The 72089-nt window shown below is 38.3% G+C and overlaps 2 protein-coding genes across 5 annotated transcripts; one reads left to right on the top strand and one right to left on the bottom strand.

Annotated features, from left to right (window-relative positions):
* Positions 1 to 29780: 29780 nt before the first annotated feature.
* Positions 29781 to 34637, top strand: LOC104243716 (basic leucine zipper 23-like). 4 transcript variants are annotated; one of them, XM_009798955.2, is made up of 4 exons: positions 29781 to 30018; positions 30637 to 30744; positions 30842 to 31672; positions 34303 to 34637. In XM_009798955.2, exons 3-4 carry the CDS (start codon positions 30877 to 30879, stop codon positions 34326 to 34328), a joined length of 822 nt encoding a protein of 273 aa, XP_009797257.1. In that variant the 5' UTR covers positions 29781 to 30018; positions 30637 to 30744; positions 30842 to 30876; the 3' UTR covers positions 34329 to 34637. The 4 variants fall into 4 exon arrangements, with proteins under 4 accessions (XP_009797257.1, XP_009797256.1, XP_009797260.1 ...); XM_009798954.2 differs by lacking the exon at positions 30637 to 30744 and having other exon boundaries at positions 29792 to 30018; XM_009798958.2 differs by lacking the exon at positions 30637 to 30744 and having other exon boundaries at positions 29934 to 30023.
* Positions 34638 to 53597: 18960 nt separating this feature from the next.
* On the bottom strand, positions 53598 to 54156 carry LOC138887669 (uncharacterized). Its single transcript, XM_070169445.1, has 2 exons — positions 53796 to 54156; positions 53598 to 53725 (listed from the first exon to the last, which is right to left on the bottom strand). Exons 1-2 carry the CDS (start codon positions 54154 to 54156, stop codon positions 53598 to 53600), a joined length of 489 nt encoding a protein of 162 aa, XP_070025546.1.
* Between the last annotated feature and the right edge of the window lie 17933 nt (positions 54157 to 72089).

The following is a 72089-nucleotide window of genomic DNA, read 5'->3' as shown; positions in this document are numbered from 1 at the left end:
CAAGGGACAATTAAATAAAGCGTGGCAGGGCGGGGCAGGGCAAGGCTTAATTTTTTAAAATTTTTAATAGGACAGAGCAGGTGACAGGTCAACCCTTATTCCTAATAGTGAGATACTTGGTAACTCGGTAGCTTGAGACCCAATTTATTTATGCTTATGTCTCATTTCTTATTTCATACTAATAAATAAATATGAAGCCCTTAAATATGTAAGAAACTATGTAGTAATATCTTAAAAGAAATAAAATGTCCATGCTAGAAATGGTGATAGCTGTACGTGTGTGTTTTTCTCCTCTCTTTTTTTGCTTTATGAAGTATATGGTATGTGATTCACGATTTTTCCTCTCTGGAACTGGAAGTGAAAACAACCTTGTAGAAATAACTAATTTATTTTCTTATTTTAAATAAAATAACCAGGTGAAAATACTTTTAAAATCATTTATTTAGTTCCGCATGCAAAGTTAGCTAAAATTTGGATTGGCGAAAGGAAGTATTCTCTAGTTTTGTTATTACTTTTGTGTATTATATCTTTAATTTTAATAGCATATAATCTAATCAAGATCGAAATTATTTTAGTTACCTCGCAATAGCCCCTACCAAAATCTTTATTAGAATTCAAATATTACCTTAATCTTAGTCTCAGTAGAAAAGAACTCTATTAATGAGCTTCACAGTAACGTTTTACTGTGAAGTAATCTGTTTGAGCTAAAATTAAATAAAAATGAGTTTTACTATAAAGTCATGTCAGAAGAATTGCAAAATCAAAATGGCTTAACGTTATAAAAGTGAAATTAAAAAAAGTTCAGAATCTAATAAATTAGAAGACTACAAAAATTAAAAAAAGAAGTTGAAGATGACGTTTAAAGGGATTAAGTTAGATAAAAAAAACATTCAAATTCGGATAACAAAAAAAAACATGTAATGACGAGGCTAAAATCTATTGTTTGACCAAAAAGTGTTGAGTTCTTGGTTAAATTAATTAAAGATGAAACGAAGGGTGAATCTTAGTTAAATATAATAAATTTTAGATCAAATGTTGTAGGATATTGGTAAGATGAACGGCGTTTGAGAGCATTAAATAGCAGCTTTGTACTCAATAATTATCAATAGATATTATAACATGAATATGCAATAAATGTAGATAATGGTAATAAATGTAATAAGAAATAATCTACCACCCAATTATTATATGATTTGGATGGTTCTTTCTCCTGTCAGCGACGTGGAACGATGAGAAGTGAAGATGGATAAGGAATCTTTGGGTCTTGTAAACAAAGATTAAACAACGTGTGCTTGAACAAGATAATCGGTGAACAAGACAACTCTGGTATATTCCTTCTAGTCAACCTTTTACAATGTACTCTTATCAAAAAGCCAAGATCCCCTTTTTGTTCTCTATCTCTTCCTATTTGAAACCCTAAAAAGTACAAAATAAGTGTCCACTTTTGAAATATTGTACCGTTATTTCTTTACCCGAGCTACTCGTCCTCGACAACAGTCTTCTCGAAGATGTCTTCCTGCTATTACGCCGTGGTTGACCCCGTCCTCGATCCTGTTTATCTACCGTTACCAAGTCGCCAAATTTAGACCTATACAGTTAGTCCCTCCACTTGTTGAGGTCGTGGCCTTGCATGCCCTCGATAAGCGAACCTGGTTCGCATCCAATTAGAAGAAATTTGGTTGTGTTAAATAAGTCGAATCGGGCAAGGTCAAGAAAACGCGTAGCCAGCGAGGCTGCGGTTAGTGTGGCTAACGTGAGGTGACGTCATGGCCACGCGTGTCATCATTATGCGTCTTCCCTATGCAGCATCTACATGTCTGCCGCTTTGATTTTGGTGCCATTGACGGTCCTTTGTCCCGATTTTCGCTCCACCCAACCCTATAAATAGGTGGGGGTTTCATTTTTCGGAAGTTTTTCCATCCCTCACTTTGCATGAGTATTGCTCTTCTCTGATCTTCTTCTCCAATTTCTGTTTTTGATTTCTCGCAGCTTCTTCAGTTCTAGTCATTTCTTTCTTGCCCAATTGTTGTCCCCTTCGTCAGACTTTGTTGCATACGTTTCATTGCTGAAATATGTCACAATCTCCTCGCGTCTACGACGAGGTTTCCGATGCTACTCCATTATCGGTGGCCCTTGCTCCAGGTGGTGAGGAATTTATGACTGAAGAGGATGAAAGCTTCCCTACCGCAGAAGAGATAGTTCCCAAAAACCCTTTGGTCAGGAATAATTTTCCAAAGGAGCCTGCTCCTGCTCAGAGACTTTCTGAGACAGGACCGCCTCACATAGCCGACCTTCGATCTAAATATCGCATTCCTCCCCACGTCAAAATTGTTTCGGCCAGAAGTGACATTATGGAGGTTCATCGACCCGGATACTGTGCCTTCTATATCTATCCTTTCTTTATTGGATATACTCTTCCTCTCCTTCCGCTAGCGGAGGCGTTTTGCCGATTTTACAATGTTTCCCCGGCGCAACGTTCCCCCTATTTGTATAAAGTTTTCTTAATGCTGACGAAGTATGCAGAGTTGGCAGGCTGTGAGGTCAACGTCCGCCACCTGCTACACCTGTTCTCTCTTATTTTTTATAGAGGTATTTGGATACACCTACGACATCGTGTGACCAGAGGGTTGGTGGTCGGGATGGATGACAAAACGAATCGGAAGTTCTGGCATAAGTACTTATTCATTAAGACCGAGCACCTGGTAGCGGACCCGACTGGGTTTCCCGAGCAGTGGAACTATAATCGTAAGTGTCTCACCATATGCTCGTTATCTTCTTTCGTCCTTTCATTTCCAGCTCATTGGCGGCTTCCTTGTTTTTCAGCTGAGAGGCGTGCACATTCTTCTGTCTTTGATATGGAAGATTGGGTGGCTCGCATGTTACCTCACATCGTGGGAATTCATGATTGGGCATCCTTTCACAAGCGTTTTGGACCCAAGATCCCATCCAGTAAGTGTCATTTATACTTCAGCTTATTGTTGTTTACCATTGCTCTTTGATGCGACCTTCCTTTGGTGCTAGGTTGGCAAATTTCCAAGAAGAAGGCTCCGGTGCCAGCATTCCGCCAAGCCATCACGTTGGAGGGGATGCAATTTGCTTTAGCCGAGTCCACTCGTGGGGGTCGTACTCAAGATCTGCCAATGAGGGACTCCGCCCCTCAAACATTGCAGTGAGGGATGAGATCTCTTCTCGGCCCATCTATCATCTTGTAGATGAACCATTTGACGACGAGGAGTCACCGTCGAGAAAAAGGCGAAGGGTGGAAACCGGGAAGGCCGTTGCCGCAGATGTCGATTCGGAACAAGTCATTGCTTTGGAAGCAGCGTCTGCGCTTGCACCAGATGTAGAGACCTTTTTCACGGCGGGTGCCGTTATAGAGAGGAGGACCTCTAGGGTTGAGGGGGTTCGTGAAGGGGGAGATCTTATACGGGCCACAAAAGGTGGCACATCATCGGCGACTGGGGAAATAGAGCGGTCTCTGCGAGGGACGACGGTTCTAGTTCGGACGTCGACCCTGAGGAGGTACGGGCCTTCCTGTATAGGAATACTCATATGGAGATAAGGACAGAGGGTCCTAACCGGCACGTAATCATTCCCATAGGTTTCAACCTTTTGGCCAACTCAGAACAGGTGGCGCCATCCTTTGCTCCCATGTGCGCAGCTTTTAAAAACACGGCACTACAGGCGATAAGCGATGTGGAGTTGTCGTTGAGTATATCCGGCATGGCTCTGCGATTAAGTGTTTTTTAATGTTAGGATTTGTTTCGCATGTGTAATTTGCTCATACTGACTCCTTTCTTTTTCATGTCAGACTCTTATCATAGGTATCGAGCGTGACCGGCGGGAGGAGCGGTGGACGACCATCTTTAAGAAGGTGACCTCGAAGTACAAGGAGTGTCGTACTAAGCACCGAATGCTGGTCGACAACTTTACCCAGGATGGAAAATTTTAATCGCTTCGTGACGGGCTTAAACAAAAAGATGATGAGTTGACGAAGAAAGATGAGAAGCTAAGGGAGAGGGATGATGAGCTAATGAGAGACATCGGTAGGAGCAGTGAGCTTGATTCAACTCTAAAGGCCAAAGAGGATGAGCTCAAGGTGAGCAAGGGGGTGATGGCTGAGAACACTGACCTTCAACGCAGGTGGCGTCCTTAACGACCGAACTCGAGCAGAAGGAGGCGAGGGTTGTCGATCTAAAGGGCGAGCTGAGCGCCAAGGTCAACGAATTGAGTCATGCCGAGAAAGGCAGAATGGCCTCTATGGTTGAGGCGGAGGCCTTAGAAGATTCCCTCCGCGTTTGTAGGTCTAAACGTGATAATGAGGTGGAGACATCGGCGCTTAAGGTGGCGAGGTTAGAGGAACGGATCCAGGGTTTGGAGGCAGAGTTGTCTGTGTTGAACGAGTAGGTCATTGTCTTGAAGTCCTAGGAGGTACAATGGCAATCATAACCATCTATGTCTCATACTTATGCTGATCTCGGTGTGCTGCGGGAGTTGTACGAGATGTGGGTTCACGTCGAGGCTCAACTTGACGTGTATAAGTCTTTAAAGGCCGTCAGGAAAGTTTTCAAAGCAGAACTTGAGGGAGTCCATGTCAAGGCACGTGAGGCCTGATCGAGGCCAACCCTGCACTACTATTGAGTAGCGAGAGAGGGTCGAAGCAGCTTTTACCCGATTAGGGTCGGGATCGATTTCCACAGGGAGCTAGAAGTTGGAGTCGGGTGTCTATCTAAAGTGGACTTGTGTATTTGCTCTTAATTGTACTTCTAAATATTTTTGGGTTTTGATTTACTTCTAATTATATAAACTACAATGCTTAATTAAACTAAAGTAAGCTAAGGTTAAACTATTGCGAGTTGTTCAAATGGGTAAAAGGCACTAGGGTAATGACTTTCGCCTAGGTGGTCAATTGATGGATACTTGAGTCTAAGGCATGATTGACACATTTGGGGAGTATTATATAACCATTGAACACTTCTACCCACTCTACACCTCTCGGTGGTTCGAGTGATTTCGCCCGAACTGACTTTCTCAAGACCAATTGGGTATGCAAATTTGCACAAGCAATCAAGGTTCAAGTCAGGTATTACTATCTCTAGATTTAACCCTTTAATTAAGGCTATCAATCTCTTGAGTACGCCCCAATTCCTTGTTTGACCAATTTCAAAGACTTAGACTCTCTTTCTCAAGAAGAGCCAAAGTCAACTAAACACAAACTAGTATTTGCAACCACTAATTTAGCAATTAAACATGAAATTAGTCCAAATATCAAACACTCATAGACAATCAAGCATCAAAACACAAGACTCATCAATTACCCTCACTAGGGTTGAGCCACAACCCTAGCTTATGGGTCTAGCTACTCATAATTAGAGAAGAAAACAAAGAAATAGATAAAGAAAAACTCATATTAATTAATTGCTAAGATAAACTAGAAGATTCAATGTTGAAATGAAGCTAAAATTGCTCAAAATAGCTAAAGCTATCGAAGTCACGAGCGCAGCTCAGTACATAAACTATCTGATGACCTAAAAATGGGAAAAGAAGCTATTTATACTAAGCTGAAAATTTTGGACAAAAATACCCCTGCGGGGCTAGTGCGGACCGCACAAAATCACGTGCGGCCGCACTAACGCTCTTGACTTAAAATCCATCTCTCTGAACTCGGGCAATGCGGACCGCACAGAATCGAGTGCGGCCGCGATGGCTTCTAGTGCGGTCCGCATGAAATGGAGCGCGGACCGCATTGGACTTTAAACTTGGAACTGGCACTTCTCTGAAGTGTGGCTTTGCGGACTGCACTAAATTGAGTGCGGAAGCAATGAACTCAATGCGGACCGCACAAAACCCCATGCGGCCGCAATGCCGATTTCCCTGGAAATGCACACTCTCTGAATATTACTTGTGCGGACCGCACAGAATGGTGTGCGGTCGCACTGGCCTTGTTTTGCCCGAGTTTTGTCTTGTCTTGGTACTTGTGCAAGTTTTACTCCTTTTTGAACTGATCTTTGACATCTTGTCACCTTGTTGATCAAATCTGCAATCAAGCACAACTTGAGAGCCTTTGGGACTATTTTGTACACATTTCTAATCAAAACTTAAGCAAGAAGGAGTATATGTATTAAAATCCCTAGTTGTCACGGCCCGTGAAGCTTGTGGTTATGCCCCTGGTATGCCTAGTGGGGATGAAGATGACGACGACGCGGATAGGCTTGCTACTGATCCTTGGTATGATGATAAGTACGCCGATGGGGATGATGCAGCGTGAAAGTGTTTTTACTTAGTTTTTGCTTTGTTTTGCTATTTTTGTGAGGGCGTTCTCGAACCCCTCTATAAAAAGTTGTAATTTGACAATTGAAATGGAATGATTGCCTTTTTTCTATGTGTTTCCGGATTCTCGTTCTCTCACTTTTTTTGTTTGCTATGCGGTGAAGTCCCCGACTTTCGGTTGTTTGCATGTAGTGTTCGAGAAAAGTCGACTGTAAGATATTTCGAGCGAGGTCGAATATGAAGTAATTCGAGCGAGGTCGACTGTAAAGTAATTCAAGCAAGGTCGAATGTCGAAAAATTCGAGCGAGGTCGAATGTAAAGTAATTCGAGCGAGGTCGAATGTAAATAATTCGAGCAAGTCGAATGTCAAAAAATTCGAGCGAGGTTGAATGTAAAGTAATTCAATTGAGGTCGAATGTAAAGTAATTTGAGCGAGTTGGAATGTAAAGTAATTTGAGCGAGTTTGAATGTAAAGTAATTCGAGCAAGTCGAATGTCGAAAAATTCGAGCGAGGTCGAATGTAAAGTAATTCGAGCAAGTCGAATGTCAAAAAAAAATTGAGCGAGGTCGAATGTAAAGTAATTCAAGCAAGTCGAATGTCGAAAAATTCGAGCGAGGTAAAATGTAAAGTAATTTGAGCGAGGTCGAATGTAAAGTAATTCGAGCAAGTTGAGTGTCAAAAAATTCGAGCGAGGTCGAATGTAAGGTGTAAAAAGACTTGGTGGTGAGTAAAGATGCTGCTTTATTTCATTCATTGGAGAATATTACATGTTTCTGTTTGTTTCGTGCATATACTGGAGAAGTTCCTGTGTACCTAGTCCCTTCATCGTTTGGCCTGGAGAAGTAGTCGGCAGGTAGGGAGATGAACTACACTTTAACTTCGAGAGGTCCCCTTCGTCGCCTCATTCAAAACCTCCCCGAGAAAACCCAATTGGGACAAAACCTGGGTGAGGGTAAAAGAGTATGACTTGAGGGGCGTCTGTTTTTAGAAGTTGAAGTATTTGAGGAGGTCGACGTTCCAATTGTTTTATAGTAGCTTTCCCTCCATTGTGGCCCATCCCAATTGGTTCCTAGTTTGACTTCTCTTGAATCTTTGCTTGCCTGTGTTTTGACCTTGAGTACATAGTCTCTGACTTTGAGTGGTCGTACTTTGTCTTTTTTGTTGTAGTACCGTTCTGCTTGTTGTTATTGGGCTACCATTCCTATGTAAGCCATGTCTCTTTGCTCCTCTACTTCGTCGAGGTCTTGTTTCCTGTTCTCGTCATTGCTTGGTCTGCTTTCATTGGAGCATCTCAAACTGGGTTCCCCGACCTCGACCGGTATCATAGCGTCAGTCCTGTAGACTAATGAATATGGCATTTCTCCGATGCTTGTTTTTGGCATGGTGCGGTATGCCCACAGTACTTCTGGTAGTAACTCCGGCCATAGTCCCTTGGCCTACTCAAGTTTTTTCTTCAAGATATTCAGTATTGTTTTGTTGGAGGATTCGTCCTAGCTGTTTCTGGCAGGGTGATATGGCGTGGAGAGTAATCGCTTGATGTGCCATTTTCTGAAAAATTCGGCGGTATTTCTTCCGGTGAATTGGGGTCCGTTGTCACAACTGATTTCTTTGGGGATACTGAAGCGGCATATGATGTTTCTCCATATGAATGTGATAATTTCCTATTCGCATATTTGGGTGAATGTACCTGCTTCTACCCACTTGGAAAAATAGTAAGTTAAAACTAAAAGAAATCATGTGTTACCTCGCCCTGCTGGAAGGGGCCCGACAATGTCCATTCCCAAATTGATGAACGGCCATGGTGATGTAACCGAGGGGAGGTGCTCGCCTGCTTGATGTATCATAGGAGCGTATTTATGGCACTACTCACACTTTTTGACGTAGTCAGTGGCTTCCTTCTTCATTGTGGGCCAATAATACCCCACTCGAATGAGGCACCTGACGAGGGCTTGATTGCCGGTATGGGCGCCACAGTGGCCTTCGTGTACCTCCTCGAGGACCCGCCTTGTTTGGTTCAGCTCGAGGCACTTTGCCAAGGGGCCTCCAAATGTTCTTTTGTATAGGTCGTGGTTTATGATGTTGTACCTGACCACCTGTATTCGAAGCTTTTTTGCTTCCTTTTTGTCCGGTGGGAGTATTCCCTCCTGCAAATATGTTAAAAAACGGTTGTGCCAGTCTCAATTCAAGTTTACAGTGTGTACCTCAAGTTGGTCTATTGACGAGTGGAATATGGTGACCACATTTTCTTTTGTGATGTTTTTGGTGGCCGCTACTAATTTGGCAAGGACATCTGCTTCATTGTTTTGTGCTCGAGGTATTTGGTCGAGTCGACATTCATCGAATTCAGGCAGCAGTTTATGAATATCTGCCTGGTACTTTTGTAGCTTCTACTCTTTGATTTGGAAAGTCCCTATGACTTGGTTGACAACGAGTTGTGAGTCACATCTGAGGACGACTCGTCGTGCTCCGTATTTGAGAGCTAGCTTAAGTCCTGCAATTACGGCCTCATACTTGGCCTCATTGTTAGTCATATCGGGGCACCGTATGGATTGGCAGATAACTTCGCCGGTCGGGACCTCGAGTACCAGTCCTAGTCCAGATCCTGACGCGTTGGATGCGCCATCGGTATATAGGATCCATAGGGCTGGTGACCCGGGGGAGGTACGAGAAGTTTCATGCTCGACCTCGGGCGTTATTTTGGCACTGAAATCGGCAACGAAGTTGGCAAGCACCTGCAATTTTATCGTTGTTCGCGGCTGATATGTTATATCGTGCTCACTCAATTCTATGGCCCACTTGGCAATCTTCCCAACAGCTCGGGTTTATGTAGGATGCTTCGTAGGGGAAGGTCGTCACCACCGATATGGGGTGGCATTGAAAATATGGTCTAAGCTTTCGTGAAGCTATAACCAATGCTAAGGCGAATTTTTCAAGGTGAGGGTACCTCGTTTCGGCATCGACCAGGGTTTTGCTAATGTAATAGATTAGATATTGCGTACCTTTATTTTCACAAACCAACACCGCGCTTACCACGACCTTTGATACGGCCAAGTATACCAAGAGGCGTTTGACAGGTTCTGCTTTGGTGAGGACAAGTATGCCTTTAGTTCTCTTAAGGCCTCGATGCATTCTGAATTTCATTGGAGCCCGTTGTCCTTTTTGAGCACATTAAAAAATTTGTGGCACCTGTCAGAGGATCGTGAGATGAACCTCAACAGGGCAGCTATACGGCCCGTCAGCTTTTGCACCTGTTTCTTGTTGGTTAATACTTCAGGTATTCCCTCAATGGTTTTGATTTGGTTGGGGTTGACCTCGATACCTATTTGTGATACTAGAAAGCTGAGGAATTTGCCTGAAGGTATGCCGAAGGAGCATTTTTTGGGGTTCAGCTTCATGTCGTATTGCCTTAGTATACTGAATGCTTCTTTCAGGTGGTCGATGTGATATTCCTTCTTTTTTGATTTGACCAGCATGTCGTCGATGTAAACTTCCATTGTTTTGCCGAGTTGATCCTTGAACATCTTGGTGACCAACCTTTGATAAGTTGCCCTGCATTCTTTAACCCAAATGGCATGACTCTGTAACGGTACATTCCCTGATGGGTGATAAAAGTAGTCTTTTCCTGGTCCTCCTCCTCCATGAGGATTTGGTTATAACCGTAGTAGGCGTCCAAGAAACTCAGCAACTCATGCCCTGTTGTTGCGTCGATGAGCTGATCGATATGAGGCAACGAAAAGGAGTCTTTCGAGCAGGCCTTGTTTAGGTCTGTGAAATCCACGCGCATTTACCACTTCCCATTTTTCTTTTTCACCATAACTATATTGGCGACCCATTGGGGGTATTTTGAGTCTCGGATGGAACCGTTGGCGAGTAGCGTATCCACCTCATCGCTGACAACCTCGTTGATTGCGGCATTGAATTTTTGTCTTACTTGTCGTGCTAGATGGTAGAGTGGGTCTGTAGACATGTGATTTTTGACCCTCCCCGAAATTTCACTTATTTTAGCGTAAAATATTTAGTCTAGGCCTAACCTCGATATTTTAAATAATTTTGACTCTTTTACTTTATTTCGTCACAAAAAATAAAAATTACAAAAAATATTTTTATTTTATGTACCTCTCATAAAGTAAAAAATAAATAATACAAAAAATAGTACCTTAATTTTATCTTTATATAATCTTGAAAAATACAAAAAAAATATGTAATAGTTTCATGTTTTAATATAGTTTAGTTTAATTAATTAGAATTTATTTTTGCATCATGTAGTATAATTATCTTATATTAAAGGAATTTAGCTATGGTTTAAATTAATAATTTTTGGAGTCTTCTTAGCACAAAATTGAAACAAAAAAAAAGACATGGTCCAACCCAATTACCCTTGGCTCATTCTTCCCAACCCATTAGCCCATTTAAGTGCAAGATTTAATCCTAGCATTCTATTTCCTTCTAATCCAATGGCCATCATCCTTTCCCACTTCCATATAAAATACCCAATTATAGAAACTCTACCCCAAGTTTTTCAATTCTTAGACCTAGCTAAGAAAAAGGATTCCTACACAAAAAAGGGAGAAGCTGCGCAGCAGTTAACAGACACCAAAAACAAAACAAAAAGCTTCTGCCGTCTAATTCCCAACCTAACGCCCACCCTTCCAAAATCACGTCCTTTTACTTTCTTTTAGGATTTTGTTAGTTTCTTCTGTACATTCACATATAGTAGTTTAGGAAAGCGGCTAGAAAGCAGAGATTCGGGAAATTCTTCACGCTTCAAGAGGAGGAATTGTAGGCGATCAAGGATTGAAATTCTAAAACTAATAAAAGTAGCAAAGATCGTGACTCCACAAAAATTAGAAAATTAAGAAGTTTAACTTGGACAAAATCATGAAGCTTATTTAAGATAGAAGACCGTATTAGATTAACACATGAAAATGGAGTTTGATTGAAATTTGAGTTTTGGTCATGTTCGAGTTCTAGTTTTCCGGCGAGTTTCGAGGTTGCCGTTCGAGGTTCTGTTCGCAATTTTGTTACTTGTGAGCTTCAAAATAGTTCAAGCATTTGAATTGTAAATTCAGCTGAATGTTCATTTCTTACTCTTATTTCTAAATATTTTCTCTGTGTTCCCGTCATCAATTTTTCATGATTTTGAATGATATATAATTGTTCTGCTATTTCATTCTTTGTTTAAGATTATTTTGTTGAGTTTTTCATTTGATTTTGGGTACATACATGGATTAGTTAGTTTTATCCATTTTAGAAGGTGAATGCACGTCATCTATTTGGTCAATTGTTTTCAACCCAAAATTCGCCGAGAACATAATTAGAATTAAAAGCAAGTTTTGGATTGTGAGTTAAAAAGATGAATTTGGACTCGGGCGTATATTCTGCGGTTGACTTTAAATAATTTTGTTTCTCTTTTATTCTAGCTCCCATTAAGAACCTCTAGTAGCATTGCGTTAGGCGCGATTAATAAATTGTCATAGCTACGGGTACGGTTCCCGTGACGTAGTTATGACGCTTAATTTCCAAAACTCGGGTGTGCATTTATGTGACCCAAATCTAAATCTCAACAAAGTTTGATAAAATGTGTCGTGGACTGCGGGTGCATTTATGTGACGTGGTTGAAGACGTATTCTAGATGACGTTGAATCTTTCTCCTAAAAAATAATTAAATAAAAGCGGTTACAAAATTAAAATTGAACCATAGGCTAAACATGTATTAAAAATCAGATAATAGGCCAATTATAACAGTTGAGCGACCGTGCTAAAATCACGGAACCCGGGAATGCCTAACACCTTCTCCTGGATTAACAGAATTCCTTACCCGGATTTCTGTATTCGCGGATTGTAATACAGAGTCAATCTTTTCCTCGATTCGGGATTTGAACCGGTGACGTGGGATACCATAAAATTATCCCAAGTGGCGGCTCTGATTTTTAATAAATTAATAATCCCGTTTCGATTGTCACTTTAAGTTGGAAAAAACTTCCTTTATACCCTCCCTTCCGGGGGCGTAGGAAAAAGGAGGTGTGACAGCTCTGGCGACTCTGCTGGGGATCGAACCCAGAATCTCTGGTTCAGGGTTCAAGAATTCGAGCTTAGAATAATTTTTGTATTTCGCTTCGTTTACTATCTGATTTTATTACATGTTTGGGTCTAATGTGCTAAATTTTATTATTACCGCTTTGATATTATCTGAACTGTATATATAAACTGCTACGAAACCCCTCTCTTCTCTCTCCCGAGGAGTGCACGCTGGTCGTGACTTCTTTCTGTTAGTGTCATGTCCCAAATAGAACGAGGTTCGGATAAGTTGCAAAGCCGGATGATCTTTTGGTTACCGGTACGCAGCCCCCCTCGGCTCGAGTTGTCCGCTCGGGTAAGCCAGGCCTAGAATAATACACCCAAGTCTTAAACTTAGAATAACTCAGCCTCATGTCGGATCCCTAGTAGGAGCGTTTGTTTGCATCACGTGCATTTGACTTTGGAGACTCAACACAGGAGTTGAGTCTGTCTAGGACAAGTGTACCCAAAAATCAAAAGACCATCTTGATGCATCTTACGTGCTACTTGCGTATCTGTCTGTTTCGGCTTGCATGTTGACTGGCTTCTAGAATAGGGAAAGAAAATGAAAAAAAAAAATAACGAAAATCAAAAAAGAGGAGAAAGAAGAAAAGAAACAAAAAGTGAGAGGTAAGTATTTAGAAAATTCTGAAAATCTACCAAAATTCTGAAAAAAAAGTCATTTCAAAACGAGCCAAAATTGTCAACTGTCATGTTTTCCTGTTCCGTCAAAACTGGACAGAACTACGCGGGTCTGATTCTTACCGGATGTGAGATACGTAGGCAAACCTCATCGGTTCTGGCCCCCAATTTTCAAAAATCCAAAAAAAAAATCTTTTACTTCCTTCTTTAGAAAGGTTTTTCTTTGAGACCCCAACTTTTAAAAAATACAAAAAATATTTTCTTTTAGTTGCTTCTCAAAATCAAAAAAAATACAAAAATTGTCATTCTTCTTTCGAAACTTGAAAAGAAAATTCAAGATTCAAAAATACTTTCTCTTTCTTTAGAAATACTTCTTTCCTAACTTCAGAATAAAAATCCATAAATGCAAAAATATTTTTCTTTCTTCTTTAGAAGTTTTTCTATCGAAATTTCAAAAACAAAACAATAAAAGTCGAAATTCAAAAAAAAAAGGAAAAAAAAAATCTTTCTTCTTTAGAAGTCTTTCTTTGCAAAAATGCTGAAGAAAAATCAAAATCCAAATAAATATTTTCTTTCTTCTTTATATGTCTTTCTTTCGAAAAATAAAAAATTCCAAAAAAAAGTTAGTTTATTTACTTTATTCATGATCTTCCCGAACTACGCAAAATCTAATTCATGTTCCCACATAATACGTAGGCAACCCACATCAGGTTCGATTACCATTAAAAAAATGAAGAAATGAAAAATATTGATAATAATAAGGACCGACTGAGTCTATTCTAACATGTTTTGTTTTGAATTGTGAAGAAAGTTGAGGTGGTCGGTTTGTGGTAAGCTGGAAACACAAGATCCAAGGAAAAATGATAACTGACATCGAAGCTGTTACAAGTGCTCAAGAGACTCAGGGTCAGAGGGTTCAACAAGAGTCTACTATGTTTGAGAAAAATAAAATACTGAAACAGCAAATGACCGAAATGTGTCAAGCATGGGCCAGTGGTCAAGGACCGCCTTGTCATAAGTCACAATTTGCTACACCGCAAGAGCAGTACCACTCTCCTGAGTACCACTCGTACTCGTTTGATCTTCCTGCAAACATTGAGAAGTCTGCCCGAAAGATGGTACAGGAAGAAATGACCCAAAGAGTGAAAATCTTAGAACAACGGTTGAAAAGCATGCAAGGGTTGACAGGTCAAAAGAGTGTTGCCTTCAAAGATCTATGTATGTTCCCCGATGTCCACTTACCACCTGGTTTCAAGACTCCCAAATTTGAAAAGTATGATGGACATGGAGATCCCATAGCCCACCTGAAAAGGTATTGCAATCAACTGAGAGGTGTGGGAAGAAATGAAGAATTGTTGATGGCTTATTTTGGGGAAAGCCTTACGGGAGTAGCATCCGAATGGTTTTTGGATCAAGACACATCTCGCTGGTACGTCTGGAATGACATGGCACAGGCCTTTGTCAATCAGTTCCAATACAACATTGGCATTGCCCCAGACCACATTTCCCTTTCAAATCTGAAGAAGAAACCAAGTGAAAGTTTCAGGGAATATGCCATTAAATTGAGAGAGCAAGCAGCTCGAGTTAAGCCACCCATGGATGACCACGAGCTAATCACTATCTTCCTTCAAGCGCAAGAGCTAGATTACTTTCAAAACATGATGTCCGCAGTTGGCAAATCCTTCTCGGAAGCAATCAAAATGGGAGAAATGGTAGAGAATGGTCTTAAGACATGCAAAATTATAAGTCAAGCAGTTCTTAAATCCGCAACTCAGGCTGTCCAGGTTTAATCTGATAATTTTAGTGACACAAACGAGAAGGATGAAGAAATCATGATGACAACAGGGTCGAGAAGAGGTCACAGGATAGCACCTCAAAGGTATGCGCAACCTCATCAGGTTTCCCATGACTCCCCTGAGCACTACTATCCACCTCAGAACTCACAATACCCTGTTGCTCTACCTCAGTATGTCATCCAACCACCAAAACACCCCAGAAGGCGAGCACGAGCATCACAAAATCTCTACCAGCCTCCACAAAATTTTCAAGTGCCCTATAACCCACATCCCTGCCAGGGGTATAGAACGGAATAAATGTTGAAAGATAATTTTACACCAATAGGAGAGTCCTATGCAAGCTTATTTGAGAAGTTAAAGAATCATGACATGATTGCACCCATTCCTCCAAATCGTGTGGACCCACGTGCAAGGAGCTTTGACCCATCTAAAAGGTGTGAATACCATTCCAATGCCCAGGGGAACAATGTTGAAAGTTGTCGGGATTTGAAAAGAGAAATAGAAAGGATGATCCAGGAAAACCTAATTGTGATCCAAGGCAGTGACATCCAGAATATCACGCAAAATCATTTACCTGCACATCATGATGCACACTTTGTGGGGATGATGCCTGGTGACATGGAGTATGAGAATCCTCTCGGGAATTTGCTAATTGAAGTTAATGATTTTGAAATTGGAGAAGGCTCTGCTGATTCGGATGAGCAAATTTGTGGCTAAATATCAAGCCTAGCAATTGAAAAGTCATTCCCTTCTCACTAGGAAGGAATCTTGGTAGCTTGTTTTGATGTTTTTTCTATTATCTGGGTTATTTCAGGGTTGTGATCCAGATTTTATTTGTTTTATTGAGTCAAATCCTTCTATCCCTCCATTCTGTTTGTGTGAGTCTTGTCTGTTTGTTCTGTTGCTATTTTCATTATTCGGGTTATTTTAGGGTTGTAACTCGTATTTTAGGTTGCTTGTTTAGTTGTAAAACCCTTTTATCCTTTACTCAATAAAATATAGTTTGTCCTTTTGTGTCATTCTGTTCCTATTTCTTTTCTCGCTAGTTCTAATGACATGGCATGCATGCGGAAATTTTGGCCAGATCATAGGAACTAATTTAATCTGGAATTCGATAACTAAAAAAATACTTTTGAGGATGAATAAAGAGTTGGAATACTTTGGAACTAAGGTCGAGTAAAATTCACCTTCAAATCATTGTGAAGATCGGGCCTGAGGATGTTTAATCAATTGATGTTTGTTGGAAAGTTTGTAACTAAGGGATGAAAAAATGTCTTGTGACCACAACACACCAAGAAGACAGACATGTTCGTCAATGTTGTGATCGCGAAAAGATACCATGTTTGACGTTCTTGAGGTTGGGAGGCCCTTTTTCTGCTACCCAAACACTTTATATCCTTTGCTACCCCTTTTGAGTCTGTGTTATTTTTCTTTTGACTACCCTCTTTTGAATCAAGTTTAGAGTCAAAAAAAAAGTCCATGCCCCAAGAGTACAAACTGGGGCAGCTTTTAGAAAGTTTAAGTGAAAAAAAAAAGAATTGTCAAAGGTCCATGCCCTAAAAAAATAGAAGTTGGGGCAAACAAAAAAAAAAGGAAAAGGAAAAAAAAGAAAAGAAAAAAAAGAGAGAAAAAAACAGAAAGAAAGATGAAAACCAGTTTAGGCCAGATGTTTGAACTACGTTCGACCTGATTTCTTAAAAAATAAGGATACGTAGGCAGCCTCACGGTTCGGTCCAACCAAATAAGAATTTAGAAGAAAAAGAAAAAAAATAGAAAAATAGAAAAATCCAAAAATCCCCAGCATCTGAAACTGGGGCAGAGATTTTATTTCACTTTTGAAAGAGTCGATTCCAAGAGTTGTAAGTCCACAACCCCCTTTACTTTGAGTTTATTTTGAGCCTTATCCAAAATCCTTCCAAATAAAGACCTCCCGATATACCTTCAAGAATGCCAAGAGAAGCATGCAATGAGCAACGGTTGTCACATAACGTAGAACACCGTCGAGTTTCTCACAAAAAGGGGAAGAAAAAGAAAAGAAAATGGGAGAGTCTTACTAGCGAAAACCCTCACGGGCACTGCAAGACGACGGTAAATAGAGATGAATAAATGAGAGAGACTTGTTGGTGAAAACCCCTCAGGGCACCACTAGTCGAAAGTGAGTCGCGAAGCTGATGCAAAGAATTGGCACGAACAAGCCCGACTTCAAAGCTTTTAAGAATGGCAAAAGGGAAGATTAGATTAGTTTGATAGATCAGGCCATTGAGTCCAAAATGCATGTCATGACCATTAAGGCTAGTTATTGGGAAAAAAAAGAAAAAAAAAGAAACTCTTCCTTCTGTCCTACCAACATGGGGCATTTCTTGTTAATATTATTTCTTTATAGCATTGTGTCCTTCCCTCTGAGTTAGTCCTTGTCAAAATAAGCAAGAAAAGATTTCAAAATCTGCTACCAGCTTTGCAGTTGCACAAAGTAAATTTGGCCAGTACACTCGGTTGTTACTGTCAATATACCTTGAGGATTCATACAAAGGCTTCCCCAAAAAGACCCTTTTCAGCCTACTTGGCGCAAGAAAGATAACCGGTGATTCTCTTTGACAGACAAATTGCTCAAAAAATAGAAAGTCATTCAAGATATCGGAAAGGGTTTCCTAGGCAAAGATCTCCAATTGAGATAAGGCTGATTGAGCCGCAAGTACAAATGATACTAGGTGTGAAACAATTAGGGTTGATGCAGAGTAAAAGTCTCTTGAAGCCGACTCAAGCTGATTGAGCAGAAGTCAAGCTGCCCAAAACTCAAGGCCACAAATCGACCACCATTTTCAAAACGGACAAATTTTTCTTTGTATGAAACAGGAACAAAGCGGTGCAAGGAAAGTGATTCAAAAAGAGAAAAAAACAAAAAAAAATGAAAAAAAAACAAAAAAAAAAGAGAAGAAAAAGAAAAGACGTGAAGAGCCGACAAAGGGAAGTTTCTCAAATCTTTGACTTTATTTATCCTACTATTGTGCATAAAATCTTGTCATTGATCTTCACATTTTTCCTCCTAGGATAAAAAGTCCTAGTATGATGGATTTTCCTCCCAATCTAAATCTTAGTCTGATGAATCTTTCTCCTAAGATAGAAGACCTAGTCTGATGAATTTCCTCCAAGGATCAAAATCTTAGTCTGATGAATCTTTCTCCTAAGATAACAGAAAAATACCTAGTCTGATGAACATTCTCCTAAGATCCAAATCTTAATATGATGAATTTTTCTCCTAAGATAGAAAACCTAGTCTGATGAATTTTCTCCTAGGATCAAAATCTTAATCTGATGAATCTTTCTCCTAAGATAGAGAACCTAGTCTGATGAACTTTCTCCTAGGAAAGAAATCTTAGTCTGATGAATCTTTCTCCTAAGATACCAAAAAAAAAAAGACCTACTCTGATGAATTTTTCTCCTAAGATAGAAAACCTAGTCTGATGAATTTTCTCCTAGGATCAAATTCTTAGTCTGATGAATCTTTCTCCTAAGATACCCAAAAAAACAAAAAAAAGAAAAAGAAAAAAGGACCTAGTCTGATGAATTTTCTCATAGGATAAACGTCTTAGTTTGATGAATCTTTTTCCTAAGATAGAAAACCTAGTCTGACGAATTTTCTCCTAGGGTGATTTGACAAAAAGGAAGTCTGGATTTGAAAAAAAAGGTTGGGGGGGTCAATTTTTAGTTTTCTTAAGATTATCAATGTTTAATTTTCCTGAAATCAGGGGGGGCACCTGGAGAATAGGGTCAGTCTTTACTTTAGTCAAGATTAGTTTATAATTTTCCTAGTCTATTCTTTAGTTTACTCTCATCATTACATCAATAGTACACGTGGTTTACAATTTTGCTAACAACTCATAAATCTTCCTAGTGCAAACTGGGGCAGAAAAAATTTCTTTTGTTTTGTCTGTTTTGTTGTAATCAGGCACCCACCTGGAGAACAAGGGAAGACAACTCAAGTTTCAAGGGAAAGCAGTTTCGAAGGGAGACAGTTCAAGTTTCAAGGGAAAATGGTTCAAGGTGCAAGGGAAAATAATGTCAAGTAACAAGAGAAGACGGTTCAAGTTCAGCAATCACGCGCCCACCTTGAAAAAAAAGGGGAATTCAATTCAGAATGCAATTCAGGTCAGCAACAAAAGAAGCTCGCGTCAAGAATGCGAGTTAGCAGTCCAAGATGATCAACATAAATTAGTCACAATTCAGAATAAAAAGAAAAAAACAAAAAGAAAGACAAGAAGTGAATCCAAATGCAGAAGTTAATGAAAGATGTGAGATGCTCAAGACAGGGCTGAGGTCACAAGCTCTGCATGTCCCGTTTTGGTCTGAAAAGCTGAAGAAGAACGAACTAGCACCTGCAACTAGCAAGCGTCAAGGTTCAAATCTAAAGTTTGCATGAAGAACCACTCAAGATCAAGCTTCAGAAGACTTATAGATAGAAATCTTGTAACTCGTAGTTGGTAGGCTTAGCTAGTCTTTTTCATGTTTTAATTTTTGATGTAATATCAGGACTGCGGACCGGAACCTCGGCGAAACGGCACCTCAATCGGCTCTCCACTTCGGCATACTCCATCACCTCATTCACCTCTGAACTACACGTGGCCTGATTCCTTTATAGCCAAGGATATGTAGGCAGCTCAGATACCAGGGCCCAGTCACATTCTCTTCCTTTCTCTTAGTTTTGGTCTCCCTAAATAAGGGTCGGGTCAAAAAACTTGTCTAGTCATTCTTTGTCTGAAAATACTTCGTATTTCCGGTCAAAGAGGGGCAGCTGTAGACAAGTGATTTTTGACCCTCCCCGAAATTTCACCTATTTTAGCTTAAAATATTTAGTCTAGGCCTAACCTCGATATTTTAAATAATTTTGACTCTTTTACTTTATTTCGTCACAAAAAATAAAAATTACAAAAAATATTTTTATTTTATGTACCTCTCATAAAGTAATAAATAAATAAATAATACAAAAAATAGTACCTTAATTTTATTTTTATATAATCTTGAAAAATACAAAAAAAATATGTAATAGTTTCATGTTTTAATATAGTTTAGTTTAATTAATTAGAATTTATTTTTGCATCATGTAGTATAGTTATCTTATATTAAGAGAATTTAGTTATGGTTTTAATTAATAATTTTTGGAGTCTTCTTAGCCCAAAATTGAAACAAAAAAAAAAGACATGGTCCAACCTAATTACCCTTGGCCCATTCTTCCCAACCTATTAGCCCATTTAAGTGCAAGATTTAATCCTAGCCTTCTATTTCCTTCTAATCCAATGACCATCATCCTTTTTCACTTCCATATAAAATACTCAATTATAGAAACTCTACCCCAAGTTTTTCAATTCCTAGACCTAGCTAAGAAAAAGGATTCCTACACAAAAAAGGGAGAAGTTGTGCAGCAGTTAACAGACACCAAAAACAAAACAAAAAGCTTCTGCCGTCTAATTCCCAACCTAACTCCCACACTTCCAAAATCACGTCCTTTCACTTTCTTTTAGGATTTTGTTAGTTTCTTCTGTACATTCACATACAGTAGTTTAGGAAAGCAGCTAGAAAGCAGAGATTCGGGAAATTCTTCACACATCAAGAGGAGGAATTGTAGGCGATCAAGGATTGAAATTCTAAAACTAATAAAAGCAGCAAAGATCGTGACTCCACAAAAATCAGAAAATTAAGAAGTTTAACTTGGACAAAATCATGAAGCTTATTTAAGATAGAAGACTGTATTAGATTAACACATGAAAATGGAGTTTGATTGAAATTTGAGTTTTGGTCATATTCGAGTTCTAGTTTTCCGGCGAGTTTCGAGGTTGTAATTCGAGGTTCTGTTCGCGATTTTGTTACTTGTGAGCTTCAAAACAGTCCAAGCATTTGAATTGTAAATTCAGCTGAAGGTTCATTTCTTACTCTTATTTCTAAATATTTTCTCTGTATTCCTGTCATCAATTTTTCATGATTTTGAATGATATATAATTGTTCTGTTGTTTCATTCTTTGTTTAAGATTATTTTGTTGAGTTTTTCATTTGATTTTGGGTACATACATGGATTAGTTAGTTTTATCCATTTTAGAAGGTGAATGCACGTCATCTATTTGGTCAATTGTTTTGAACCCAAAATTCGCCGAGAACATAATTAAAATTAAAAACAAGTTTTGGATTGTGAGTTAAAAAAATGAATTTGGACTCGGGCGTATATTATGAGGTTGACTTTAAATAATTTTGTTTCTCTTTTATTCTAGCTCCCATTAAGAACTGCTAGTAGCATTGCTTTAGGCGCGATTAATAAATTGTCATAGCTACGGGTACGGTTCCCGTGACGTAGTTGTGACGCTTAATTTCCAAAACTCGGGTGTGCATTTATGTGACCAAATTTAAATCTCATCAACGTTTGATAAAATGTGTCGTGGACCGCAGGTGCATTTATGTGACGTGGTTCATGACGTATTCTAGATGACGTTGAATCTTTCTCCTAAAAAATAATTAAATAAAAGCGGTTAGAAAATTAAAATTGAACCATAGGCTAAACATGTATTAAAAATCAGATAATAGGCCAATTATAACAGTTGAGCGACCGTGCTAAAACCACGGAACCCAAAAATGCCTAACACCTTCTCCCGGGTTAACAAAATTCCTTACCCGAATTTCTGTGTTCGCGGACTATAATACAGAGTCAATCTTTTCCTCGATTCGGGATTTGAACCAGTGACTTGGGACACCATAAAATTATCCGAAGTGGCGATTCTGATTTTTAATAAATTAATAATCTCATTTCGATTGTCACTTTAAGTTGGAAAAAACTCCCTTTATACCCTCTCTTCCGGGGGCGCAGGAAAAAGGAGGTGTGACAGGGTCGACGTTTAACTTGTGTGTGGCAACGTCTTTTGGGATGCCTGGCATATCTGCATGGGAGAAAGCAAAAAAATCAGCTTTATCAATTAAAAATTTATGAAAATTACCTAGGTCAGAGAGTTTATGGCCGATGTAAGCCTTTTTGTTGTTGTCGTTGTAATCTAGTTGAATGGGATCGAGGTCTTCTATCGTTGGCCCTATGGGTTCTACGACATCGAGGTCCTTGATGATGTCTTTCGGTACGTCTAGTTCGGCCCCTGACTTTGGTCATTGCTATGCTTTTAAGTCTGTTCCCTTTAACTGTTGAGTGTTTGTACAATCCTGAGCGATGTGATAGCATTCTTGGGTTGTGCGTTGTTAGCCTCGGATGTTGAATATCCCCTAGGGAGTAGGGAACTTGATTACTTGATACAGGCTGGACGGGATGGCCCTCATGGCATGTATCCATGGTCGCCCTATGATGGCATTATAAGTCGTGTCCTGGTTCATGACATGGAACGTCGTTTCTAGGGTGATGCCCCCGGCCAGGAAGAGTATCGTTATCTCCTTTGAGGTTCGCTCAACTACATTGTTAAAACCTATTAGTGTTATGCAACGAGGCACTATCTTGTCCTCGAGTCTCATTTGCATGAGAACTCGAGGGTGGATAATACACGCGCCGCTTCCATCGTCTACCATTATTTTTTTTACATCAGTATCCGAAATATGTAAAGTAATGACAAGAGCATCGAAGTGAGGAAAAGTCAAACCGTGGGTGTCTAACTTATCGAAGATGATACTATCTTCGAGGTCATCATACCATTCATGGGTGACCAGCCGCTTCAGTTTATGTATGGTGGTAAACTTCACGTGGTTGACTGCTGCTTCATCGCCCCCGCAGATGATCATTTGGATGGTGCAGGCAGGGGAGGGTGGCTTTGGAGGGCCTTGGTGTTGTTCTCGTCCGCGGCCAAAGTTGGCTCGTCCTCGGTCGCTCATCAGCTCCCTCAGGTGCCATTGGTTTAACATGTTCACTACTTCTTGTCGTAGGGTTATGCAGTCCTCAATTTTGTGACCCCATTCTTGGTGAAATTCATAGAGGACGTTCGACTTTCGGGTACTTGGGTCGGACTTCATGTTTTGCGGCCACTTCACTTTTGTGCCAAGCTTCTCTAGTGCGTACACTATTTCTGAAGGGGAAACACAAAAATTGTGAGCAGATAAGAGTTGAGGCATACCTTTTTCGTTTTGTTGTGTCCCTGTATGTAGCTTGGACGACCCTTCCGTATGTCGAGGGGATGGTAGAATGGCTGCTCTGACATAGGGTTGATGTTTGTCTCGGTTGAGGCATGGGCCTGATTGATCTCTTCGACTGTCAATACGACGGTCTTTCCTCTGCTCCGTTTGGACTGACGTTAACCATTGGGTTGGACCGTTAAGGTCATCCTCGTCTGCTCTCACCTCGGCAGTAGGCGTTGTAAATTTCTTCCTAAGTGGTGGGAGGGTATTTCATGAGCCTGCTTAATAACTTTCTGGTCGCTCTCGACCCATTCCTGTTCAACCCATTTTGGAAAGCTGTTACCGCCATCCCTTCTGATACATTCGGTAAGCTCATTCTTACCCTGTTAAACCGAGCGAGGAAGTCCCTGAGTCCCTCGCCAGGGGATTACGTAACGGCGAATATATCGTTCACCCTGGCCTCCGCCTTCTTAGCCCCTGCATGGGCGGTGACGAACTTGTCGGCCATTTCTTCGAACGTTATTATTGATCGTGTTGGTAATTGTAAGTACCAGGTTAGGTCTCCCCCTGTTAAGGTCTTGCCGAACTTTTTCAGTAATACCGATAACACCTGCTCCTTTGAAAGGTCATTGCTTTTTACCGTTGGACGTAATGAATGATGTGATTTCCGCGGCCTGTGGTACCGTCGTATATCTTCAAGTATGGTGGCATTTTGAAGGTCTTGGGTATGGCATGCGGGGCTGCCTCCTTACTATATGGTTGTTCGACGAATCGGTCGACATCCCGTTTTGGTAGCAGTTTTGGGGCACCCGTATCTTATCGACCCTTTCTTGATGTTCCCTCATCTGATCGCGGAATGCTTTATTCTCGTTTTTCATTTCTTTCATTTTCTTTAAAATGGTTTCCAGTGCATCATTACCTACATCAGCAGCAGTGTGAGTGCTACCTGTTGGGGGAGCGGGTTGTTCGCCGGTGGCCGCTGTGGTATTTGCTGGCGCGACATTTCTACTCGCCCTTTGAACAGGTTTGTTGAGTATGTTATTTAGGGTACTTGTCAGCCACTCCTCCAGTAATGTTTTCACTGATGGTGGCGCTTCCTCAGTTGTGGACGTGGAAGCTCCCCTTTCGTGTGAAGCGGTTACGCTCCCATGAGGGGGGAGGGGGTAAATCACTTCGCCTGGGTGTAGCACTCGGCGTCACATTCTCATCATCTTCTATGTCGTCCTCGTTGATGGTATTTAAGATATTGGTAGTGACACCCACTATTGCTTTCTGTCTTTCATCTCCTTTTCCTGCCATTTGTTAGTTCGTGAAAACGAGGAAAAGATGGTTGTCCCCTTTTTTATTAATCTAGAAGAAACTAAAATTTTAACTAAAAAGTCCCCACAGACGACGCCAAATTGTTTGACCAAAAAGTATCGGGATCTTGGTTAAACTAATTAAAGATGAAACAAAGGGTGAATCTTAGTTACATATAATAAATTCTAGATCAAATCTTGTAGAATATTGGTAAGATGAACGGCATTTGAGAGCATTAAATAGCAGCTTTGTACTAAGTAATTATCAATAGATATTATAACATGAACATGAAATAAATGTAGATAATGGTAATAAATGTAATAAGAAAGAATCTACCACCCAATTATTATATGATTTGGATGGTTCTTTCTTCTGTCAGCCACATGGAAGGATGAGAAGTGAAGATGGATAAGGAATCTTTGGGTCTTGTGAACAAAGATTAAACAACGTATGCTTGAACAAGATAATCGGTGAACAAGACAACTCTGGTATATTCGTTCTAGTCAACCTTTTACAATGTACTCTTATCAAAAAGTCAAGATCCCCCTTTTGTTCTCTATCTCTTCCTATTTATAAGGGATATTTCCAAGAAATCCTAAAAAGTACAAAATAAGGAATATCCAAAGGAAAATTCCTTGTGTCCACTTTTGAACCTATCCTACCGTTATTTCTTTACCCCAGCAGCTCATCCTCGACAACAGTCTTCTTGAAGACGGCTTCCCGCTATCACGCAGTGGCTCACCCTGTCCTCGATCATGTTTAACTACCGTTATCAAGTCGCCAAATTTAGACCTATACATCTATCATGACCCATGTAATAGATTTTATTTTATAAAATCTATCTAATCAATTTGGCTCCTTAATTTTTACTGGAGACTCCTATGGCAAGCTTAACTGGATTTTATTTTCAAAACATACATTTTAGGTTTGGTATCTGAAATATGATTGATTTTGTGTGTGGATTTTAAATTATGTATGCCTGTAAAGAACTTGATGATAGTGTAAATATTTTATACTATCGTGTAATGCTTTTAAAAATACTTTATTTGCAAGTACACCATCTCCTAATTGCCTAAAATATAAATCAAAAAACCAATTCTGATCATATAGACCTAATGAAGGAGAAAGTTTAGGGGGAAAAGGGGGTTGTGGTGGGAGGGGGGTGAAGAGTCTCCAATTATAAGGTCGAACAAAAAGGATTTAAAAATACTGGACCTAATGACAAAGGCGGCTGGAAAGTATTTTGTAGAGACTGAAGTAGTTGCTGCGACTCCGCTATGCAAGTTAGCAAGTGGTGACCAAACGCCAATAAACAAGAGTTATGATAGATTGACAATTAATACATTGCATGAAAAGGATTTATTAAAAAGTGAAAATAAAAAATAAAAACGATTTTTATTACGAGCTTTCAAAAGGCTGATGAATTTATTGACATGCGAATATAGTTTTAATATAGGAGGACTAAGAATTCAAATTTTATGAATTTAAGTTTAAGATTCTACTATAGTATTTTTTATTTATTAAATTCGAAATTAATAATTTATACATATCTAGTAAACTCTTAACACATACCGAATTCAGCAAAACTTAAGGTCGAATAAAGTCATATCTCACACATTACATCCGTTCCTAAGTCTTAATTGAACAAGGAATCACAGAACTTCTAAGTGTAAAGAAATATGATAACTATACACAATTGAATGGAATGTGTATACTTTCACTGTTTCAATTTATATGATATAGTTTTCTCGATACAAAATTTAAGAGATAAGAAAGATTTTTTTTAAACTTGTTGTCTTAAATATATCATAATTTGTATAGCTAGAAAAAATTCTCTTTAAGGGTGTGTTTGATATGAAGGAAAACATTTTTTTCATTTTTTGTATAGCTATTTACTTTTTTTTTTTCATTTCAACAAATGAATATTTTTTTCTTCATGATATAAAAAGAAATTTTTTTGTCAGGAAAATGAATACTTTCTTTTCATGATGTAGAAAAAGTATTTTTTTTATTTCAATAAAATGAGTAAATTACTTTCATGTTGTAAAAAGAGTAATTTCTTTTTCAACCAAAAAAAGAGTATTTTCTTTTTAGTTATGGAACACAAATTGTAACGTTATTTTTGCGTAAAAAAGTAAAGTAGCACATTAGTTCCTTTGGGTTTGTGTAATTTTTTAGAAGAATAATTAAATTCTTGAAGAAAATAGAGTCCAGAGAATGTTGGGTATTTGGAGGGGGAGCAGCAAGAAAACATAGGGACTTGGGGGAAGTGGAGTGGGCGAGGAGAGTAGCATAAAAAATATTTTCCTAAAAACAATTCTACTCTTGTGATGACCCAAATGGTCATCTTATATTTTAGAACTCGATTTCGTATTCCGAGGTCTTTAAAACCTCATTTTATTCCTTCTCGATTTGTATGCGCAGTCTGGGCGTATTTTCGGAAAGCTTTTATGTCGAAGGTTGGTAAAAATAAAATTTTTTGCTATTAAAAATTGATTTAGTTGAATTCGGTCAACGTTTTGAGTAAACGGGTCCCAACTCATATTTTGATAGTCCCGGTGAATCCGTATTAAAATATAAGACTTGGGCGTATGCTCGAAATCGAATTCCGAGGTCCCTAGCTCAAGAAATGAATTTTTGATGAAAATTGAAAGTTTGAAAATTTAATGGTTTTAAGAATTTCGTTAATGTTTGATTTTCTTGGTATCAGGACCGTATTTGGTTTCGGAGCCCGGTACAGGTCCAAAATAAAATTTATGCCTTATCTATGGAATTTGGTGAGAAACAGAATTAATTTGACGTAATTCGGACGTCCGGTTGTGGAAATAGGAATTTCAATGTGTTCTTAAGAATTTCATGTGATTTGGTGCTAAATTCGTAGTTCTAGGTGTTATTTTGGCGATTCGATCGCACGAGCAAGTTCGTATGATGTTTTAAGACTTGTGTGCATGTTTGGTTTGGAGCCTCAAGGGATCAGATGAGTTTCGGGTAGGCTACAGAGTGATTTAAGCTTATGAAATTTTGCTGGTTTGCTTCAGGCATGTAAACTTCGCAATTGCGAGGTCTAGCTCGCAAATGCGAGCCTCGCTTTTGCGAAGAAAGTTCTCATTTGCGAGCAATGGGCAGGGAGGGGCAGCTTCGCAATTGCAAAGCTTTGGTGGCAATTACGACCCTGGCAGTTCACATTTGCGGACCAGGGGTTGCATTTGCGATATTAGCACGGCCAGGTGAATCTTCACATTTGCGAACCCGATATCGCAAATGCGATACCTACAGCTGAGCAAATAGTTGAAAACGGAATTTTTCATTCATTCTTTAATGTTTCATAACCTAAAACACAAGTGGCGATTTTCTAAAGACTTTTTCTTCCCTAAATAATAAGTAAGTGATTCTTAACTAGTTTCTTTCAATCTTTTACCTCTTTTTACAAGATTTCAACCTAGAATCTAAGATTTTCATGATGAAATTGGGGATTTTTGGGTAGAAGCTAGGGATTTCGAAATTTGGGGATTTAGATCTCAAATTAAGGTCGGATTCAAAAATCAATTATATATCCGGGCTCGGGGGTGAATGAATAATCGAATTTTGGTCCAAATGTCGGGTTTGGACCAAGGGGGTCGGGTGTTGACTTTTTTAAAAATGACCTAAATTGAATTCCTTGCAATCGTGGGTAGTTCCTAAGGCTTAGATTAAATTGTTTGATTTGTAATTTGCTAGATTCTATTGGTCCGGAAGCTTGTGTGAAGGAAAAAAAGGTGATTGCGATTTGAGTTGGCCGTTGGAGCGAGGTAAGTGTTGTGTCTAACTTTGACTCGAGGGACTAGGAACCCTTGACTTAGTTGCTATATGAAAATCTAGGTGAGGTGACGAGTACCTATGCGCCGTCAATTTATCTGTTTTGCTTGTTTTCTTCCCGTTCATAATATATTGCTTCCTGCCTTAACTGCTACATGCTTCACTGGTATTTCCATGCCTAATTGCTACTTGTCAGACATTGATTTTCATTGTTGAAGGTATTAGCTATTCCGTAGTTCCATTGTCTCATATTATTGGCTCAAGTTGGTTTATCGGTTTTTATGGTATATTTTGGATTGGTTTTGCTGAGTAGTATTATCTGAGTGAAGTTTCATAATTGTACAACTTTTCGTTTGCTTTGGTTTGAGGTTTAAGTATTATGGAGAGTTTTGAGCTAAATTGTGAAATTCCTATTCTTATTGTATGATTGGTACTGATATAGTGGGATCAGGTTTGCACTCCGTAATAAGAGGAATAAGGGTGATATATTGAGGAGGAATAAGGGTGAAATGCTATTATATGGTGGGATCGGGTTGCACGCCGCAACACGAGGAATAATGGTGGTATATTGAGGAGGAATAAGGGTGAATTACTATTGTACGGTGGGATTGAGTTGCACACCGCAACTGGAGGAATAAGGGTGGATTGATATGGAGTAATAAGGGTGAATATTTATATTGATATTGATTATATGGTGGGATGGGGATGCACACCACATAAGTTTATGTGTTTATGTATCTTTCTTCTACTGTGAAGTTATTATGTAGTTTTGCATTTCACTTAAGGATTGGTTATAGCTGGGTTCTGATGAGATAATTGAGTTCTGTATTCATTCCTTGCAAGTTACAGTTTTATTTTGTTCTGTTCTTCTTTCTGCTTTTATTATACACTGTATGCAGATTATATTGTAATTGCCCCGCCGTAGCCTCGTCACTACCTCGTCGAGGTTAGGCTCAGCACTTACCAGTACATAGGGTCGATTATACTGATACTGCACTCTGCCCTTTCTGTGCAGATTTTGGAGCAGGTAGTGGCTGATCAGAGGTCGGTTGCAGATATTTCCAACTAGGACACCCAAGGTAGTCCTGCTGGCGTCCGCAGGCCCTGGCGTCCCCTTCTACATCTCTACATTATTGTTTTCTTTATTTTCAAAATAGTTGTAATTTCTTTCAGACTGATGTTTGTAGAAAAATCATAGTACGTTCGTGGATTGTGACACCTGATTCTGGGTAGTAATAGTAATAGCTTTGGCAATACTTTATAAACAAAGAAGATGTTTACTTACTTCCCCAATTATGATCACTTGTTTTAACTTGTTTACTTTCATTCACTGAATCGTAAAGGAAATTGGTTAGTAATACTCTAACGTTGGCTTGCCTAACGAGTGTGATGTTAGGCGCCATCACGTTCCCAATGGTGGAAATTCCGGATCGTGACAACTCTCTAACCAAACAGTAGAAAATATTTTCCAGAAAAAGTTTCCCACTCACAAACCAAACAAGAGAAAATAAGTGATAAAACCACTCATCTTTCATAAAAATATTACCCAGGAAAATATTTTTCTTCGTACCAAACATACCCTAAAAGTAAAATAAAAAGTTAAAGTTGAATTATTTTTAAAATATAAAAAGATATATTTTTCTTAAACAGATCATTAAGTCAAATAATCTCATAAATGCCCAGGAGAACAGAGAATATTTAGCATTATATAGTGGCATGACTAATACAGAGTGGGCTGGTGCAGCACCGCAAGTTGTAGTTTTGTTCAAGGAAATTCCATGATTAAAGAATTACAAGAGGCCCCTCAAGTAGGTATAAATAACAATTGAGTATCTGACTTTTCCATAGAGTGGAAGAGGAGGACCCTGCTGCATTTGTTGGACTAGTATTGGCCCCTCTCTCCTTCGACCATTCTTTTTCCGCCATTAAAAGATTTGCCCATATATCTCTAGAATCACCTTTTCTAGGGTTCCCCTTTTCCTACACAACTCGCATATTCTTTAGTTTTCGCTCTTCTTTTTAATCCCTCTCTTCATCAACTCAGACTCCAGTCGCTGCATCATTGTTAACCTCGTAAGGTTCTTTTTTCTTTGTCGTTGTCTTCTGAAAGTTTAAGCTCATGAATTAACTTGAGATTGAGGCATAATAGTTGTTGTTAAGATCGTGAATAAAAGTCGTTTTTTTTCTGCGTTAAATTTATGTGGCAAATTCTGGGTTTTGACTCTTGCGGTGAATGGGAGAGTGGGTTGTCTCTTTTAAGCTATTTCGTATGGGAAGTTAAATTTTTTGTTAGACTTTCAACTTTAATGAGTAGTATTCAAGATTCAATTTTTCTGCTTTGAAATCATGTGACACATTAAATATAGATTTTGTTTATTGTTTTAGAAGGTGGGATAGTTGGGCGGGTCTGATAAGTTATTTCGTATAGAAAGTTAAAATCTTTGTTGGAATTTCAGCTTTACAATACTTCAATTTTCCTGGCAAAGCATAGTTATATTACTTATTGTACTCAAATTTTGAACTCCTTGCTGTGTTCTCTTGCTTTTCCTTTCTAGGATTTTGATTCATTTGCAAATTTGAGTTTTGCATCATTGGGTTGAGCGTAGGAGTGGGTTAGTTGTGTGTGTGTTAAAGGTATTTTGTGTGCAACCAAGTTAAACTTGTAGTTAGAATTTCAACTTTTGCTTTCAGGGGTTTGTCCCTCCTCCTGACATCACGACTAGTTGTTGAGACTTCTGAGTTTGGAGGTGCAATATGATCTGGATAGGGGTCTCTTAGTTCCGAACCATGAAGCTCTAGGTGGACTATTTTATTTAAAATAAAAAAGTGAGTAGAAAGAGTAAGGGTTGCTAAACCTGTGCCTCAGTAGTCCTAATTCCTTGGGTTTATCCTGCAGATTGTGGCTTATTTAATTCTTTTGGGATTTCTGTGATGGATGACGGTGAGCTGGAATTTTCTAATCAAGAAATGTTGTCAAGTTCAAATTTTGGTGAATTTCCAGACAGTGGTTCAATGGACAGTTTCTTCAATGAAATTCTCAAGGATACACATGCTTGCACTCATACGCACACCTGCAATCCACCTGGCCCTGATAACACCCACACACATACATGTTATCATGTTCATACCAAAATTGTCCCTCCCCTGAGTGAGGATAAGACAGCCAGTGATGATACTGCTGAATCCGCAGAGGGAAAAAGAAAGAAACGGCCTTTGGGTAATAGAGAAGCGGTTCGTAAGTACCGTGAGAAGAAGAAGGCTCGAGCTGCCTCATTAGAAGATGAAGTTGTCAGATTAAGGGCTATAAATCAGCAACTCATGAAAAGGCTGCAGGGTCAGGCTGTGTTGGAATCTGAGATTGCAAGGCTCAAGTGCTTGCTTGTGGATATCCGTGGAAGGATTGAAGGTGAAATTGGATCTTTTCCATACCAGAAGCCTATGAAGAGTGGGGATGTTTATCAGAACCTTGTTAATCCTAATCTCCCTGGAGCATATGTGATGAACCCTTGCAACTTGCAATGTGATGATCGGGTTTACTGCCTCCACCCTGGATCAGAAGGTAAAAGCTTGGATGACACAGCATTAGATGGACAAGGCTTCGATAACTGTGAATTTGAGACTCTCCAATGTTTGGGTAATCAGACCTCTGAACTGAAGGAGGGTTCTGGCTGTGCATTGGGTAATGGGGCTCCTACTGGAAACCCTTCTGGTGGGAGTAAAAGAAAAGGTGAACTTGACTTCAATTTTAATTTTAATTTCACTTTTTGGTATGGACTTAACTACTCTGAAACCTGAAATAAATGAAGATTGAAGCGTCATCCTTTTGGTTTACATGAATCCTGATTATATACTTTTTCACATGCATGTCTTTATCATGTTCAGTTACATCATTTATATAACCAGGGTGGCTTCCTTAGACCTTGCGTTTAGAGGCGTGCACTGAAGTTTTAAAATGCATATCATGGTTTATTGTTTTATAGGAAATTCCACTAATGACAATATTTAGCAGGACACAAATTAAATATAATGAGTAGTCTTTGGCATGCTTGATTATGCTTAAGAAAGATTCTTGAAATGTTAAGACAAGTGTTTACTTGGAACAAACTTCCGTAACCTCTCAAATCTGAAAAAGTACATGGTTCGAGTTGGATCGGGTTCAGCACTTGAAAGCTATAGAAGAAGAGTCTATTCAATCAAGTCAAAGGGTGGAGTCCCCTTATAATAAATAGAAGAGAATCCTATATCTGCCGACCCTGCTTAACTACCTAAAATTTAACAGTATAGCATGTAAATACCTAAAAAAATATAGCAGTACTTGTTAAAAAAATGAGTGTATATGTGTGCATAATGCTTATGGTCCTGTATCCAAAGACACGAAGTTCTAATTAATTTTTCATTTCTGATGTTTGCTGAATATATTACACTGATCTTTCATAGTTATTTGACAAATATTATTAAATAATTACAGATCTTGAATAAGTACTAATAAATCATAAAGTGGTCGTATTATATCATTGTTGGGCAGTGATTTAAGTTTTTGTATAAGGATGCAGTGCAATCCTCGGGGGCTTTAAAGTTTTCCAGCAGTTAAATAGTTGGCTGAACACACATAAACTGCCCCTCAAACTTGCCCAATTTGTTCATTTAGACACCTGAACTAAGGCTGTACCTATTGAACACACCTATCCCGTGTTCAAATTGTGTCAATCGAACACATATCTCACAACTCTAAACTAATTTCAGTGCATGAATTCCACTTGCTGTGACGTGGAAAATGAAGCCAATCATAAAAATACACGTCATCAAAGGAAAAAAGGGCAAGATTAAGAAAAGAGAAGTTGATTGGAAAAGAATCCTGGCAGACCTTCATATTTCCGGCGACAAATCCTATTTGAGCAAGCTCCATCCTGATTGGTACTAAAGATTCTTGTCTTTCTATTAGTCTTGGTGCTAAATAATCTTTGCCTCCAGAAATACCATTTTTTTATCGTTATCCCCCGGTCCAGGGTCCCTCTTCCTTATAAAAAAAATAAAAATAAAAACCATTTCTTTATCTTTGTCTCTTCCTCTCCATTCTCTTCAGCAACAGTATTCATCAATATCCTCATCACATTACTTCGCTCGTCCCATTAGTGATTTGTTTGTTTGAAAAGCCAGCAGCCACCGGTGCCCTTCATTTACGACAACCCAAATGTTGTCGTTTTGCGTGATGACACTGTTTCCAAGGTCGAAAAAGGACCTTTTCATCGGAACGTTCATGCTGTCAACTGAACTCAGGCAGTTACCGTGTTCTTTCCTATCTTGATCCATCTGAACCAATCCATTTTAAACTGAGGAAAAAAAATGCTCCGGTAATTATCAAATTGCGTTGAATTTCTTTGCTAAATCATTGTATGGAGTGAACCCATTAGAGACTAAGCTAGAAATCGACGGGCCGACATTGATCGGAAAACTAATGTTGGCACGGTGGTAGTAGTAGGCTAGTAGCTGAGAGAGATGAACGAAAAAGAGAAAAATTTAAAAAATTCCTCACCTGTCCTTGGGACCCACGTAATTAGCATTATATAGGCATATCACACTCTTAAACGATGTGTGGAACACACTCGGTGTCATGTCAACATCGTGTGTCTGATAAGTACATTTTCAACTGACAACTGTTGTTCAATAGGTAAAAGCATTAGCGCAGGTGTCTAAATGAAGAAATCAGGCAAGTTTGATGGGCCATCCATATATTCAGCCTAAATAGTTCAATTGTGAAGAGTTACATTTTCGTCTGGTTCCCTCAAGTCCCAGAAAGATTCTACCTTTTCACGACTTGAAAGTAACTTAACTTTAACTCTATTTCGATAAAATAATATGAATGGTTTAGATTGCAAAAGTTCTAATCTTTTATATCTTTATGTAGCATAAACTTATGAAGTTCCATATTCAAAGAGAAAATTTCTCATATTTGATCTTACTCTTAAATTTGTCAAATTGAGACATCGACAGCCTTCGACAGTGAGTTCTTTTGCGTCAGTTGGCTTATATTATTGCCGTCAACACTCTTTTCTTCTAGAAAAGGAAGAAAAGTGCGCTTGGGGGGTGGATGTTCTTTTCATATTTGATCCTTGCATGTTGTTGCTTACCGTTCTGGGGGCTTATATGCCAACACCTTGGTTATTGGCATTTTAATATCAAAGGAAAACTGCATGGCAAAGCACCAGAATTTAACATTTGGGTTTACATCCCCAATGAGCTGAATGATAAAAGCGATCGACTTAGCAAGTCAACTATTTTCAGATGTGATTTTCCGATTTTCCTATCTCACTTTTTGTTGTACTGATCTTTGCTCTGTTCTCTTTTTAATATTAGCAGGGACTCGAGCTGCAATAGCAAGTTGATGAACTGCTTAGACGGAGGCATCTTCGTTTTTTGCGAATAAGTACATTGTGTTATGTTACTTCTCCCCTTTTTGGGGTTTCTTTCCAGCATCTTATCTTCATCATGTTCAACTTTATAAAGATTTTCTTTTTCTGGCTCCTCAGCGGGCAGTCTAGTAGGTGTGTAAATTTCAGTCATCTATCTTGAGTGTGGGGTAAAGCAGGACAATTGAATGCATGTAGCTAGAGGAACCCGTAAGGAGGAGACAATATATTGGTCTTCTGTAAAGATCTTTACGCTTTGTTTCTCAGTCTAGTATTGTTCTATTATTTTGGCGTGTATTCTGGCTAACCTTTGTTTGGTGAATCGACAAACCCTCATGGATGGATCTGTGAATTTCAACCACTGAATTAATGGTGGTTTGGTCTGCTGATTGTGGTTCTGCCGTCCATGGTTGGTTACCATGCTTCCATTGCTTTTTCTCAAAGTGCATTTGCATGGTTCCAAGGTTTTTCATATCCTCTCTTTAGTTTGTCACAAATTGGTGTGCTCAGTAGTTGAGCTGTAGAAAGTAGATAATTGTCATGTGAGATGCATTCTGGATCCGTTATCCTCTTTTTATTTTCTGAGAAAATGATTGAGTTCAATGTATTGTGCTGTAGAAAGTGGAAAATTCTCCTTACCAATAAGTGCATAATAATTGAGGGAACCAATTCTGGTCCTGAATGGAGAAATTTGGACTAGCCTTGTGTGTATTCTTATGTCATTATCTTTCATGTTTTGTTTTTCATAAATGGAGACTGGAGGTATGTCAAAAAATTAAAGATGAGTTTTGAATCTTTCGTCTCAGCTGTGGAAGGCAGGGAGCTTTTATAACAGTAGGAGAGTTGGCTATCATTTTTCGCTTTACAACCTAAACGTTAGCCCGTTTGGACATAATTTTTTTTTCTTTTTTCCAAAATAATCACTTTTTTTTCAACACAGTGTTTGTTCATAAAATTTTTAATTTTTACATTTTGAAAATTTTCAAAAATTTGAAAAATTTTTAAAAACTATTTTTAAAAATTTTCACTCAAATCACTCAGACAACTTCAAAAACAACCCAAATTGAAATTTATGTCCGAATACAACGCTAATTTCAAATACCATTTTTACCATTTTTTAAAATTTTACAATTCTTATGTCCAAACGCCTACTAAAATCCCACTCGTCTCACTTTAGCTGGAAAAGCAATCGTATATTCGTATTAGTTCTTTTGGTAAAGCAAGTCGTAAAAGAGAGTTCTAGAATAATGCTGCACTGTGGGCCGGTCCCGAACCGGACCGGACCGGGCCCGCGGTCTTAACGGGCCTGGTGGGCCGGTCCTGGTGATCTCTTTAAGCCCGTGGCGGGCTGGTCTTGTTTGTTAAGCCCACGAGCCCGGGACCGGCTGGCGGGCCTGGTCCGGGCCCAGCGGGCCTAACGGCTATAATTTAAATTTTTTTTAAAAAAAAAAAACAGCCCAACGGCCATATTTAAAAAGTAGCCGTTTGGGGCTTTTTTTGACCGTTTGGTAGTTTAGAAAATGGCCATTTGGCCCCCAAACTTTATATAATTACACTTTTCCCCATTTCTCAATTATAAATACCCCCTCATTCTTTCATTTTTATTCACCAATTCATCAATATCTCTCAATCTCTCTACTACAATTTCTTAATCTATTGTTGAAATTTCGTGAAAAATTGTGAAGTTGTTGAATTGAAGTTATCAAGTGTTCAACGATTTTCAATTTTCAAAAAGTTGTTCGGCAATCCGGTAAACTCGTTTCAACTCTTACGTTTTAAGAATATATTTTTGTGTGGTTTAAATTGCATAATTATAATTAATATGGCATTTTCTTTGAAAAAAATGTTTGGTAAAGGAAAAGATAAAACCGGTGAAAGTAGTGGCCAACCAACTACCCTTCCCCCGACTCCCCGACCTAGAAAAGATAAGCAAGTTGAAAGTAGTCGTCAACCTAGACGTCCTCCTCCTTCTTTAATTCTTGATAGTGATCACCTTTGTTTTCAATTTACCGATAGTGAATTTTACCATAATGTTGCACCAGGTGAAAGATTAGATGATGAAATTATGAATGCTCTTTATCCTAATGAAACCATCTTAGAAAATATTGAGGAAAATGAGGATGATGATGAAACCCAAGCACCGGATTTAGATGATACACCTACTAGTCCTCTTAATAACCCAACTGATGCACCGGTCGACCCACCTGTAGAAACTCCTACTTTTAATAGAGAACCTGCTAAACGCCTAGAAACATCATTAGTTTGGAATTTTTTTACTCAAGTAAGAGAACAAAATAAGGCTAAGTGTAAAACTTGTGGGAAATTAATGTCGCATAAATATACTGGAGACCGTAGCGGCACGGGTAGTTTGACTAGGCACATAAAAACACACCCTAGAGATAAGGCTAGATTTTTTCAAATGAAAGCGCAGCTAGAGGGGACAAGTGTAGATTCTGCGGTTAACCCTAGTACAGGTTCAAATCTAGTTCAACCAGGAATTAACACTGTCACCGGAGGTATTTTATATTACGATCCAAATAGAGATCGTGAAGAATTAGCAAAGATGATTACTGTTATGTGCTTACCTTATACTTTTGCTTCTAATCCTAATTGGGTTCATTATATTAGAAGAGTTTTTAATCCTACTTATAAAGGTTGGCCTCGCGCAACAGTTAAGAGTGATATTTATAAATTCAAACATGAATATGAACAATATTTGCGGTATTTATTTACTCATATACCTAATCGGATTTCTATTACTACTGATATTGGTAGAAGTGGTAATGATTGTGATTATCTAACTGTTACAAGTCATTGGATAGATGAGGAATGGATAATGCAAAAACGCATAATTGCATATAGAATAATTAATTCGCGTCACACAGGTAAGTTTATAGCTAACACTGTTGCAGATATTTGTAGATATTTTTGCTTTAGCGATAAAATAATGGCAATTTCTATGGATAATGCTTCTAGTAACACTAGTGCTATAGGCATGCTTACAACAACACTAAATCCTGCATTTACTAATATTTTCCATGTTAGATGTATTTGTCATATTTATCATTTAATTGTCGGTGATGGTATGCGAATTTTAAACATAGAAATTGAAAAGGTTAGAATGGCTCTTAATTAGCTTTTTTATTCAAACCGTAGAAGTAGACTTAAAGAGTATTTTAAAAAATGTGATGAATATGGCCTTAGAGAAAGAAAGGTTCCTAAACCTTGCTCGACTAGATGGAATTGTATGTACGAAAGTTTAGTAGTTGCCTATGAATATAGAAACCCAATTAATGCAACGTTTAATTCTCGGGTAGGTGGTGAGGATGATGATGAAATGCTTACTACTCAAGATTGGACGAATGTTAAAATTCTTTTAGATTTTTTAGAACATTTTTCACCAGCCCGCCACGGGCTTAAAGAGACCACCAGGCCCGGCCCACCAGGCCCGTGAGGCCCGGTCCGGTCCGGTTCGGGACCGGCCCACAGTGCAGCATTATCGAGTACAAATGTTCAGTCTGTTACAGACCGTATATATGTCATGGTACACAATTAAAATACAGAAGATATACAATAAAAATTACATCTTGATAAACAGTAAATATACATAAGATTATGAATTAGTATACATAAAAAATACATCAATATACATAAAAGATATACACCGGAGTAAAACACTTGAACAAAAGCTTCACAGGATGCTAGTGCGCAACCTTCAACTACTTCTTCTTTCAATCTTTTTCTTTCTCGCTGGGTATGTTGTTGTTGTTCTATGTATCTCTATCTTTTTATTCACTATGTAATAGCGCATTACTGGAAGACATTCATGGTTTTCGTTATTTCTTCATTTTCTTAATTGCAATGATCTTAGTGAAACAATCTAGGGTCATGGAAGAAGGATGGTGGTGTCTAGAAGAAGTGTGGGGAGGGATTTGCAGTGAATTTGATGAAATATCGAAGGCAAGATATATGGGTGAATTTTGGAGAGAATAACGGGAATGGTTAGTATAATGATGAAAGAGAATGTATCATATATTTTATAAGGATTAAATTGATTCCTTAATTTGTGGGCAAGTGAATTATTAAATTTTTTTAGCCATTAGAGGTTTAAACTTCTTAATATGCTAGAAACGTAAATAAATATGCTATTTTAAAAATGAATCAAAAGTGACGTTAGTTATATAAATAATTTTAAATAAATAATCTATTGTGCAGAAAAAGAAAATCTTTTCTTTTACCTTCCACTAAAAGAAGGATATATACGTAAAAATTGTGTGGGGTAGCCATTTTTTAAAGTGGTATTTACTTTTTATCCAGCATTTTTAATGATGAGCAAAAGTAGTCACTAGTCTATTAAAATTAATATGAAAAGACAGTGTTACCCTTTCTTTCCCAAACGGAAATACGTCATTTTTAGATTCAGTAAAACAGAGCAACAACCGAAGTTCGTTGTATTTGCAGCTGCTTCAACTTCTATGGATATCTGTGTGTACTGAATTTCAATGGTGTGGAAGAGATCCCTTCAAAATACATTTTATAAAAAGGATTACAAGCGATTATGTGCATCAGATCTTGAATCCAGTTATACTGAATCTACTGAACACGTTCAATGGTTTAGCCAGTTGTATAGAAGTGAATTACAAGTTGCGGAGGAAAGGGGTAATTTCCCTAGATCATTATAAAGTAGCTCTAAATGCATTTGAAGAGTCTCTGACCAGAGTTCACCACATTGAAGAAAAACTAAATAAAAATTCTTTGTAATTAACGTATCTACTTAATAAAAATTCTTTGTAATTATTTTGTATTTAGTCTTTAACTTAGAGTTACAAGCACAGAAATTAAGGATAGGTAGTCCTAAACATCGAGTTCCAAATTCAAAAGTTAAGGACATGTAGTCCCGAACTTAGAGTTATAAGTTCAAAAGTTAAGGACAAGTATTCCTAAACTTAGAGTTACAAAGTCAAAAGCTAAGGACAAGTAATCCTTAATTTAGACTTACAAGCTCATAAATTAAGGACAGCCAGTCTTGAACTTACATTAACAAGCTCATAAGTTAAACACTTGGTCCTAAACTTAGAGTTATAAGTTCAAAAATTAAGGACAAGTAGTCATTAACTTAGAGTTACAAGCACAGAAATTAAGGACATGTGGTCCTTAATTTCGAGTTCCAAGTTCAAAAGTTAAGGACAAGTAGTCCTTAATATTTACACAACATTCATGAAGTTAAGGACACCATGTCCTTAATATTTACATAGCACACATGTCTAACACATGGGTATTTTCGTCCGGGCGAGTAAAAGATTATTAAGTACTGGCTAAAAAGTAAATACATCCTAAACCGTGGATAAAAAGTAAAGACATCTTTAAATAGTGGCTAACCGTGCACTTCCCCCGATATATACAAGGGGAAATTTCACATTAGAACAACTCGGCTCCCTACTTTTTAATTTTATAGCCCATATTTCAATTTATAACCAACTTACCCAAAAATAATAGGCTAAGATTTAACATCCATATGTTCTCAAAATTACTATTTAATTTTTAAAAAAGATTCCTCAAGCTTTTAAATTAATTTTCGAATCACTAACTGTGATCCAAATATTAGTTCAACAAACCAAATTCATTTAGGTGGTGCAAATTAGATTTTTAACAAGCTTAAATATGTGGGTTTAAATTTCAAAGTTAATTTTGTGAGAAATTTGGAGTGGATATTATTTAAACTTGTTAGAAATAGTATAAGGAGGTTGTATATAAAATTTGAAGTCATTTAATGGAGATTTGGACTAGTTTTGAACAAGAATTGTAACTGAAAATCGTGAAAGAAGTTCGTCAACAAACGCTTGTATAAAGGTCTATAAAAGTGTATAATAGTATATAAGATGTGTTTCTACACTCATATACAAGATTATACATAATTATACAAAAAACTGACTTCGTCTTCTCCCTTGCGTCTTTTCTGAAATTTAACTCAAATCTTGCTCAAATATACTCCAAATCACTTCAAATTTAAATTTTGAACTCCTTTTGATATTTTCAATCAATTGGAACAACACTCAATCCAAACAACTAACAAATTCAAAAAAACTATTTTCGAAAGCAAAGCTTTGAATGGTCTTCAATGGTGGACTTTTACTCTTCAATTTTCTTACATTGCAAGCAGGTGACACAAGAGGAGAAACAGAAAATACACGGCCCCTTGAAGCATATGTAAAAAATGTGAGAAGAAGAGAGACTGAAAGCAATGGTTGTGAGAACACATATTTAACTCCATAACTTTTAGAAGCAATGGTTATAAGAACACAAATTTTGAATTTGCTAGTGCTTTCAAAATATGTACAATATGGGCTAGATCGGGTAAAATTTAAAAACATGGGCCATTTTTTATTATGGTGTGAAGTCATGTGTATTTTCTTGTAATTCTTTCTATATACAATATAGAAAATAAATATATTGCATTTATTTATCCACTTTGGGGTTCTCTTTGCGTCTTTTATTTCTTTTCTCACATAAAACCTCTGTTTACCTCAAAAATACGAGTAAAAATTAAATTTGATTAGTGGTTTTAAAGATATGTGATTTAATTCAATACCAATTAATAATCAAGAAATATGAAGTAGAAATGAAAGATAGAAGTGAATCAAACCAATGTTACTCAACAGTAGTGACCTCGAGGTGGGCTTAGAGCAATAGGAACAATTAAATAAGAAAAGCAAAGTAAGAACAATAGAGCTAAATGACAACGCTGATGAACAATAGGCGAAAAAGTAGAGAGTATATTCTTTACTCAATGATTAGATGATGCTACAAATGATTGAGGTCCCCTTTATATAATAGGGGAACCCTAAATAAGGAATATTTCTATTTACAGTAATGAATATTCTTGATACAGCTGTCTAACCGCCTAGTGCGGAATCGTACAATCCTATTCCGGGATATGCGCCACGATCTTGCCGACGTGGTAGTAATCTAGCTCATTATGTTAAAAATCCATAACGGTACTATTTCGGGGTCGAGCATATTCATCTTCGGTGCTCCTCGTACTCCTATCTCCGGTCCTTGCATTCTATCTTCGATCTCGACCTCGCCTGGACTCGGACTTAGGAAGGACCCTCGAACCTATAAGTCGGAGGCACACGATTTTGACCGTATACAACCTCAAACAATGATGTAAACACATTCATAACAACTTCCCTTGAACGTAAGTAAAGCAGTAAGGCAACGCTCATAAAGCAGAGAAATTAAGCAGACATATCATTTATTTTTTTTTTTTTTTTTTTTGAGGAAGTAGGAAAACTTTATATTAATACTAAGGTTGTTCCAATATATTACATTCCCATAATAGGGTCACGTAGGACACATTCATTTCCCATAATAGCTAACATATTACAAACTGTAGATAGAAGGTATTTAACAAAAACAGATACTCCTCGCTTGTCTTTTTTGATTTCAGACACAATAAAAAACGGTGGACGAGCAAAGCATGTAAGCCTTGTTAAATCAGTCTGGACGTGAGCTTCCCTAGCTAGTATGTGTGCAACTGCATTCTCTCGCCTAAAGTTATGCTCGATTGGCGGGACCTTCAGTAATTGGAGCATGAACAACCTGCATTTAGGGGTGTACATAAGTCAGATTGATTCAGATTTTATAATTACCAAACCAAATTAATTGTGTCGGGTTATTAAATCTAAAGACCAAACTAAATCAATAAAACTCGGGTTTTTCAATATCGGTTTTTCTCGGATTTTCGGGTTATTCGGGTTTTTTCGGATTTTTTTTCCAATAAAATCTTCGTAGAACAAAACATATAACATATGCTCAAAATATTTCTTTAATCCTAGTAAGATATAACTATATAAAGTATTTTCCAAGAAAATAATACAAAATATAAGATGTGTCATGGCATTATCCTAAAATATTCAACAATAAAGACAATAAAATTATGTAATATAAATATTGCTAATTAAAAAACCATAATAAAAATAAACATAATCTAAAAGTACTAAGTCATGCTAAAATAAATAGACTAATATGAGAGTATTAATTACATGACTAAAAGCTAAAGCAAAATAAAAGTAGGTTATGCATTTTTATCTAAATTATTGCAAAACAAAAAATAGATATTCAATACATTCCCGTTCGTAATATTGAATTGAACGTCTTTTGTTAGCATTAGTATTGATTGTTAGCATTATTTAATTTACTAATATTAATGGTTATAAAACTTATTGGAGCATTCAAAAATTCTAAGTCCAACCTTGAAATAATATCTTAAAAGGTAAAATTATGAATTTTTTTAAGAAATATTTATAAATAACATTACAATAAGTATATTTATATATTAAATATATCTAAAATTTCTATATAAGTAATATCGAGTTGGTTTGGTTTCGGTTTGACTTTCTTTAGTTAAAACCAAACCAAACCAAACCAAACCAAACCAATTATGGTCGGATTTTCTTTTTCCAACATCAAACCAAATCAAACCAAACCATAGTCAGATTTTTTTTCTCGGTTTGACTTGGATTATCGGGTTGGTGCGGTTTGTCGGTTTCCTTTATACACCCCTACCTGCATTCATGAATAACATCATTATAAGTTTCATTACCGTCTTGTAATGTTCTAATCACTTCTGTTGAATCAGTTTCTGGCTCTAATGGTTGAATGATAGAAACTAGGTGTTCTCCAAATAATATAGGGAACCAGGTTCTCTATCTATTCCCACAATAAAACAACAGAAAGTAAAACCAAACAGTATAGGAAACCAGATTCTCTATAGGAAACTAGATTGTATATCGATCGGTTCCTATAATAAATAAGCGGAAAGTTAATGGTACATGATATTTAATTACGTGGAAAACTTCTTGCTTATGGAATTAAAAACATTACCTACCCTAATAGGATTTCAACTCCACTAAACCGAGCAAAGTTTAGATTACAACCTATTACAATCTAGGAATTAAACTCTTAAGCCCTCACCCTTACAATAACTCTATATATTGTGCCCTTTGCAATAATTCTATTACAAGGCACTAAACTTTGACTAACTCTAGTCATGAAACCAAACTAAACAATACTTGAAATCTGTCCAACAAAGACACTTCTTGAACAAGTGAAAAACAAAATAACAAAGACTCAACAAATTTAAGGACTTAAAATATCTTCAGTGTCGGGATCTGGTCCTTGAGATTGTAGCATTCTTGTTCTGCCTTGAAAGTTGTGGCAGCTAGTACTTGAGAGAATATGATTTTTAATTGCAAGTATTATGTCAAATCCTTGTAACATGTTATATATATATGAGAGATCATGAGGGTAGTTACAAGGGCATTTTCGGTTTAGCAAATTGTAGCTATGTTGATGTACTGTTGCAAGTACAATGCAATAACTTTAACAGTTGTAGAATTGACAAGCGCGACGATCTGAGAAACTGATCCTATATCTTCCCTCGTTTGTTTTTCCCGAAAATTAAAACAGTCAACAAGGTATGTTGCGTAGAGCATAAGAAACCTGATTGTATCATATTCCTATCTGGTTCTTCCATGAAGTTTGACAAATCATCAATTTAAACCACACTCGGATAACTTATCAAATCATCAAAGAGCACATGGTTTGTTGCAGGCAGTCCTCAAGCCTTGCTGGAGTGCTAGTAGTTCAGCTGTTAAGAGGTGAAGCTGCAAGACATGAATCACCCATCACCCAGTCTCCTGCGCAATCCCTGAGTCTTTTGGAGGTTTATGCCATCTAACATGGATTGCATTTTCTTGTTGGGATAATTGGTTCTTTTCGGAGAGGAACCAAAACAGACATATCTTTATCTTTGATGTATAGTATTTGCTTAAAATGGAAGAATAAGGATAGATAATGATAGGTATTATATTTAAGACTGCCATGATTAGTAAATATTTGCAACTTTTTAGTATTAGGTCATAATGATATAAGTAAGATCCCATAGATCGCCATGCTTATTAAACAATGTATAATTCATGAGCAAGAAAGATCATATTTAGCAAACTTAATTTATCATGTTATATGATTTTTTTTTTTTTTGGGCCTAAGGTAATTTACGTGTATGTTTGCTTCCCAAGACCAAGCTTCCTTAATTAGTCTGTCGGGAACGCAAAAAACGATCGACGTGATACTATTGCACTTCTAAATGTACTTATTTTTCTTTAGGCAGAGACTTAAGGGGTGTTCATAGTTCGATTTGAGTCGATTTTTCTCTAAAAGGAAACCAAATCAAGTAAGACAGATTTTCAAATATTGGATTCAAATCAAACCAATTAAATCAGTTTTTCATCGATTCAGTTTTTTGCCGGTCTTTTCGATTATTTATCAGATTTTTTCTTAAATGTAAGACATACACTACCAAACGCATATTCCGGCGATTACATTTTCAACGTAACACTATCAAACCAATTGCTTTTTGAGAAATCTATCATTTACCAAGATATACTGATGATAATTGAATCAAATAGTGATGAGTAATTTAAGCAGTCAATTAAAAATTGATTATTTTTAACATGAAATAAATTCTTGTACTTGGCAAAAGAAAACTATCAATCAAACTAAAATGTAAAGGCAAAAAATTATATTATTATAATAGCAAAGAACCAGACTAAAAATACAAACGACTAATATATACCATAAAATTTTAGAAACTTTATATAAGAATACACACACACACACACACACACACACACACACACATATATATATATATATATATATATATATATATATATATATATATATATATATATATATATATATATAGGTGTAATAATAAATTTAAATAGCTATTTTTATAGTCGGTTTGGTTCGTTTTTGTTCGGTTATTTTTTGGTTAAAACCAAAACCAAACCAAATTCGATCGGTTTTTAAAATTCAAAATCAAAACCAAACAACAACAACAACAACAACCCACTAAAATCTTACTAGTGGGGTCTCGGGAGGGTAGTGTGTACGCAGACCTTACCCCTACCCCGAAGGAGTAGAGAGGCTGTTTTCGAAAAACCCTCGGCTCAAGAAAACAAAAAGACAAAAGGAGACAATATTAGTATCACCACGAAAATCATAAGAAAAATAGGAACATGAAATCCAAAAGAAAGATGGAAAGCAAAAGAGATAGCTAGTAAAATAGGTCTTGCACTGAAAATCGAAATAGTAAGACACAACATTGCCACTAGCTATCTTAGACAAAAACTCTATCAGACTAGTCTCACAAAGGTACAAAGTAAGACAAGACTAGACTACTTCCTAACCTATAACCCTAATACTTGACCCCCACATCTTCCTAGTGTCATATCCTCGGAAATCTAAAGTCTCGCCATATCCTGTCTGATCACCTGTCCCCAATACTTCGTAGGCCGCCCTCTATCTTTTCTCGTGCCCTCCACAACAAGCCGCTCACACCTCCTTACCAGAGCATCTGGGCTTCTCCTCTAAACATGCCCGAACCATCTGAGCGTCGCTCCCCGCATCTTGTTATCAATGGGAGCCACGTGTACCTTCTCTCCAATATCATCGTTCTTAATCTTATCCATCCTAGTGTGCCCGCACATCCACCTCAGCATCGTCATTTCTGCTACTTTCATCTCCTGGATATGTGAGTTCTTAACAGGCCAACACTCAGCCCCATACATCATGACTGTTCTAACCACCGCTTTATAGAACTTACCTTTGAGTATCAATGACATTCTCTTGTCACACAGGACTCCAGATGCTAACCTCCACTTCATCCATCCTACCCCAAATACGGTGTGTGACATCCTCGTCGATCTCCCCTCCCCCTGGGATCACCGACCCAAGGTACTTGAAGCTGCCTCTACTTGAGATAACCTGTGATTCAAGCCTCACATCCACACCCACTTCTCTCGACTCAGTGCTGAACTTACACTCCAGGTACCAAACTAAAAAGTATCGGATTTTTTTGGATCGATTTGGTTCGATTTTTCGTTTGGTTTGATTTTTTGGGTTTTTATGAACGCCCCTAGGCAGAGTTTTCACTGTCCTTCCTGAATTTGCTATTTTCGATATAAGAATGATTTTTGTTTGATATGGGTTCGTGGCAAGAGATAAAGCCAAGATTTGAAGCGTATACATTTAATGATTTTAAGTTACTAAAATTGAAATTAATAATTTATTAATAATTGTTAGATATACGACACTACGACTAAAATCCTACATTGGTAGCTGAAAAGATTGGGAGCCTACATATAAGGTGCAAAGATCTATTAATGGTGTGAGGCCTTTTGAAAAAAATCATGCGGGCTTGGCCCAAAGCGGATAATATCATACAATGTTAAGAGTATATTTGGGCTAGTTTAGTCCAATAACTGGTATTAGAGCCCGAGTTTGATGAGACGAGTATGGAGATGGCAAAGTGATGGTACGACGCGGAGCGCACATAAGAAGAAACTAGTTGTGGACTTCGGTTGCAATAATAACAATGTGGGTGGTACGTTGTGAATCTCGAAAAAAGTACCGTGAATCGTAATAGTGAGCCACGTAAAACTAGATTATTGGGTATGCAAACAAAGTTTTACGTTAGTAACTGAAAAGATTGAAATCATTTGAGCTAGTTTAGCAGAATAATTTTTTTAAAAAGATAAATACAAATTTTAATTGAAGTTAATGAGTTCAATGAAATTCTTATGCTACACAATAGTTCCGCCTCTATTTATGACTTGTTATAAGTTATTCAAACAATTAATGGAGCTTTTGACATGTGAATGTTACAGAGCGTACCATATCGAAGAACCTTGGAATAGAAGTCTTGGAATTCAAAACTTTATGGACATCTAATGTGAAAATGTCTCGCATGTTTAGTTCATCATGACGAGTGCGCGCATTCAATAAATACAGCTACCGGGGTCAGTGCTCATCGTTCCCACAACATTAATTAAACGATTGTGTAAAGATCGAAATTCAAGATTTGCCATCCTTTAGTTATCAAATTCCAAGACAAAGACTAGCGCTTTTTCCAGAGTCTTGGAGTCTTTCAATCTTCACGTGTAGGGATGTGCGTTAGGGTGGCACAAAATCAACTTCTTTTAAGTAGCTCCACAGTTGATGAAAATGCAACCCAAAATAAAACATGTTGAATTAAATTTGAAAATTGAGAGTTATGTAAATTTAAGATCTTAAGCTAATAATTAAATACAAATACATAACTTTTCATATTTTCCTTCCAAAAAGCAACATAAAAAAGAATGAAGTTTGGATCATGCAGTTGAGGCGAGTTTGGGTTGTAGCCCGTTAGTTGAATAATTTATCCCAATCAAACTTTGGGCGAGTTTTATGATATGACACACGTACCCATCTAGACGTGTTTGTGATCTCAACTACTGCTTTTAACCAAGGCCTATGTTTATCAACGAAGTTTCTTTTTAATGTATATACATATAAATATAATAAATTGTTTTCATTTACATACACTATAAGCAAATTGCCTAAAACCATCCAGAAATACCGATCGAAATCGGTCGGAAATCTAAAAGAACCGATCAATTTTTGACCGACTTTAATAGGTCGAAAATATGTTTGTCTGTAAAAAATAGCAACCGAAGACGGTCTCAGTCGATAAATTAATTTTCACAAACGATCAAAAAAAAAATCTGCAGAAAAAATCGATCGAAGTCGGTCGGTATTTTTAATTATGCAATTAAAAACCATACCGTCTGGGACTTGAACTAGGGTCTATATTGTGGCACAATACTATTCTACCACTAGACTATTAGTACATTTTGGTTTAAGACTTTCTTTTAATTTATTTGTACTCCTTAATTTTATTTTGGTGCAAAAATAACCGACCGATTTTGGTCGATTTTATTAAAAATATAAAATTACCGACTGAAGTCGGCCGATCTTTTAAATGACTGACTGAAATAACCAACCAATTTCGGTTGGTTTTTTGAATGTTAGTTTTAATTTATATTATATGAAAAATCGACCGATTTGGGTCGGTTTCTTAAAAAATAAATTTTGCGGGATTCTAAAATAGTTTCTCATATTTTTGCGCCAAAAAAATCGACCGAAATCGGTCGGTTTCGTAAAAGATAATTAAAAAATAAAATATTTTGAAAAACCGGCCGACTTCGGTCGGTTTCTCGATCAGTTTTTTGATCGACTGAAGATCGCTTGGCCGCGGTCGGTTTTGGCCAAATTGTTAGTTGTGATATAGTGTTTTCATTAATGCGGTACTTATATTTTCCTGAGTCGAGGATTTATTGAAAACAACCTCTCTATCCTCATAAAGTAGGAGTAAGGTGTGCGTACACACTATCCTCCCAGACCCTATGTTGTTGTATCTATAAGTTGACGTGAGTCTGGAAAGACGTTCAATAGTGTTTCATTGAGACCACAGAGCTAGAGGAAAGAGTATGAAAAATTGGCTATCATAAACTAGTTGTGGGGATATGGCCAAATCCAAATGGGAGATTGATGGACATGGTCGTCTTTCCTCTTCAGGTGGCTTGCGTGTGAAGTTCTGAAGAAGAATATTAACGCATAAAAGTCATGCAGCAAACATATACAAATAGAATACGTAACCCCAATATGATTTAAAGGACATGGTTTTGTTTTGTATACGCAAGTCCTGTTGGTAACGAGACTGAAGGGCCACGCCTCATAATAGGGGACGAATGTAATGTCATCTATTCACGAGGTGGATCTAACTTTTGGATATATATGTATGAGAGATTCATTTACGCCAAATCCTCAATCCTGGATTGATCTGTCTTCTTTACAATATTAATATATCACTCAAGAGTCTGTTGTTAGTATTTTGTGTTCGAAAATATATTCAAAACCAGTAGTAATAAAAAAATCAAAAATGTAGAAGAACATAAATGAATTTGAGCCCACTAATTCACAATGTTTCCTTAATAAACTTAATCCCCTCCTAGTACTCGAGGTTTGGGATTATTTTCTCGCATGATAGAATGGATAACCTTACTGGTGTAGTGGTACTTCAAACCCCAGTGACCAACGAACTCAAAGAACAATAACAAATCACACTTACTGCTTTCTTTATGTTAAAACAATGTAGAAGGAAGAAGGAGAAATCAGAATTTTTCGTAAGGAAAATCTGAGGGAATGGTCTGCTATTTATAGCCAACATGTTGAGTTTAAACGAAGAGGTGCAACTCTTCAGAATGTCTGTTATGACCGTTCACGTAAAAACGGCCATTACATAAATGGCTATTTACGCAAAATAAAACAAAAAATCAAAACGCGGAGGAAAATTAATTTACCCTTATAAAAACGGCTAATTTGGATTAAAATTATATTACGTTAATCTTAATATTAACAAATAAATTTGGTCCAAAAAATTATTCAATCAATCATACCATTTGACCAAATCCGAAGCCGAATCCGAAGCCGAGCAGAGTGAGCGATGGTGATGACGACGCGAGACTTGCCTTCTTCTTAACTTTTTAAGAGCTAGAAGAAAAGTTCACTCTTTATTTTAAGCTAACCAAGCTTAAACCCAATAATCCCCCACATGAATGGGGAATGACTATATCACGAAAATATGCATGAAAAATTGTGTGATTCGCAAGCAAGGATTAATTGTATTTGGATAAGTAGGTTTTCTTTTGAACTTTCCGTAGTGAACTTATGTCGGATATACTCGGTCAATCGGTAGATTTGATATCTTTGAACCATCGAACTTTGGTGTATACCTAGACAACCATAAGTCACATCAACCCTTAACCGTCTTTGGTTTTCATGGTTGTGATCGTTTCAGCCATGAACACCGTCTGATTTCATAAGTACGTAGAGAATTGACTTACAAAATTCTCCTTGAAGCGGCTAACATTTCACACTTACATAGGTGATTCCTAAACATGTCATCCCGTAGATACACTATTTGATATACCCCGTATCAAATTTAAAAACCATTAAAAAGCCTTAATGCTTTATCCTTGGTATTGAACACTGTCACATCACGAGAATGGACCAAATATTTTAGTTAACAATGTTAAACTGTCATTAATGACTTTTTTTATCTCCTTGAAGATATTGGGATTTCCAGCTTTCTTGGTAGAGTTACCGCCACAATGACTTGTCCTCGGCCATAGTCCTATTCCCCTTGATGATTTCTCAACTACCTCTCTAGTTAGGCCTTTCGTAAGTGGATCCGACACATTATCGCTTGCCTTAACATAGTCAATCGTGATAATTCCTCTGGAGAGTAATTGCCTAACGATTTTATGTCTTCGTCATATATGACGAGATTTACCGTTATACATAATGCTGCCAACTCTTCCAATTGTTGCTTGACTATTGCAATGTATACATATTGGGGCCAACGGTTTGGGCCAAAATGGAGTATATTTCAAGAAATTTCGGAGCCATTCAGCTTCTTCACTGGCTTTATCTAAGTGTATAAACTCAACCTCCATTGTAGAGCGGGCAATGCAAGTTTGTTTGGACGACTTCCAAGATACTGCTCCTCCACCAATAGTGAATATATATCCACTTGTGAATTTAGAATCAATTGAACCAGTGATCCAATTTGCAACACAATATCCCTCTATCACCGCATGAGATTTTAAATATCTCAAAACTCGTTTCATTGCCATCCAATGAGATTGACCTGGATTACTCGTGTATCGACTCAATTTACTTTTAGCGCATGCTATATCTGATCGAGTACAATTTATGATATATATTAAACATCTCAACACACGAGCATAATTCAATTGTGATGTGCTTTGGCCTTTGTTCTTTGTAAGTGCAAGATTCACGTCAATTTGAAGTCTTTGCAACTTTAAAATCTAAGTGCTTGAATTTTTCAAGTACTATTTTAATGTAACGGTATTGCGACAATGCCAGACCTTGAGGAATCTTATGATCTTAATACCCAGAATTAAATCGGCAACTCCTAAGTCTTTCATATCAAACTTGCTGGTTAGCATACGCTTAGTCGCATTTATGTTGGTAATGTCATTACTCATTATCAACATATCATCCATATATAAGCAAACATTGACTATGTGATTTGGAACATTTTTAATGTACAAACATTTATCAAATTCATTTATCTTAAAATCATTTGACAATATTATTTGGTCAAATTTCGCATGCCATTGTTTGGGTGCTTGTTTTAGTCTGTAAAAGGACTTAACAAGTGTACATACCTTCCTTTCTTTACTGGAACCACAAACCCTTCAGGTTGTTCCATATAGATTTTTCTCCAAATCTCCATTTAAGAAAACTGTCTTAACATCCATTTGATGAATTTCAAGACCATATACCGTAGCTAATGCTATTATCGTTCGTATGGACATAATTCTTGTAACTGGAGTGTATGTATCAAAATAGTCAAGACCTTCTCGTTGTCTATACCCTTGGACCACAAGTCTTGCCTTATATTTATCAATAGTTCCATCATCTTTCATTTTCCTCTTAAAAATCCATTTAGAACCCAACGGTATTTCCAGGAGGAAGATCAACTAATTCCCATGTATGGTTGTTTAATATGAATTTTATTTCACTATTGGCTGCCTCTTTTCAAAATAATAATTTCGAAGAAGATATAGCTTCTTTAAATGTTTGAGGCTCATTTTTCAATAAGAAAGTCACAAAATCTGGTCCAAATGAAGTAGATGTTCTTTGACGTTTACTACGTCTTGGATCCTCCTGATTAGACGTACTTTCTTTTGTTTCTTCCTGAGGTCATTTAGATCCTTCACCAATCGAATCACATTCTTTTTTATATGGATATATATTTTTTCTAAGAATTCAGCATTATCTGATATTATAACTGTATTATTATAAATGTCAGGATTTTCTCATTTATGAACCAGAAATCGATTTTCTTTACTATTGATCGCATATCCTATGAAAACACAATTAATGGTTTTCGGTCCTATCTTTACCCTTTTGAATTTAAGAACTTGCACTTTTGCCAAACACCCCCACACTTTAAAATAATTCAAGTTGGCTTCCTTCCTTTCCATTTTTCATATGAAATGGATTGTGTTTTATTATGGGGTGCTCTATTTAGTATCCGATTAGTCGTAAGAATGGCTTCTCCCACATGTTCTGTGGCAACACAGAACTTATTAACAAAGCGTTCATCATCTCCTTTAATGAACGATTCTTTTTTACCGCAATCCCATTGGATTGGGGCGTTTAAGGGGCATTGTTTAATGAATAATTCCATATTCTAAATATATTTCTTTAAAAGGAGATTTGTATTCACCACCCCTAATTTTCTTGTTAAGTTGCATTTCAACTTCATTTTTGTATTGTGTGAATGCATCTAGTGCTTTATCTTTACTACTAAATAAGTAAACGTAGCAATATCGAGTATTGTCGTCAATAAAAGTTATGAAATACTTCTTTCCACTGCGAGATGGTATTGACTTCATGTTGCAAATATCTGTGTGAATTAAGTCTAAAGGATTTGAATTCTTTTCAACTGACTTATAAGGATGTGTAATATACTTAGATTCCACATATATTTGACATTTTGATTTGTCGCATTCTAATTTAGGCAATACTTCCAAATTAATCATTTTTCGCAAGGTTTTATAATTGGCATGTCCCAAACGTATATGCCATAAATCATTTGACTCAAATAAGTAAGAAGAAGCTAAAATTTTATTATTGTCAACAACCATTACATTCAGCTTGAAAAGACCCTCAGTAAGGTAACCTTTTCCTAAGTACATCTCGTTCTTGACGAGAAGTGAAATAGAAACAAAGTTCTTCCTTATTTCAGGAATATGACAAACGTTATTCAGAGTCACCACCTTTCCAGAGGTCATCTTCAGAAATATCTTTCCATAACCTTCAATTTTGGTCGTTGTAGAATTTCCCGTAAAAATGGTCTCGTCGGGTCCAGCGGGAGTATATGAAACAAATGCTTCTCTAACAACACAAACATGGCGCGTGGCTCTAGAATCAATCCACCACTCTTTAGGATTCCCCACTAAGTTGCATTCAGACAACACAACGCACAAGTCATCAATATCATCATTTGTTTCAACCATATTTGCTTAACCTTTTTTTTTCTTTCTTTGGAGTACGATATTCTGCAGCTTTGTGTCCAAGCTTTCCACAGTTGTGGCTGTTTTCCTTAAATTTCTTCTTGCTGGGATAGTTATTTGGTCCAGAAGACTTCTTCCTCTTTTTCGGATTAGTTGGAGCAGTCTCAACAATATTTGCTCTCATAATTGTTGAGTTCCCACGTGTCTTCTTTTCTGTAGATTTATTGTCCTCTTCGATCCTCAATCAAACGATGAGATATTCGAATTTCATCTCCTTGTGCTTGTGTTTTAAGTAGTTCTTAAAGTCCTTCCATAAAGGAGGCAACTTCTCAATCATTGCTGCAACTTGAAATGCCTCATTGATGACTAAACCTTCAATAAAAAAATTTGTAATTAGTAAAAAAATTAATACTTTCAACAAAAGCATTAATTCGGATCATACCTTCAGCAAGGAGTTCATGAATGATAACTTGCAGCTTTTGAACTTGGATAATGACAGACTTGCTGTCTACCATCTTATAGTCCAAAATTTTGGCTGCAACAGACTTCTTCAAACCGGCATCCTCGGTTTTATACTTATTTTCCAACGCCTCCCATAGTTCTTTTGAAGTTTTCACATTACTATAGACATTGTAAAGATCATTCTCCAGTCTACTAAGAATGTAATTCTTGCATAAGAAATCTAAGTGCTTCCATGCCTCAGTGACTATAAAATGTTCGTTCTCAAGAGTTGATTCCGGGAGAACTGGAACGTCCTCTTTGATGAACTTCTGTAGACTCAAAGTAGTCAAATAGAAGAACATCTTTTTTGCCACCGTTTGAAGTCAATCCCAAAAAAATTTCCGAGCTTTTCTGCCGGAGCCGATGGTGTCACAGAACAACTGGAAAAAGCAACATTGCTCGTAGAACCAACCATAGGGGTTCCCTTTTTCTGTCATTTTTGTTAGTTACAAAACAGAAACAAAATTAATTAATAGTGAAGTATTTAAAATCTTCCAACCAAATAACAGAAACAGATTAAATATCACGGTGAAGATTTTATTTCTTCAAACCGAATACAAATGGAGTAGAAAATTCAAAGATTTTAGTCTCCAAACTGAGAGTAGAAATCACTAGAATTTAGTCTCCCAAAAACAGAATATAAGATGAATACAGAAAAATAAAATTAATTTCCTTAAACTTGTTAGTATTCTGTATTCGAAAATATATTCAAAACTAGTAGCAATGAAAAAACCAGAAATGTAGAAGAACATAAATGAATCTGAACCCGCTGAATTCATAGTGTTTCCTTATGGAACTTAATCTCCTCCTAGTACCCCAGGTTTAGGATTATTGTCTCCCAGGATAGAACGGATAACCTTACTGGTGTAGCGGTACTTTAAACCTCAGTGACCAACGAACTCAAAAAATAGTAACAAGTCACATTTATGGCTTTCTTTATGTTAAAAACAATGCAGAAGGAAGAAGGAGAAATCAAAATTTTTCATAAGGATAATCTGAGGGAATGATCTACTATTTATAGCCAACATGTTGAGTTAAAACGAAGAGGTGCAACTTTTCATAATGTCTCTTATGACCGTTCACGTAAAAATGGCCATTACGTAAATGGCTATTTGGTCCAATCTTAAACAACCATTAGTCTTAATATTAACAAATAAAATTGGTCCAAAAAATTAATTAATCAATCAGATCATTTATCCGAAGCCGAAGCTGAAGCGTCGAAGCCGAAGCCGAGCGAGTGACGACAATCGCGTGAGGCTTGCCTTCTTCTTAACTCTTTAAGAGCTAGAAGAAGAAGAATTGTATATATACCCATCAAAACTCTTTTCCTACTCCAATATTGGACAATGTCCCTTTGTCAAGGAGGAAAATTCAAATATTATATTTTTTTCCTCCATTTCCCATTCACTCTTTATTTTAAGCTAACCAAGCTTAAATCCAACAATCTATTCGGCCATTCGTCAAAAATTTGCTTTCAAAATCAAATTACGAAAATGGATATGTACATGTTTACTATAATTCAAAAAGAAAAAATATTTTGATTATTTGTTGTTTGGGACTGTAATTAATTTTTTAATTTTATTTAATTAAGATGGTTCATCTTTTGTTTAGACTTGGGTGAAATTTGCAGAAAAGAAAGAGCACAGGGAGAGACAATGGAAAAGAAGCCATTATGGACAAGGAAAATGGGACAATGTTCCAATGGTTGATTTTCTTTCGAAATCAATGAGGGGTTGTTTTGTAAATAAAAATTAATAATGAGGATATTTTTATTTTGAAAAAAATTTGATTTCTGACTTTACTTATTTCTTTTCTTCTAGGGAGAAGCTACAGATTACAGTTTTTCTCCTGCTCAAGATCAATTCTCTATGGCCAAGCACTTTAAATTAAATCTCCGGAAAAAGATTGAGGGATATATTATGGTCCAATATGTATAGCTTTCTTCGGTTCGCCCAATTTGTTTGCAAATTCTCTCCATGTAAACATCAAAAGAAATTTTTTACCCTCAAAATCGGATAACAATTGAATTTATAAGTAGTTTTAAGGATACGTGGATTAATTTGACACAAAGTGATATATTGAATTATAAATAAAACAAACAATAATAAAGTAAATCCAAACCGTGTGACTTGAACAGTTATAACCTTGGAAAATAAGTCTCATTCGAACTGGACGTGATTCAAATGATGTCAAATACAGAAGAACAATAGCTTGCAGAAAGAAAATAATATTACAATGCTTTGGGATGTGTGTTATAATATATTTTATAAATTATCAGATCCTCTTTACATAGTAGGGGAGTCCTACTTTAGGTACAATTCTATAAAAGGTAGAAAATCCCACGATTTTCTAATCAGCCGGTCTCTTGTTGATACGTGTCGAGATTTCCGCGTGATATTCGACCGGTTACGGATATTTTGGCCTTCCATTATTTGGTCTGACAATGTTTCCTCGAGCTCATTCGGAATCGGGGTCAGTTCCGGAGTCACTGACTCGATGATCTTGAAGACGTCTGTTCTAACCTCCTACCTTGATTCGATGGAACTTAGGATTGATCTTCAATCCTTTACGTTTCAGTCCCTATTTGTCATGCAATAGAAGAACCCGGCTTTGACCGTATACAGATAGTCCCCTCATTTTTCGGAGAGTAAAACGATGAGAAATGATATGAGCCCTCTATCCTCGCCTCGATACTTCACATCAGAAATGACAAAATGGACGAAACGTCTCGTTAATCATGTCTTAATGGCATTAAATGTTCGTCAGTTGCTGGTCGGCCACTACGGGTTTTGAACCGTCGTTTGAAAATTATAAATACCTCTTCCTTCATTCATTCAAACTTTACATCCAATCTTTTCCTACTCTTGCTATTAAAGGATTTTTGCATTTTCTAGTACTTATACCCAAATTTCTTGAGAGCTTTGTAAGGATTTCCCCTTTGTTTGAACTATTAAGCACACTCTTTTAACTCCTTTTATTTATCTTTATCCAAAAAAAAGGCGAAGACTTCTAAAACAGTTCATCAAAAAGAAACTGCTTCTTCATCATGGCCGGCCTGTGAGGAACCAGTGATAGAGCCTCCTCTTGAGGCGTTTATTCCTGGCGGGTGCTTGCGGACTGCCGAATTTAAAGTTGAAAACCTTTACTGGTTTTGGGCGGGGGTGAAAAGGTATCGAGATATATTTGCTCAATCACCGAAGAGACCCTCCCTACAATCATAAAGGACTATAACTGGACCGGAAAAAATGTTGTGGTGCTCGGCCCCGAAGAAGATATCACTACCCACGTTAAGGGATATTTAAGTGTTTACACTTATCCCTTTACGTTGGGTCCGTTGGACCCAATGATCATCCAGTTCTGCAAAGGGTATGAGGTGTGCCTTGGTCAGATCTGCCCCTCATTCTGGAGGATAGTCATCGCCTCCGATTCTTTGTTAGCAAGATCGACGGATGCCCATTCACCGTTGACCATCTGATGCGCCTATACAGTCTCCTATTCTTCCGGGGGGGGGGGACTGATTAAACTTGTGCGCCGAGCTTCTAAAGCTCTAATAAAGATTGAGACCGGGGCTAGCTAGGCCGATTTGTCTGAGCGAGGACCTTGGACCTGATCCCGGCCAAGGACATGCCGTTCCTCGAGGAGTGGAACACAAAACATAAGTAAAGTTCCGTTTTTCCCAGAATTTTATTTTAACTCTCTTTTTCTCCTTTCTAATCGATGTTCGGAGTCGATGCAACTGTTGCTCGCGTTCCGGATGCGGTTCCTGGACTCAAGGAATGGCTTAAGGACATTATTCCATAGAAAACATATTCCGAGCACGCATGGCATGAACTTTCGAAAGGCCAGTAGGAGGCCCATTCTCACGGTGAGATTACTTCCTTGAGTGAGCAACATGTGGATCCCCTTTGTGTTGTTGAGTTCTTATTTATTTCTTTTTTCTTTGAAGGTCTTTCCAAGGATGTTGCTATGAGGCCTCCATTTGGTGATGAGGACGTACCCGCCGAGTCCCTTGCTCCGAGGCAGGGTGATGAGAAGAAAACGAAGAGGGTCCCGAGTTCCCTGAGCTCGAAAAAGAAGAGAATAAAAAGAAGTCTGGTGCAAAAATCTAAGGGTAGCACCAGTGCTCGGGCCCCCTCTTCGAACTCACTCCTTCGGCTGAGGGATGAGTCAGAAGAAGAAGAAGAAACCTCCAAACTGGTGGCCCGTGTGCGGTCATGGTTCAGGTACAAGGGGCCTCCGAGTCAAAGAGAGGTAGGGCCGATCTGCCTCGATCAAAGGAGGTCAACGAGAAGATCGTGGCTGAGGCCGATGTGAAGGACATGGTCGGGGCCTCTCAGGATGAGGACGGAGCCTCGAAGGATGTACTCGGTGTGATAGACATCACCGAGTCGCCTTTATTCACTGAGTCAATAATCAACGAGGCTTAGGCAGCGAAACCTCTCCGTAGCGAGGGGCCCCATAGGGTGGCATACCCATTTCACAATATTTTTGATGGTGTAGACTCTACCGCTTCAGAGGACATCACCGGGTTGGGTGACTTACCGGTACCAAAGAAGAGTCCGTCTTCAGGAACCAACGAGATTTCTTAAGTTCGAAACTAATAAGCCGGTTCCCAGCTTCGAGTGTAGATCCTGGCCGGAAGCAGACAATTATTATGTCCATTACAGAGAATGCCCAGGTCCTCTCAGCCCCCTTAGGGGTCGCAAGTTAACTTCGGCGCTTGATAACCAAAGAGGATCAAACGAAGATGAAAGAGGTGGAAGCACCCTGCCTATTCAATGAAGCCCAACAGGCATTAAACCGGGTAACTTCAAGTTCCTTTTTATGCCTTTTTTATTATGTACTTATATTAATCCTTAAAGAATTGTGACCCTTTCCTTTGTGTTTGTAGGCCTCGGTGCTCCATCATGAAACTTTTCTATGATACCGGGAGGAATTAAACCACCATGAGACCGAGACCCGTGAGCTCATCGAGAAGAAGGATTCTTACAAGCTTCTTAGTGAACAACATGAGGGGGAGGTCAAGAAACTCCAAGCTGAGCTGGAGGCGGCCCGGAAGGAGTATGCTGACCTGGTCAAGCAGGTAAGAATAGTCATTGAGGATAGTGATGATGAATCAAATACGGTGGCTAATGGCCCGAACCCTCAGGTCCAACAGAAGCTTGACCAAATCAGATAGCTTCAGGTAGAGGTAGGCGCAGTAAAGTCCAAGGCAGAAGAATGGAAAAAAAATATGGACCACCTGGCCTCAGAAAAGGAGATCGCCCTAGAACAACTGGCTTCGGCTGAGGTTCAGCTTCGAGGTTTAAAGGACAAGTCCTTGGTGTAGGCCAAGAAGATCGGGGAGCTACAGTCCCAGCTGAACTCGTCTATTTCTAATCGGGAAAATCTGGCCAAGGATCTCGAAATGGTCAAGTCAGAGACCAAAGTTATTAAGGCTAATGACGAGGAAATGGTGGTCGTTTATAAGGCTGACGCCGAGGCTGCTCAGGTACGGGCAAAGGAAATCATTGATTATGCTAAGTGGCACTCCTAAAAGGAGGCCCTCGAGGAAATTCACTCTAGGGGCTTCAACTTGTCTGTTGAGATCAAGAGCACCAAAGAGCTCGAAATCGAGGCCAAAAACTGGCCTATCCCGAAAACAACGAGGAGTCCGAAGATTTGGGCGAGTCCGAGGGAGGCAGGGATCTCGAAGGTGATGTTGTTGCTCTCGAAGGAAAGACCAGACCACTTAGGCCTTTAAATGTTTTTGTTTTTCATATTTTTGTCGAGGTCGTCTGGCCCTTTTAAAAAGAAATTTTTGATTATGAATATAAGGCTTTTTCCCTTCAACGGCTTTCGAATTTTCTCTTGGCCTTATTTACTTTTATTTGCAAAGATCTAATTCCTTAGCATGAAATAGATGGGTTTTGTTCAGAGACTCGAAGAAACCTTGCCTTCGACTTTATTTCATTTTAGGGCATTGTGGGGATTCGGTATGACTGATAGTTTTTTCCCCAAAGTACTTAGACTTGTTTAAGTCATAGTTTGCCGAGGGTAGCCTTTAGAACCAGTTTATAAATTTTAAGGCCTTGTTATCTTTGTTACGGGTCCTCGAACATCTCCGAGCCATTTTAATTTGGCCGTGGCCTTTTTAGTTTGGGTGTCGCCCCGAGTTATCTAGGCTTGCTTAGGATAACAGTCCCCGAGTGGGGATGGCCATGACCTTTAAGATTCGGGCGTTGCCTAATAGGTCTTATGCCCCTGAGCTCCGATAGCCCAGATCATCTAAGTTCATTTTCGGACGGTAGTCCCCCAGCAGGAGTGATGGTTTGAACTCGGATTAAGGTGACCCTTGGGCTCGATACCTTTAGGGGGTCGGATGTAGGAAATTCCTTGAGAAATGCAAGAAAAATTTTAAAAGGACAAAATATTTATCCGCAAGGGAAAGACTTCTTTTTATTCTTCTTTAAAATAGTTATACATACGTACATGCTTTGTGCTAGGGCTCGAGCAATCTACACGGGCACGGTTCATTTGACTGTTTGGTCCTTACAATAAATTCTACCTATCGAGACCCTTCCACCACGAAGTTTCTTTCCTTGCTAAATTCGATATCCGAGGGTAATGCCCCCAGTATTCGAGGTTGATCATAGAGAGAAGCCTCGAATACTGTTGACTCGGTCCTTAACACTGATTCATGACCGACATTCTATTCTAAGTTAGCACGATACACTGTTGCCTCATCAAAAACCTTGCCGAAAACTCATTTTGGGACAAAATCGGTTCAAGGAAAAAAATGCAATGCGTGCTTTCAGAGCTAAAAATCTATACCGCTTCTTGTTGGTTACCTGCAAGTGTTAGTTCAAAAATAAGTAAAAAGGATATGAATGGGGTCGTACCTTAGTAGTAGTATCGCTTCAAGTGAGTTATGTTCCAGTTTTTCAGTAGCCTTTTACCGTTCATTGCTTCGAGTTTGTATGATCCTTTTCCGGCAATCTCGAGAATTTAGTACGGTCCTTCCCAGTTCGGCCCTAATTTTTCTTCATTCAGGTTCCGAGTGTTTAGTGTGACCTTCCTTAGTACTAAGTCCCCGATATTGAAATGTCGAAGGTTGGCCCTTCGATTGTAATACCTCTCGGTCCGCTGTTTTTGGGCGACCAACCGGACGAGGCGTCTTTGTGCCTTTCATGTAATAGCTCCTGTCTCGTACTCGTGGCCTCATCATTTGATTCCTCTGTTGCATATCAGAATCTGATACTTGGTTCACCGACTTCGACCGATATTAGAGTTTCGGAACCATAAACCAGCGAGAATGGGGTAGCCCCAGTACTGGACTTTAAGGTCGTACGGTATGGCCATAAGACTTCGGGTAAGATTTCCTTCCATTTTATTTGGCGTCGGTTAACCTCTTTTTAAGGTTTTGGAGTATGGTTTTTTTGGTCAATTCTTCTTGTCTGTTTCCACTAGGGTGATAAGTCATTGACAGGATCCCTTTGATCTTATGGTCTTTGAGAAATTTGGTCACTTTGCTGCCAATAATTTTTTTCCCATTGTCACATACAATTTCGGATAGTATTCTAAACCAACATATGATATGGTCCCAAATAAAGTTGATGAGTTCCTTCTCCATGATCTTCTCGTAAGCCTGGGCTTTAACCCACTTAGAAAAATAGTCAGTCATAAATAATATAAATTGAGCCTTACCCGGTGCCCGTGGAAGAGGGCCAACGATATTTATTCCCCACATCATGAATTACCATGGTGACAAGACCGAATTCAGCAGCTCCCTAAGTTGGTGAATCATCGGAGCATGTCCTTAGTATTCATCACATTTTCGTACGAACTCCTTCGCGTCTTTTTCCATGCCGATCCAGTAATAGCCAGCTCTGATTACCTTTCGACCCAATGATTCAGCACTTGAATGTTCTGTAGGTGCCCTCGTGGACTTCCCTCAGAACATACTCGGTATCTCCTGGTCCCAAACATATTGCCAGTGGGCCATCGAACATTCTTCTAAACAAGGTTCCGTCTTCAGACAAGCTGAATCGGGCTACCTTTGTGCATAGGGTCCTCGATTCTTTTGGATCTGAGGGTAGTTTCCCGATTTTCAAATATTTTACATATTTGTTTCTCTAATCCAAATTCAAGCTTGTAAAGTTTATTTCAGCATGACCTTCTTCTATTATCGACCTCATGAGTTGTGCGAATGCCCCTGATGTGAGCTCGTCGTCTTCGACCGATGACTGTAAGTTTGCAAGGGCATTGACCTCGTTATTTTGATCCCGATGTACATGCTGCAAAGTCCACTCCTTGAACCGATGTTATGTTACCTGCAACTTATTTAGGTACCTTTGCATTCATTCTTCTCCGACTTCGATGTCCCATTAACTTGGTTTACCACAAGGAGGGAGTCTCTCTTAGCTTCAATAACCTCCGCCTCCAAGCTTTTGGCTAGTTCGAGACCTGCAATCATGGCCTCATACTCACCCTCGTTGTTAGTCAATTTCATAGTTATAATAGATTGTCTAACTATATTTCCTGTGGGTGGGTTCAATACGATGCTAAGCCCAAACCCTTTTGCGTTCGAGGCGCCGTCCGTAAAGAGGGTCTAGATTCCTGAAGACGACCCCGAGTTTACCAACAATTCTCTTTCGACCTCGGGTATTAGGGCCGACACAAAGTCAGCCACAAAGTCTGCCAAAATTTGAGATTTTATGGTTGTCCGGGGTCGATATTCAATATCGTACCCGCATATTTCTACAGCCCACTTGGCCGACCATCGCAAGAGTTCGGGTTTGTGCATTATTGTTACACCCCATATTTTCGTACGTAAGAGTACGTCTTAAATCAATTGATGTAAGCTCATAAATGAGATCATCTTTGAAAGTACATAAAGTAAGTTAATCATGTTACCATGGAGGTTACAAATATTTAAGATCATGAATACCAAGTACCAAGAGGGTTGGAAGGTTGGAAGCTAAACGAATTGAAGAAAATAAGTATCGTCGAAAGTCGACAAGTTGGGAATGTTATAACATGTACTTTTGGGGTGAGAATAGGGTGTTTAAAATTATAAGAAGATTATGTTATAAGTTATTTTAGTCGTATGATAGACGTGTGTTATGATTTGAAGTCAATCGAGTTGTGGAACAAAAGTTGGAAAAGGTCATCACAAGTTACATTCATAAACATGTTGAAACTTAGGTCAAATGTAGCTATACTTTTTTCCCAATATACTTGGAATTAGGGAATTATCTACCTATCAAATTGAAGATCTATGAGTCTACTTTCTAACGCATTAAACCATTTGTCAATACGGCATTGGAGTAGAGAGATATGGGCATTTTTGTAAGACTGTGCAGACTGCTAGGTGATAAGTAGGTGTGTCACCTACTTGCTTAAATGAGAGCCCAAAAATGGGCCATTTCGGGCCGTCCAAAGAGGCCTTTATAAGGCCTATTTTATTCATATATTAGATTGAAAATAGGCATAATAACCAGATATAATCTCTGCAAAAATCCTCCCAAAAATTCCCCACAAACCCTAATTGATTTTCTCTTCCTTTCAAGTTTTAATTGGAGGTAAAACCTAGAGTTTGAAGAACCAAGATAAGAGCTGAGTTATCCAACAAATAAGGTGAGTTTACTGCTCTCTTTCATCCATTTTTCTGCTTTAAATTCATGGTAAGTCATTCTATACTTGTAAGAGCTCACGGGGATGGTGATCGGAAGCTGTGAGTTCGAGTTATTCACTTGTAGCGGACTGATTTGTATTGCTGTTGGGCTGAGTATTTTACTACTTTTTTGTGGAGTTTTGGAGGATGAAAGGTTTGTAGAAACACCATATAAATGTAGGTTGGTGGGCTGGTTGTTCGTTGTAATATTTCCGAGTCGTTTGACACTACTACAGTGGCCGTTTCGTGTATGAAGAGATTAGCGTGTATTGGGATGTTTTGTAGTATTTGATGGTGTATATAAGGCTGGAAAATAATGTATATATGTTGTTATTTTTGTGTTCTTGTGTTGTTGGTTTTATCTTGAATTTGGAGGAAGTAAGGATTATAGGGGAGATGCTGCCCGTTTTTATACAAAATAAGTTTGTTGTTCGTTGTGCGATAGTTGTACCTTTCGTAACTTAATAATAGTATTATTATCATTGTTGTAGATTATGGTGCGAGGAGGCGGTTCAACTAGGTGATTGGAAAGATTGTGATAATGTATGTTAAGGCTAAACGTTTCCTTCATTTTGGCATGATCTAGTAACTACATGTGTTTGATAACGAGGCATAAATAGAAGTTCATATTACTAAATTTATGCACATTTTTCTAGTCTCATAAGTTACAACATTCTCCCTTACCGGGACTTCATATTTAGTTTAGTTTTGCCTTCTTTTAGCCAAGAGAGTATAGAGTTTATATATATAAAATATTACAGTATTTTCACTACCATCGAGCTATAATCGATGGGGAGACCCCTATTGGGCAAACTCTGATCAGATGGTAAGTTATATACCTAGCCTACTATGGCCGAGTGCCTATGAGTGAGCCTAGTATGGCCGAGCGCCTATGAGCGAGCCTACTACGGCAGATTAGTTACACATACCAAGCCTTATAAGGCCAGACAACTATTTTACTTACTATATTGAGAGAGTTGAGCCAGTATCAGCAGGTCCTCATGGATAGTTGGACAGACCCTTCCAGCAGACAGAGTCAAATATCAGCTTGGTTGGTAAGCTCCAGTTCCTTGGAGTTGCCAGGTCTAGACCTTGGAGTCCATTTCATATATATAGGTTTGATGGGTAGGTCGAGGCGCTTTCCCGACCATGGTAAAATTCAGTTATCTCTAGAGGCTTATAGACAAGTCCTGTATAGTTTGTATATTAGTAGATGTTCATGGCGGTCTCGTTAGCCTCCATAGTTATATATATATATTTATCCCACATATGAGAGAGACGTTATTTTCAGACGACTCAGAATATAGCCTCATCGGCCTAAGTTGAGGGTTACCCCTCCAGAGTCCACAGTTACAAAGTGGTACACTCGGGCCGAGTACGGCACCGGGTGCCGGCCATGCCTCTTCAAGTTTGGGGTGTAACAATTATATTTCGCAATGGGTAAGTAGTCACAACACATATAAGATGGCACTGAAAATATGGTTTCAGTTTCCTAGAGGCGCTTAGCCAAGCGAGCGCCAATATTTCTAGGTAAGGGTACCTAGTTTCGACCTCACCTAGGGTCCTGATAATATAGTAAATTGAAAATTATGTACCTTGCTCTTCTCGAACTAGGACTCCACTTACCGCTATCTCCGATACTGCCAAGTACATGTATAGTTGTTTGTCTGCCTTCGGTGTGAAGCAATGGCGAGCTTGATAGATATCACTTGAGTTCTTCCAAGGTCGGGATCCATGAGAAGTTGTTTTTCTTTTTCAGTAACAAGAAAAATCATTGCCTCTTATCGGAGGACCTCGAGATGAATTACCCCAGGGCGATAATGCGCACGGTTAGCCTTTGAACGACCTTCATATTGTCCACTGCCTTGATATCCTTGATAGCTTTGATCTTGTCGGGGTTGATCTTGATTCCTCGGTTGGATACCATGAACCCAAGAAATTTACCTGATCCGACTCCAAACGCATATTTCTCCGGATTTAGCTTCATGTTGTACTTCTTCAATATACGGAAGGTTTCCTGCAAATGCTTTAAATGGTCTTCTGCTCATAGGGACTTAACCAATATATCATCAACGTAAACTTCCGTGGATTTTCCTATTTGTTCTTCGAAAATCCGGTTTAGAAGGCGTTGGTAAGTGGCATCGGCGTTCTTTAACCTAAATAGCATCACGTTATAACAGTATGTGCCATATTTAGTGATGAAGGAGGTTTTTTCCTGATTATCGTGGTTTATCCGTATTTGGTTGTACCCGGAGTAGGCATCGAGAAAATTGAGGATCTCATGGCCGGTCGTGGCATCGATCATGCGATTGATATTAGGCAAAGGGAAAGAGTCCTTGGGACACGCTTTATTTAAATCCTTATAGTACACACACATTCTTAATTTGTTCCCCTTTTTAGGGACTACCACTACGTTTGCTAGCCATTCTGGGTATTTCACCTCCCAAATGGACCCTATTTTAAGGAGTTTAGATACCTCGTCTTTGAGAAAAGCATGTTTGATCTCGGACTAGGGTCTCCTCTTCTGCTTGACCGGGTTGAACTTATGGTCCAGGCTTAGCTTATGACTGGTAATCTCCGACGGGATTCCTGTCATATCAAGATGGGACCAAGCGAAACAATCAATGTTAGCTACAAGAAATTGAATGAGTTTTTTTCCTGAGCTTGGGAGTTAACCTCGTGCCTAGGTATACCTTTCGATCGGGTAGATGTTCGATCAATGTGACTTGTTCCAACTCCTCGATCGTTGATTTGGTGGCGTTGGAATCATCGGGAACAATAAAAGATCTGGGAACCCTATAATCATCATTTTCACCAATCCCCTGTTTATCCGATTGGGTCGTGGCCGGTGTCAATAATTGCTATTTAGCCTCTTGCTTTGTATCCGAACTCAGTCCCTTTGATGTTGCCAGTGTTGATACAGAAATCACTTCTTCGACTGCAAACATTTCCTTTGTGGTCGGTTGCTCCCAATAGATTGTTTTAATCCCTCATGGCATTGGGAATTTTAACACTTGATGAAGAGTAGAGGGAACTTCCCTCATGTTGTAGATCCATGGCCACCGGAACAGGGCGTTGTACCTCATGTCCCCTTCTATCACATAAAACTTAAATTCTTGGATGGTCCCAGTAGCATTTACTGGTAATATTATTTCTCCCTCAGTGGTTTTACATGCCATGTTGAATCCGTTTAAAACTTGGACTGCAGGCACGATTTGATCTTGGAGGGCGAGTTACCTGGATCAATTAACACACGTTTAACTTGAGATTTAATTATGAGTACAGATATTACCGGTGCATTATTGTGGGGATGCATGATCCCTTCTGCTTCCTTATTGTTGAAAGACAAAGTCCCTTTTGGTATGTAATCTTGAGTCCGCTTTTCCCTTGTGATGGATACCTTTGTGCATTTTATCATCGGTCCTTGAGGAACATCGACCCCTCTAATGATCATGTTAGTGACATGTTGAGGTTCTTCTTGTTCAATATGTTTATTAGAATCCCTATTTCTAAAATGATTTTTGGCTCGGTCGCTTAGGAACTCTCGAAGATGTCCGCTGTTGAATAATCGGGCTACCTCCTCCCTCAACTGTCAACAATACTCTGTTCTATGGCCGTGAGTGCCATGATATTTGCATGTCTAGTTCGGATCACTTTGGTTTGGGTCGAATTGTAGAGGTAGAGGCCATTTGGTGTCTTTGATGCGTTCAATAGTTGATACAATGACGGCAACATCGACGTTAAAGTTATATTCCAATAACCTTGGTGCTTCCTTAGACCGGATAGGCCTGTCAAACCATTCTTGCTCATGAGACACAGCTATTTTGACCTCGTCACTTTTCCTTTCACTTAGCATAAAATTCTACCTGAATCCATTGCTTCTTCGATCTCCATTGTAACTGTAACGACCGGCCGGTCATTTTGATCTCTAGCGCATCGTTTGGTGATTTGAGGCCTTTAGTAGCTTCACTTCAGGTATTATGACTTGTACGTATGGTCGGAATTGAATTTCGAGGAATTCAGAGTTGAATTGGAAAAACAATTCTCATTTAGGAAGCTTTAAGTTGGAGCAATTTACTAAGGTTTGACTTTTGAGTAAACGACCTGGGAATTGGGATTCAAAGGTTCCAACAGGTTTGTATGGTGAATTTGGACTTGGGCATATGTCCGGATCAGGTTTTGGATGATCCAGGAGCATTGCAACACTTATAGTGGAAAGTTAGCATTTTGGAAGGTTTTCATAAATTTGGGTTGAAGTATATTGTAATGTTATCGGTGTCCATTTGGAATTCCGAGCCTGGGAATAGATCCGTACGGTGATTCTGGTCTTAGGAGCGCATCCGGATGTGGATTTGGAGGTCCGTTGATCATTTCAGGGTCATTTGGCGAAAGTTGGAAATTTGAAGGTCTTTGGAAAGTTTGACCAGGAGTGGACTTTTTGATATCGGGTTTGGATTTCGATTCTGGAGTTGGAGTAGGTCCGTAATGTCAAATATGACTTGTGTGCAAAATTTGAGGTCAATCGAACGTGATTTGATTGGTTTCGGCATAGAATGTGGAAGTTAGAAGTTCAATGGTTATTAAGCTTGAATTGATGCGCAACTTGTAGATTTGATGTTGTTTGACGTGGTTTGAGGCTTCAACTAAGTTTTTATTGCTTTTTAGGGCGTGTATGTATAATTGGTTAAGGTCCCAAGGGCCTCAGGTGGATTCCAGATGGTTAATGGATCAATTTTTGACTTTAACGAGAAGCTGAAGGATTATGGTTGCTGGTGCAACCGCTTCTGTGGAAGCTTCAACACAGAAGCGGCCCTGCAGAAGTGAGGCAATGAACCACAGAAGCGGCTGGGAAAGAATGGGGCAGAGTCCGCAGGTGCGAAGGAATTTCCGCACCTGCGTGATCGCAAATGCGGTCTTGGCAAAGCAAAAGCGGACTGGGTAAGCTGGGGCATTCCTGCAGAAGTGAAATCCTTTTCGCATCTATAGAATCACAGAAGCGGTCCAGTGACCGCAAGTGCGAGGATTGCTGGGCAATAGGCTTGCTTAAGTACGGGATTTGGTCATTTGTCCTTCATTCTCTCTTGGTTTGGACGAGTTTGGAGAGCTTCAAGTGAAGATTTTCATCAAGCAACACAAGGTAAGTGATTCCCACCTATTGCAAATTAAATACTTAGATTTTATATATATTTTAACATGGGAATTCATGAAAAGTTTGTGAAAATTTGCGATTTGGAAGGAAAACCTAGAAATTGATATTTTGGATCTTGACCACAGAATTGGACATGGAATTTGGAATAAATCAGATATTTGGGTTCGTAGTGTTATGGGTAATGATTATTTTCAATTTTTTTTGGAATCCGGGCATGTGGGACCGAGGGTGACCTGATCAACTTTTCGAGCGGAGTTGGAAATTTTCTAATTTGATTTGTTATGAGTATTAGACTATATTTTTATTTGCTTGCACATTGTTTGACTAGTTTTGAAGTGGTACGCATTAATTTGAGTTGTTAGAAAAGCTTTGGACCCAGTTATGGAAATTCGAAGCGAGGTAAGTTTCTTTTTTAACCTTGTATGAGGGAATTAACCCCATAGGTGAATTAATTTAATATGTGATTCTATTTGTGGGGGTTGTGTACGCATGAGGTAACGAGAGTCTGTATGTAGCTACTAGTTATGCTTATGTCTAGGTAGTCTAGGACCCTGACCATGTTATACTTGCGATGTATGCATCCTACTTATTAATTTAATTTCTTAAATCATACTGGAACATGATAAATGAATTGTAAAAGGTTAAATTTTATTTACTTGATTTTTGGACGGGTCACTTGACCGTTATGGAGAATTGGTGTTTCTTTGAATATTACCCTCTTAATAAATCTTGAATCGACTGTTCATAAAGTATTTTCTCTTCTCGTGGAACAGGCTGAGCACCTCGGTAGCAGATAGATGCATCTATGGTTCATACCGTTCGACCCTCGGCAGTGCAGAGTTTATATATTTTTATGTTAGATCGGGCCGTATGACCTCGACATAATTCGTGTGTAAAATTTTTTGGAGTCCCATTTATAATCGATAATGTTTCATTGGCTTGAGATATTAATCTGTTAAATGATGGAAATTAATTTGGGATTTACTATCGGTGAAAGAATTGTTTACTTATTTCTTGTTATTGAGTTTTCAACTATTTTTACATGATCCATGCTTAATTATAATATCGGTATTTTATTGTTAGACTAAGTGTCGAAGCCAACTCCTTGTCACTACTTCTTCGAGGTTAGACTAGATACTTACTGAGTATGTGTTGATTTACATACTCATGCTACACTTGCTGCACATTTTATGGAGGTACATATATGTCTAGTGGTCTTGTGGGCGTAGAGGCGCGGCTATTGCGGCGACTTAGGTGGGCTGCATCCCATGATACGAGTCCGCAACACAGAGAGTCTCCATCAGACTTATTTACACTCTCGTGTCTAATTTTATATTCCAGATAGATATTGTATTTTACCATATTTTCTAGTTCATGCTCATGCACTTGTGACACCGGGTTTGGGGGTGCTTATGGGTTGTTCATTATTGTAGTTGTGAAAATATTGTCATTTACCCGGTAAATTCTATTTCTTACTATTTAATTGAAGGAAATTATGATTTCAAAAAAATACTAAAATGAGTAATTAAGTTAATCAGTTATTGTTGGCTTGCTTGACGGCGGTGTTAGGCGCCATCACGACCTTTAATGGATTTTGGGTCGTGACAGCTTGGTATCTGAGCATTAGGTTCAGTTAGGTCTCACGAGTCATGAACAAGTCTAGAAGAGTCTTGCGGATCAGTGCAGAGACATCTGTACTTATCTTCGAGAGACTACTGGGCTGTTAGGAGCACTTCCCTTCTTGATTCCTTCAAGGCTCATGCCTTTATTTCTTTCCTATTTATTCTTGTACGGTTTTGAGCACTCGTGTCAATTCAGCATTGAGGAGTTGTAGTGGTACTATTTACATAAAGCAGGATGTTTCTCCCTACGCATTTGAGCAAGTTATTATCATCTTCTTGTGGAAGGATGTTCTGTCATTTTATCTCAGCAGCTGTATTTCAGATGGTTTTGAGGCTATTCATAGGATTTCCATGACGTTTATAAGTTGTTATCGCACCGTGTTGGTGTAATGGTAGAGTGCTTATTTATGGATCACGGCAGTAAATGACTTGATAGAAGGATTTCCCAGTTCACGACTTAGAGGTTCATCATTTAGTTCCGGCGAAGGAAAGGCAATTAGACTAGAAATGTTCAGCTTTGGGTTGATGGAGTAACGAGACTTTGTATATTCGAGCATGGTGGAACTTTTATCTTGATGTGGTGTCGTTGTCCTTTTTGAATATGTTAAGTTCGCCGGTGTTATGGTCTTCTTCAATTCGCCTTTTGGGGTAGGATATTGTGCAATGGTGCCGGGGAAGCGGCCATCAGAGATCGCGGTGTCCAGTGGTTCAGAATCAGTGTTTCTAATGTTGGTGGCTTGAGAAAGATGATCTTCGGAGAGGTTTAGAGTTGGTAGCGATCTATTGGTTCAAGTGCTACATAGATGGATTTTGATTTAAGGCAACATCTGGGCATTGATGAGGAAAGACATGTGGGAGGTGTCTTGCGGTGGTTAAATTTCTAGTAGGTTCAATATGAAAAGCAAAAGTCGAGAAGGTTCTTAAAGAAGAGAGTTTAACCAAAGTGGGGGAGTGGCAGAGTAGCGTATGAGTTTTGTAGTAGGATAGCCATACGCCTGGAGGGAAGTTTAGGGCAAATTGGGAATCGTAATGGACAGTGACTAGGTCTACAAACTTAATTTGGAATGTTGGCTACTATATTGGGTAAGATTGGATACGACTGAAAGGAGTTTGCTTGATATGAGGAGGAATGAAACATGACTTCGGGTTGGAATGTATTGTCACACTTTTAGTTGATGTCAATGGGGAGTAAACAGACCTGTACAGCTGGTGAATGAGTTCGGGCTCAAGAGGGTTTACTGATTTTGTAGTAATGGTAACCAATGCAGCATCGTTGGAAGATTTCAGCATGGAATTTCCACAAGTGAGTTATCTCCTGTGAGCAGGTTAGCGGTTGTGTGGTGTTGATTAAGCTTCTACGAAGAATTCTACTAGCTATCCGGTAAGAGGTCAATTATGTGAATGTGGCTAGTGATTCAGAATGTTCACGAAATGTTTAACAGAAAGATTTTGAGAAATTTGGCGGGTTGATTGTGCAAAATCATGTCAATAGGGAAGAAAATCTTGGTGGTTTCCAGGGTTAGGTAATTGTAGCTTCAAGTTGAGTGGGGGAGCCCACCGTCTATGATTGAATTGTGTGGTTGTCTATTTGTTAGTTTTCTGGTTATCAACATATTGGTGGGTTATTACAACTAAGGAAAGAAAACATCAGTGGTTATTTGAGCAAAGGATTTAAGGAATGTGTGCTATATTTGGCCTTATCGATTCATGTTCAAGTTTTGGGAAGACTCAGAGTTTATGTTTCGTGTAAATTTGATATACAGGGAAAGTAATTCAGTCGGGTGCTTCTTTGAGAGGGTGTTCATGTGC

The sequence above is a fragment of the Nicotiana sylvestris genome, chromosome 3 (genome assembly GCF_000393655.2).
Source record: "Nicotiana sylvestris chromosome 3, ASM39365v2, whole genome shotgun sequence".
NCBI classification, from domain to species: Eukaryota; Viridiplantae; Streptophyta; class Magnoliopsida; order Solanales; family Solanaceae; genus Nicotiana; species Nicotiana sylvestris.
The sequence above is the reverse complement of the archived record's forward strand: the minus strand, read 5'-3'. Positions and strand labels throughout refer to the sequence as shown.

What these genes read in the sequence shown, in the direction of transcription:
- LOC104243716 (XM_009798955.2), top strand. Translation starts at nt 30,877, where the DNA reads ATGGATGACGGTGAGCTGGAATTTTCTAATCAAGAAATGTTGTCAAGT. An exon ending in TGGTGGGAGTAAAAGAAAAG is followed by an intron (nt 31,673 to 34,302) that starts GTGAACTTGACT and finishes TAATATTAGCAG; the next exon opens with GGACTCGAGCTGCAATAGCA.
- LOC138887669 (XM_070169445.1), bottom strand. Translation starts at nt 54,156, where the DNA reads ATGTTCTTCTATTTGACTACTTTGAGTCTACAGAAGTTCATCAAAGAG. An exon ending in TCATGAACTCCTTGCTGAAG is followed by an intron (nt 53,726 to 53,795) that starts GTATGATCCGAA and finishes TTTTTATTGAAG; the next exon opens with GTTTAGTCATCAATGAGGCA.